General features: G+C 41.9%; 2 protein-coding genes across 3 annotated transcripts; one reads left to right on the forward strand and one right to left on the reverse strand.

Annotated features, from left to right (window-relative positions):
* Positions 1-7,650: 7,650 nt before the first annotated feature.
* On the forward strand, positions 7,651-10,076 carry LOC147420939 (uncharacterized). The gene is made up of 2 exons (XM_086504815.1): positions 7,651-7,872; positions 8,094-10,076. Exon 2 carries the CDS (start codon positions 8,309-8,311, stop codon positions 9,692-9,694), a length of 1,386 nt encoding a protein of 461 aa, XP_086360941.1. The 5' UTR covers positions 7,651-7,872; positions 8,094-8,308; the 3' UTR covers positions 9,695-10,076.
* Positions 10,077-12,266: 2,190 nt separating this feature from the next.
* On the reverse strand, positions 12,267-42,917 carry LOC147420940 (uncharacterized). 2 transcript variants are annotated; one of them, XM_086504715.1, is made up of 6 exons: positions 42,575-42,917; positions 42,274-42,363; positions 12,992-13,088; positions 12,757-12,891; positions 12,668-12,697; positions 12,267-12,559 (listed from the first exon to the last, which is right to left on the reverse strand). In XM_086504715.1, exons 1-6 carry the CDS (start codon positions 42,846-42,848, stop codon positions 12,508-12,510), a joined length of 678 nt encoding a protein of 225 aa, XP_086360841.1. In that variant the 5' UTR covers positions 42,849-42,917; the 3' UTR covers positions 12,267-12,507. The 2 variants fall into 2 exon arrangements, 1 of the variants encoding a protein (XP_086360841.1); XR_015186994.1 differs by having other exon boundaries at positions 12,668-12,891; positions 12,992-13,085; positions 42,575-42,903.
* Between the last annotated feature and the right edge of the window lie 29,172 nt (positions 42,918-72,089).

A 72,089-nucleotide genomic window follows, 5' to 3' on the forward strand; every position in this document is an offset into this window, starting at 1 on the left:
TGCAGTCATTGTTGAGTCTTCTGTAAAAGGAGACTGTGATGCTCATGTTGATGCAGAATGGGCTTTTAGTGTAGAGTGCACTTACAATCCTGTTGTCCATGATGCATGCATGTCAGTTGCTAAAGATTCACGTGTGTGGTATTTTGACATTGGTGCTACAAAGCACATTACCTCACATCGTGAATTGTTCACCTCTCTCGAGTCTATCCCTCATGGGAATTCAATCACTTGTGCCAACAATGTGTCTTATCCGATTCAGGGAGTTGGAAAGATTGTGCTTACTACTGCAAATGGCAGTTCTTTCACACTTGTTGATGCACTTTATGTACCTGGGATCAAGAAGAATCTTTTGCCTGTATCTCCACTTGCTAGACTTAGACTTGTAGTCAAATTTGTGGATGACAGATGTGTAGTTCATGATCTCAGTTTTGGTGATGAAATTGTTGCATCTGGCCTTTTGTGTCATGGGCTGTATAAGCTTACTTTGTATGACAAGTGTGGAAAAAATTTTGCAAATGCAGTCGCAGATTCAAAGGCTATTTCAGATGCAAAACTTTGGCATGCGCATTTTGATCATCAGAATTTTTCCAGTTTGCTTCATTTGCAGAAATTTGATATGGTTGCTTCTTTACCGACTCTTGAAGCACTTGTCAAACATGTTTGTGAAGACTATATTTTGGGTAAGATGCAGCATTTGAAGTTTCCAAAGGATGGTTCAGTTAGGGCCACATGCAGGTTGCAGCTTGTGCATAGTGATGTTTGTGGACCCATGCAAACTCCGTCCTTGGGCAATTACCTTTACTTCGTGACTTTCATTGATGATTACTCCAGGTATGCATGGGTATTTCTGCTTAAAGTGAAGTCCGAAGTTTTTATGTGCTTTAAACAATTTTTTGGCTATGGCTGAAAATGTCTCGAAATGTACTATGGGCACCCTCCGTTCCGATCGAGGGGGGGGGGAGTATATGTCTGATGAATTTAATGCATTTCTGGCTAGTCGTGGGATAAAACACCAATGTACATTTCCTTATACGCCTCAGCAAAATGGTGTTGTTGAGAGGAAAAACATGTCACTTATGAAAATGGCACGATGTATGGTCAAAAGTCAAGCTTTCCCACATTCTTTTTGGCTTGAGGCCATCATGTGTGCCACTTATATACTTAACAGGTGTCCTACCAAATCTTTGCAATCTATTGCTCCATATGAAGCATGGCAAGATAGAAAGCCTACTATTGAGCACATGCGTGTTTTTGGTTGTTTGGCATATGCTTTGGTTCCACAAACACAACACAGAAAATTGGAAGATAAGGATGTCAAATGTTTTTTTTTTTTAATAGTGCTGAAAGCAAAGGTTACAGGTTGTATCATCCGCAAACAAAGCGTATTCTAGTTTCACGAGATGCAGTGTTCGTGGAAGATTCTATTCAACCCTTGCTGTCATGTACTAGAGACATGACAGCAAGGGTGGAAGTTTGAATGTAATTTCCAATGAGGCAAATGTACAGCCTATGGGGGTTTTCGAAAATGTGACAAATCAGCCTATTACTGATGCAGATGTACATGATGTACTTGATGAGGAAAGGGCTAAAAATGAACAGGCTAGAGGTATGCCAAAATGGTTGGTGCATACATTGCATGACAGTAAATTAGATGCACCTTTTTCTAGTCGTACTCGTTCAGGCTCTCGCCATGCATCTTATGCATCAAATTGTTATGCTTTGGTTGTGTCTAGCTTACATGATGTTGAGGAACCTTTGTCTTTTGATGAAGCCCAAAATTCAAAAAATTGGATGGCTACCATGCAATGAGAATATAATGCACTTATAGAAAATGACACATGGACTTTATGTGATTTGCCTCCTGGCAAAAAGGCCATTGGTACGAAGTGGGTTTACAAGTTGAAACACAAGCCGGAGGGTCAGATCGATCACCATAAGGCTCAACTTGTTGCAAAGGGTTATGCACAGCAAAAAGGCATAGATTATGAAGAGACTTTTGCTCCCACTTGTCTTATGACTACTGTGCATTTTCTATGTGCATTGGCAGCTGATTTTGGTTGGGATGTACATCAATTAGACATTGTTACTTCTTTCTTGAATGGTGACATTTTTGAGGATGTTTATGTAACACAGCTTGGCGGTTTTGTCAAGAAAGGATAAGAGGACAGAGTGTGCAGATGTAAGAAGGCTTTGTATGGGTTGAAGAAATCTCCTCGTGCTTGTATGAGAAACCTGACACTCATTTGGTCAAACAAGGATTTCATAAGAGTCCAACAGAAAGCACATTGTATGTAAAGTGTGTGGGTGATGTACTTCTCATTGTGGTTCTTAATGTCGATGATTTGTTGATCACTGGACCAAATGACAGACATATTGCTGAATTTAAGGTTGATTTGAATGCTACTTTCAAGATGAAGGATTTGGGGCTATTGCATCATTACTTGGGTATACAGTATAAGCAATCTAATGGTGGTATTGCCTTGTGTCAAAAAAGTTACATAGAGACGTTGCTATGTAAGTTTGGATTTGAGGATTGCAAACCTATTTTCACTCCCATGGAAACTGATTTGAAATTGATTCTTCATGATGCTGGTGATCTTGCAGATGTCACTCTTTACCAAACTGTTGTTGGATGCCTCATTTATGTATGAAACACGAGGCCGGATATTCAGTTTGCAGTTTCACAGGTCAGTCAATTTATGCATAGCGCAGGGTCTAAGCATTGGCAGGCTGTCAAGAGCATTTTTTTCTACCTTAGTGGCACTTTACATCTTGGATTGTTTTATCCCAAGTGGGGATCATTGCCACCAGACTTACATGCTGTTTTGGACTCAAATTGGGCTGGTTGTTTTGACATGTGAGTGTCCACAAGTAGTTTTTGTTTCATGCTTGGCAGTTCATGTATATCATGGTTGAGCAAGAAGCAACCTACTGTGGCCACTTCTAGTTGTGAGGCTGAGTACAAGGTAGTCTTCATAGCTACGGTTGAGTGTGTATGGCTCATACGCCTTATGGCTGATTTGGGTGTTGGACAGGACACTGCCAACACTATCTACACTGACAGTCAAAGTGCATTGGCAGTTGCAAGGAACCCATTTCTTCATGCTCGCACAAAGCACATTGTGCATTACCACTATGTCTGGGAGACGCTATCAGTTGATCTCTCAACAAGAGAGATCAGCTTGGCTTATGTGCCAACACAAGACAACCTTGCATATCTTTTTACAAAGGCATTGTCTTGTGAGAAGCCCGAAGCTTTCTACAAAGCTTTGGGCTTACTCCCCTTTGTGGACTGATCATGTCCTCAGGGCATGGCACTTCCCTTTACTCATGTGCCATCTCCCATTCACCGCATCACTCCAGGGGGGAATTGTTACCATATACATGTGGTAGTGATGTGTGTGAACACACTAGGACCGTCAGGACTTTTTTTTCCCTCTCTAGGAGGTTTTTTCCACCGTGCATTGTATATACGCCCATCACTCTAGGGCTATCTATCTTTTCTATTGCACACTAATTAATACACTCTCTGTTGTGTGCCTTGAGCTTCCTTCGTCTTCTCCAAGTTGTCTGTGTTTTCTTGCAACCCTAATTCCAACAATGTTGGGCACTAAGAAGAGATTTACATTGCATGCTATTGTGCACGGCTTGATTCAACACCACAATACATTGATTGCAAGCAACATTGAGCTACTGACAACATTGCTAATGCCTTACATAGGCAAAGCAGCCTATAGTTTTGGCGGCACAATCATTCACTCAGCTTTACACCTTCCATAGATTCTCAACAAGAACATTGCTCTCTCAAATGAGACCATGAGCAACTTATCCCCAAATGTATATGAATCTCAAGCTAGTTGTATTTGATGAAGCCTCTTTGATAGGGAATAGATTGCTTTATATTATCAACACGCTTCGAGCTAAAAAGAATAATCACATGGACGGATTGGACGACACAATCGTCTATGGTAATCTATGCCAAGCAAATTCTATGTGTGACCATTGGATATTGAATGACTCAAACAACACATTAGATATCATTGCACCTTCATTTTGGCACACCCACATAAAGTATTGTGAGCACATGACACCAATGTGCCAATCAAATAAAGAGTTCATAGAGACCTTAAATCAAACCAAAGCTGCAAAGAAGACCGCACACAACTTATCATTCATCAACACCACACGCACAAGCAAGAACTTCAACATTGTGACAACTCCCCATCTTTTTTTCACTAACACATTGAAGAATCAGCATAACCAAAAAGGTTTGAGAAGCTTGAAACAAGTGCATATGTCATCAAAGCACACAAAACAAGCTCATAAAATCTTCTCATTCTAAACAGCCCACAACTAGTTGCAAGGTTGGTTGCAGTTCTTGAGCTAAAGCTAGGCATGATAGTCAAAATATTCTTTGGAAATATCAACATTTTGGATGGTTTAGTAAATGGGGTAGATGGGATTCTCAAAACATTAGACAACAATGGAGATTTTTGTGTGGCATGTATAGACTTCTTTGAAAAAAGAATAGGGGAAAAACAAAGAGCTCAAAATCAACATCTACTCAATAGTCACATCAAGCTACATTGGACACATATATTGGAGGCAACAAAAGAGTTACAGTCAACTCAACACAGTCTCTAGAACACAACAATACAACCCGCCAATAAACACACAATCCATAGGTCATAGGGTCTGACCAATGACTTTTGTGGCATTTGATCCTATTGACATACAATCCCACGGCTTGATCTACACTACACTATCACATATTAAGGACCCTACCAATTTGCACATTTTGAGGCCAAACTTCAACACGCAGATTTGAATTGACCCTGCAATCGTGAAACAACTCAAGCATCCTCATATGGCTGCAAGATAGGAGCACTTAAATGAGCCTCTCAATTTACTAGAGGATATCTATCACATTATTCAATCATTGAATGTGGTATGGATCCAAAAACACACTGACTACATAAAAAATGACGGTAGATGTTTCAAGCAAGCTTTGGAATGAGCTTTTTTTGGATATTTCTCTACTGACCAAATCTAATGAAAAAGCTTGCTCTGAAAGCTCGCTTTGGACATATATATATCTCTCTCTCTCTTAGCTCAAGCTCAAGTGGGTGCGGGTGCACTTAAGCTTGAGCTGAGGAGGAAGAGAGAGAGAGAGAGAGAGAGAGAGAGAGAGAGAGAGAGAGAGAGAGAGAGAGGGATATATATATATATGTAGAGAGAGAGAGGGAGGTAGAGAGAGAGGGAGAGAGAAGGGGAGTGAGAGAGAGGTGAGAAGGAGAAAGAGAAGGAGAGAGGGGGCGGGGGGGGGGGGGAGCTCGCTCCAAAAGTTTGTTTTGGAAGCTCTATTTAAAGAGTGAGCTTTTTTACTAGATTTGGTCAGTAGAACAATATTTGATAAAAGCTCAATCCATATCAATCCACAAAAAATGATCACAACTTCATCTCATCAACAATCCTTTGTTTGCACCACAAAACAAAACAACAAAATGAAGGAATATTGTTTGCAACAAACGTTCATCACATCCATCATCAGAAGGGGTACGATCTATCAATGTACCACAAGAACAACATCAAGTTGCACAAAAAGATTGTTTTGTTGTCACCAAGGATCCTTGAGCAACAACAACAACATCCACATTGTGAATGTATACAAATCACCCAAAATGCCCACACAGTCACTCCTTCCACACTTGGAAAGCTGAATTCAAGCCATTGATACCAATATCATCAGCATTGTCATTGGGGACTTCAACATTCACATCGACCACACAAACAACCAATACATGAATTTGCATGCTTTCCTCCATGGAAATAGCTACATTCAAACAAAAACTATGTACAATTCAACATTGGCCATATTTGGGTAAGAAACTCGACGCCCATGAGTGCCACAAGATTTTGCTTTTGGTCTAATCACTCATCAACATTACATACTACTCCCAAAATAAGCAACCACCTAAAAGGGGCCTTGGCCCCTCAATTCTCCCCTCCCCCACCCCCCCCCAAAGAGAACAACACCCTAATCATCTATCCTAGCTCTCATCAACCCAATCTACTCTCATCAACCCAATCCATCTCATGATGTACCAAAAAATGGTGGTTTAGATTTAGATCTTCTCCTTACAAAACTGTTGTATCTCTCTTTTGAATGCAATTACAATTTGATAGCGTACATTCATTTCTGTCATTCCAATCTCAGTTTTTTTATTCTCCTCTTAGGGATTGCAAAGAAATTTCAATGGGCACGCCTCGTGATTTTATCACTTGTTGAAATTCTTATTGTGGTGCACGTTATGAAGAAGCTCAATTTCTAGACCATGTCTTTCTTGGAATCGGTAAGATTTGCATTTTTTGTTGTTGCTTTTATAAAGATTTTCAAAGGTCTTACAAAGACTCTTTATTAGCCTAAAGTCTAAAGAGGACATACGCACCTAGTCATGCACACACACTTCCTCCTAAGCTTGTGTGGATGTTTGAAAAATTCAGCTTTGAGAATGCCATGTAATGATAAAAATTTCTAAGACTTACACAGGCTATCTCTGAAGACTGAGAGAAGCCTGAGGGGTAATTTGATTGGATTGAAACAAGGTGAAGATTCACGTGGGCCTTCTAAAAGAAGGGAAGCTTTAAATGCTCCACCTTTAAATGGTCTATTTGGAAAAGTCACTGACGTGGTTTTTCCAAATTAAAGCCTCCTACCTTACTACCTTAGGTGAAGCATGCACCGCCTCCATCACTGGACCCTCAACTCTAATCGCTATCAACTGCCTTGAGTCTAATTCTAAGTTTGTGGCCCATAGCTCACCTTGGTCTAGAATGTGTTCGTCCCTGACTAGCCTCGCAAGTCCACCTCCCATATTGCTCTTACTACTTTACCCAAAAAACATGTTGCCCTTGCTTGCAACCACCTCCACCTATAGAGCAAAACCCTCTCTTTTCATCGCAATTGCTCACCCCCAACCACAAATAGCTTCTCAAAGGAGTCTGTGTGCAAAGCAAAGGGTAAGAGGTTCCTTCCTTGGGATTACAAAGGGAACTTCAGTAATAGTTGGAGATCATCTAGTGTTTGGTCTTGTACTTGTAAACACTTCTCTAATAAGTATATATATGCAATATATCCGGTCTAAATGTTGTCTTTTGTACAATCTTGTCTATGTCATTTTTTATTATAAAGATGTATTTTTTCATGCAAACCTTGTCAGGTCTCTAGTCTCATTGTATGGTTCAATAGTTTGTTAAATCAAACTATTGTTAGATAATCAAACATAAAAACACACACACACACACATAGAGCACTGCAGAAGGGGGGGGGGGGGGGATTTTTTTGGGGGGCAGTTAGTTCCACCTTGCTTTTTTTTTTAAATAGCAAGTTTGTCACCATTCAATTCCGCAAATTGAAAGAGCGTTTATCACTCGGAGCACTGCCTTAGATTCCACATGAAAACAACTCCATGATTTGGGTGTTCTACTATATTAGCATACTCTAAAGACATTGAAATAGAGATTTCTAAGTATTGACAGGCCAAAAAGCCTCGAGGGATTTTAGATAGGCCCTACAAAAATAAGAGGATAGGCCTCTTCTTGCTGGGTGGGCAGGCTGCAAGTGTGAAAGCCAGTTTCTAACAACAGATAAGCGCTCATCAAATTTGGGCCGATGCCCAAATGCAGACACAGGAGAGAAAGGGAGATCTCAGCGTAAAGGAAAACCAAATCTTTGTCCCTTGGACTCCCTTGCCCAATTTCGCTGAATCAGCTAATTTGCGCACACGCGCACACAGGCACGCCCACGCAATTGGGCGCTAAGTCCTCTGTTTCTTCACGAGAGGCAGGATCCTCCTCTTGCGCAAAATCGAGGTAACTCTCTCTCTCTCTCTCTCTCTCTCTCTCTCTCTCTCTCTCTCTCTCTCTACACACACACACACACACACACATCCTCTGTTTTGCATAATTACGAATTTCATTACGACAAATTGCTCTTTGATGTCAGGGGTAGGTGGGTCTAGGTCGACAAGTTTCAATGTCTTCTTGATGGTATTTTCATGAGCTTAAGCTTGTCAAATTACGCTTGTTTGTAGGCTCGTTGATCTGCTCCAAAAGCAGGGGAATTCTTGATGTTGCCTGCTGAGTCAGCGAAGGGTCGGTAGAGACCGTTAAGTGAGCATGAAGTATTCATGTAACTACCACTCTTGCCATCTAGATTATAATATAAAAGTCTCAGATGACAGTGTAATTTCAGGCAGATGAAGGTGTAATTTTGGGTAGATTCTTTGCCAGAACATTTCGGCCATTTATGCAGTGCCGTTCTATGGAATCTGGCCCTTTTGAAAATGGTAAAGACAGTCATCTTCACCAAGCGAGTTCTTTGAACATGCAGCATGAAGGGGGATCTCATGATATGCCCAACTTGCCGCAGCCATCACATCAAATCATGCAAGATGACCCTTTGCAAAGCAGCGCCACTCTCGTGCCTCCCTTAGCCAGCTACCCTCCAATGGGTGCAAATTACTTATATTATACAGTACCGCCTCGCTGTCCGCCCCCAGAGAAGATCATCACAAAAGGAGCTCCTAATGGGTCTTTACGTGAATGTGACTTGGATGTTGAGGAGGACAAGAAACCCGATAAAGAGCATAAAAAGAGGTCGAAGAACTGGACTAGACCTGAGACTTTGAAACTAATCAGACTTAGAACAGAGCTTGCAGCGAAATTCAACAAAGCAGGCCGTAAGAGTGATTTGTGGGAGCAAATTGCCAGCTCGTTGCAACAGGATCACATCAGTCGGGATGCACAACAATGTCGAGATAAGTGGGAGAAGCTAATGGCAGGATACAAGGAGGTCAAGGATGGGATCAAGGACCGAGATGAGTATCCCTTTTATGAAGAATTGTATCCCTTGCTCTCTGGAAAATTAGCAAGAAAGGATAGAGACCATGAGCTCAATGAAGCTGGGCCGCAGCAATCAGCCAGCGGGCCAAAAGAAGCAGAGAGGGAAGGTCCTTTTACAAGATTTGATTATGGGTCTGATCGAGATGATGATGGTAACTTAGAAGAGAGGCCTTCTCTCAAGAGGAAGAAGTATGTTGCAGTTACAGATCTCCAAGCTGTACAAGCAATGTTGGAGATGGTTATTTCTCAACAGCAGAAAATCTTTAAAGATTTTCTTGACACCCTGGAGCGCAAGGAGCAGCAGCGAGAACAGATTCGGCAGGAGAGGGAAGAGAAATGGAGAGCAGAGGAACTTGCGCAGAGCCGCATTCTCAATGATGCCATGATTGTGCTGACAGAAAAGCTTGTGGGTGAGAGGGTCGGAGCTGCAACAACTTCGATGTTTCCGACACCCGTTGTTTGCAATCAAGCAATTCATCAAGGTCAGATGGTTCCAATGAAGCGATCGAAGAATTGGAAACGCACGGAAGTTCTACAGCTAATCAAGCTGCGCGGTGAAATGGAAAGTAGATTTGCGAAGTCTACGCGCAGAGCATCTCTTTGGGAGGAGCTATCAGAAACTCTTGACAGACAAGGGATTAAACGAGATGGTAAACAATGCAGAGAGAAGTGGGACAAGTTAATGGCGGAATACAAGGACGTCTCCGAGGGAAAGCGTGAAGAGGGGGATAGCTCTTATTTTCAGGAGCTGATGGCAGTCGTTGGAAACAGACCTTCAGACAATGGCTAAGATACTGATTTTATTCTTATATATATAAGATACATATAATATATAAATATCTGTATACATTAGGGAAAACAACATTGTTAACAATGTCTGTAAGGCCTCGCGCCCTTCGAAGGTGCCTTAACAGGGTTACACATACATGGTGTCCTCGCAGTGAGGGAAGACTTCATCAGAGGTGCCAGGGTTTGTCTACAACATTAACATGGGAAATGGGCATATCGTGGATGTCGAAAGAAAGGGATAATGTAATGTAATATAGTCTATTGCTGAGACACATACGTGGGACATGGCACTTTTGTGCTTTACAATCACACATGGTGATGGGTCCTGGCAATGTATAGTATCATGTAAAAGCAATTTCTGACAAGTATGACCATTGTCGTAACTCGTCATTTGTATGTTCTTCATGTGGTTTGTCTGTGTGCTTATTGGTTTGTTTCAGCCTTTTCCATTACTCCACAGTTGTTTCTAACATGAGACAGGAGCCTGCACGTACATCGTCGTTGGGAATGTACGATATGAAATTCTAGTAGCTTTTTTGTGGAAAGCAGGTTGTGTAACCGTACAATCTACGTGAAATTTCTAACAGGAGACAGGACCCTGCACGTAAGTCGTCATCGGGAATGTACGATACGAAATTTCTAAGGAGCCTGCTACATCATCGTTGGGAATGTATGATATGAGATTCTTGTTGCTTTTTTGTGGAAAGCAGGTTGTGTAACCATACAATCTACGTGAAAGGGGCGAGACTCATTGCTGTTTCTTATTTATGGCGATTGCAGCAGGTTTATGTGTGGTACAAGAAGGTTTCACAGCATCTTTGATTGAGTTTTACTGCTAAATAGAATTATATTCAGGGAATTACGTAATTATAAATATTATGTCATATGAAGCAGGTTTTGAAGAAAGGCGTTTTGGCCTCATTGTGTATGTATATTTTGTTGTTGTCTCGGTTCTGTTTTCGCACTTCTCTGCCTATGTTAGATTCTGCATGATTGATGTTGCAGCTGATTAGTGCAAAAGAGCTACCGAGAACTACAACAACTTAAAAGGAAATCTTGTGTCATCATGTCGTGGCAAAGTCTGTGTTGTAAGTAACTGTCTGTGAGACAGACAAATTGTGTTTTTACTAAGGTAAAATAAATTGTTATCCATTGATTATGTACATGACATCCTCTTTTGAAGAAGTAAACATAGTTTTTATCCCTCAGTTTCCACCTTAGTCTTTAGTTCGGACCTTTGTTTTTCCAACTTATTCCGAGCTTCGAGATGTTACAAAGCCAAGGTAATGGCAGTTGGCTTTGACTTTTGGCCACCTGACAACTTAAAAATGTCATCGTGAACATGTGATCCGTGGGACGTGAACTTTAGGGTGGGGTTTCAGACTGCTCGGTAGAGAAAAAGATACGGGCGTGACATTGTCATGGCTTCAGCAGATTGGTCAAAACCAGAACCATTCTCTTCCAGGCGTAGACTGAACGCCGGAGAGGTTAATCCTGCCTCGTATAAACCGGAGGGAGTGGAAACACTGCAAAGGCCTTTGCCACTCCTGCAGTCTGAATACACCCTTATTTTGCAACTTCATTTGTCATATATGCCCACTGCGGTCTGTGGTTGGGAATGTGTGAATATTTAAAATTGAAAGCTGACACAAGAGAGAAAATATCCCTAATAGATTTGGAGAAAAATAGTAATTTCAAGATCAATTTCTGAAATTCCCTTTTGGAAAAATCATAAGTATGAATTTGACACTACCACTCGCACATGCAAGGGAGCTAACTATTTCAGGAAAAAACTACAAGTCACATAAAGCAATATGCTTCAAGAGTGTAGTCCAAACATGTGAAATATCTTTCCAGTCTCTTTTGTAACTTTTTTTTAGTACCTATCAATATATATATATATATATATATATATATATATATATATATATATATATATATAAAACAAGATGAATAGTCTTGTTGTACCCTGGTTTCATGTTCTATCCTCTTCTGACCTTATGAAGGTGTACTACTTTGCCATTGCAATGAAAACACAATTGAATGGTTGGCATCCCCGAGGCAAAGTTGTATTCCAGCCATACACTACCAATGATACCTCGCTTCATATCGCCTATCTAGCTCTATGCAAGCACAATCAGGTCTTTTATTACAACAGCAAGATTGCAAATACTAAAGAATCTCAAGGTTCTCATCTACACAGTAGCATGAACTTTTAAAACTACTCACACTCCAGCTAAAGTACGCAAATACAGTCTGCAACTACAAAGTTAAAATCACCCTTTGCCTGCCATCTTTTGCTAGATGTTTTTGTACAATTGGACTGTTCGTAGCACCGAATGCCAAAACTTTTAGCTCGAGAGACGAGACCTGTAATGCTAAAAAGAAATTTCTGTTGACCTCGGGCTCTTCACTTTGATAAGGAGCGCCTTCATTTCAAAGCTTTCTATATCCAGCACAAGTTGGGAGGACTTTAAAATGTGCAATTCCACCTTGAAAGACCGCGGTTCATATGTATCTGAGGAATTCAAAATGCAGACAAAATGTCTATACTAAGGGTAGAAAACCAAACATCAAAAGAAGTATCAAGACTGCAAACTTGGAAGTCGAATTTTTTCAGTTACATTTGGATCCCTCTTGAATGAATTCGCCTTATATTTGGCTAGTTACATGATCAATACGAAGAGATTATCACAAAATATGTCAGACTGGCCAACTGCAATAGCAAATATTCTTTTTGAGCAGACAAAACTGAATAGAAGATCAGGATCCGGAGCCTACATTAAGGCTTAAACAATAGGCACAATAGGATCGCTATCTTTGAGGAGATCGTAAGCTGCAAGACCCATTATCCTTTCCTATTGAGCTGTTGTGCAAAAGAAGGAATAAGCCCATCAGCGTTTGAGAATTATATCCGGCTATGAGTAAAAGTTAATATCACAAAATCCTCTTCAGTCTTTAAGATCAAGTTTACCTGATTGAAGCTTTCCAATCAATAAGTGATCTGAAAAGCAGCCTTTTAAAAGAATAATGCTCCAGGCCATTGAACGCCTGTGAAGTTACTGGGGAGCTTCAGTTCCTTTCAATGCTTTGTCAAAATTTGAACGCTGATCTTCCGACATTCCAGACACCGCGCAGTCCCCAATCCCCCAATCTGCACCTCGTTGACAATATTTGTTCTGAATTTTTCGATTGTGTCTGTGAAGCATCGAAAAGTGATTTATTGCAACATACATACATTCTTGAAAAAGTCATCAATTCATCAAAATACTGTGACCATGCAAATGCAGTCTCTTACTTTTCAGCATTTTCTTTAGATCGCTTCAACAACTCTTGCACATACGATGAAGATTTGAACTTTGTGTCAAGCTCTTCGTACCTTGCCTTGTTATCTTCTGCGGTAAAACAATAAGGAATTTAGATAACCAAAGAAAACAGTGAGAAGTCAGTTGCTCTTTTGAATAGGGAGTCAGTTGTCAGGTAGAAGTGTCAGAGGATGTGCAAATTCGCTGGTGTGAGGTATCCTAATTGGAAGATCAATAACTTTGGTTTCTTTTGTGGGGATTCGTAGCAATGTCTATGAAGACTAGCTCTTTTTTCATGATATGATAACCCACTCTTGCATGTGACATAAGTTGACCCATATTTGAAACCCCTTTCATATGCAATAATCCCGCAATGGGAAGGGTAAACCCACTATGTACTTCGCAATCTGATCTGCAAAAATAATGTCTCGAAAATTAGAAACTGGTAGGTAAGCATCCCAAAAACTTTGGTTGTATGTTAGAAAGGTGGTTTCAACAAGGACGCTCGGGTAGAAGACAAGTTTAACGTCATGCCAAGTTTTGGGACTATCACGTTTCTTGGTTAGGGTAGCCCACCATGTCAAGGTGCTATCTTTGAGGAGAGAGGTGACTCGCAGCAACTCGGATTGCTCCGTGAAGTTACCGTTATTGGACACGACATCAAATTGTTGTAGAAACGTGAGAGCATTGTGAGAATCTTGGATGCCTAAGAAGGTGAAAATTTGACTATAGTGCCACCATCCTTTAATGGTTTTGGACAAGAATTTGCCGCCGGAGGTGCTGACTAATAATAATAGCTGTGATGTTGTCAATCAAATGAGTAAGAAGACAGAGGATGAGCAACAGGCGGTGGTGGTGGAACATAGGGTGGAGGTACAGAAGGTAACGGTGGTGGTACTTCGTAAGCGACGTGGACGTTCTCCCGGAGCCATATGCTTGAAGATTCCTCCGACGAATTGAGTACATCTCCAGAGCTCTACTGTGAAGAGGTAACAAGGGGAATATGAGAAGGGGCAAGAGGAAGAGAAGAGCAGATTTGAGAAGGTTGTGGAGGGATAACACGCGTTCCGAGAGGATTAAGAGAGCCCAAGTAACTGTGCAAAGCTTCTGGGTCAATCCAATCACCCGTCGGGTTCTGCTTTCAATGCTCAGCCAAATACACAAATTGTCGAACCACGTACTGAACATGTGTCTCCTCTGGATGCTTCTGGGTGGAAGGACTCAGTGGATTTCCACCTTCTCCGTTTTGATCTCCATGTTCTCCGTCCATGTTGTTAGGATCGTGCTTTCATTTGCAAACATTAGGAAAAGTTTGGACTCAAATTTGGGCCTTGTAAGAAATGCCATGTCAGCGTAGAGAGAGATAATAGAAAATTCATTTTAACCCTTTTTCATACATGTTTTCTAAAATCTGGATATCTTATTCATGCAAGGTACGTTTATTAAAAAACCCAAAAAGTAATCCAGTCAAGTTAACACTTCACTGTGCGCGGCGGCTACTGAATTCAATACCAAATATCTCAATCTTCTGCTTTTGAAAACTAAGCTCTGTTTCCTCGCCGCCTCCTTCCCCCCCATTCCCTCCTACATTCTCTCACGCGCAAGCGATATTCAAATTGCCATCCTTCTATCGCCCCCACCTCCTTCTGCACACAGTTTCGATCAGTCAACCCTCAGTTGACACTTGTAGCTTCTCCACGAAAAAGACTCTACGAGGAATAGGAGAGATGTGTATCACATGCATATAGAGCTCTCACGAGAGTATGAACCCCTCTGCAATAAAAGCAAACAGTAGACGCTTTCTAAAGCTTCGAAGGAGAACTTGAGATCACAGAGCATGAAATATGTAGACCTTTGGCTAGACAGCAGAATGTATCCAAAACATCCCGACACAAACTCCACTCCACCTTTTAAGGATATTACATCCTTAGTGAACTATGTTGGAGATGGCCACCGTGACTTGTATGGCTACACTAAGCAGTTGACTGCAAGAAATGACGTTCTACAACAAGAGAGAGATATTTCTTGCAGTTGACTGCAAGAAATGACGTTCTGCAACAAGAGAGAGATATTGCATACAGTGAGAATGCCTGCTTATACCACAAAGTCGTGCAATGTGCTAAAAGGTTGAAGGCAACAAGGAGACCATCAAGGAGCTTACACAACAACTCAGAGAAAACTAAGAGACGTCGAGGACTTGAAAGTTGGCTTAGGAGAAATCAACAAAAGAGTGCAAGCCATCAAGTGAGTACATCTATCCTTCTTACGTTTATATTCATAAACTCTCGCATCTCTTACTGCTAACATGCTTGCGCAAATCTTTGCTTCACCCCGACAAGGAAGGGGAGCGCAGGACAACCACCTCCTCGGTCCATTACAGCTCATATTGAATCGCAAAAACGTAACTGGTCTCTTGGATGATAAGCATTATGGTAAGATCGTTGCTAAACAGCTTGAAAGCCTTTTACAGGAGAACCAACTCTCTGCACGGGACGTTCAATCAATTTTGGATGAAGCTGGTATATCCAATGAGGAATATGCTGCCATTTTCAAGTATGTAGCATCATTTGCAGTGTTGTTCCACTAAAAAGGGGTTTTGCATCATCTGCACTGCTGTTCCACTAGAAAAAAGTTTTGATTCCTAACTCCTCTTACTCAGATCTGTGAAAAGATAAGTCAAAAAGTTCCGCATCAAGCACACGCTACTTCCAAACCCTTTCTCTATTCAAAAAAAAAGACGAAAAGTCAACGAGGAGGTGCTTCAAAAGCTAGAAGTCCTTTCCATATTGAATCGACATACAAATCGCCAAAAGGAGAAGAAATGGTTTATGACAATTATAACAATATTTTTATGATATGATCGCGCTGCAATCATACATTGTGCAGTTGTTCGATGTTACTCCTGAAGAGTGCAACGGCGTCCTGAAGTTTGTGTAACAAACTTGGACCAAACTTAGACACTCCAAGTCGAGATTCTACCGCGACACCACAAGAATTCACTTCAAAACAGTTCATAGTTAACAATCGATTCGACACTCGCCTGGCGGAGTTCCGTGCCTAGAGATGTTGGCCTTAAAGACTGGTGCCCCTTTCGGTATTTCTTTTTGTATTAATCTGCAACTCAAAAGTACAAGGGAGTGGGAGGCTCTCACTCTCAGACTCTGCGTCGAGATGCTCTGAGAAGTGGGAGGCCTGCCCACTTATTTATTCATTACAAGGGATGCCAAAAGCAGAGCCCCAAAAGCTGTTTCAAAAAGCATTCTAAAATAAATCCTTCATCTCTCAAGCCATGTTGAGTAAAATAAAGCAATTTAAATAAAAGCTCTCTCTCAAAACTGCTTTTCCGTACGTTGTTGCCGCAAAAGGCGCCGCAAAACGCACGTGTCCATACAGCAGGCCACGTCAGTATTTTGCCCACAATTCCAGGAGCCCTTCCCAGGAGGGTGTGTGTGTGTGTGTACAAAAGCTGCCACGTCACTGGGTTGTGACATACCCCCCTCTTGAAAGCATTGTAATCCCCCTTGATTACGCCTGCAAAACAGACAGAAGCCATGAACTGTCTTAGCAGACACTGACTGTTAGTACCGACACACTAGGAACACACATCTCGCACATGTACCAATCGACAATCACATCACACGACATCACAAGACATCAGTTGACATCACAGGACATCACATGACAAATCACATTGAACATTCATTCGGATCTCAGACCATGATTTATCGGCAATGCAATTAACAATCGCATCTAGATCCACTCAGGACCTCATAAATGCCCGATTGACTAATCCCTATTGCAACCATGTCTATCGAGATCGTTCAGACCAAAATGCTGCAGTCATTTCGTCTATCAGTTCCTGCACTTAAACAAGTCAAGAACAAATCAGTATCATATTATCGGGAATTCCAATTCATATAGTCATTACAACAGAATACTGTCAGCTCACAGTATCCCTGAAACTCAAAGAGACATCAGTGACTTTAATATCAAAAATCGAGGCAATCTGTTGACAAAGGAGAGGAGCGACTCCCCTCTTGTGCATACCCGCTGCACCAAATTCCACCCAAGCTGAACTCGGGGTTCCATTTAGAATAGACTATGCTAATCCAAACGCTTCAAGGTAAAGATTCACAATCTGAGGAGTATCTGCTAGGTCGTCCTCCTCCATCCACTTCGCATCCAATGCAGGATAATTCTTGAATTTAACCAAGAACCGCCTCATCGCTTTACCCTTGCTTGTATTGCATGGAAGGGATTTGAATCCTTGACAAACCATTTTGGAGAAGAGCTCTGGATAGGCATCTACGCGACCCTAACTTTCGACCCATTTTGGATATCACACTATCTAGAGTACACATATGCACAATGCATGCACTTTGTAGAGTAATAGAAAAACTAATGTTTCTCTACATCTGTTTTGTTTGGACCACTTGACCTCTCTCTGCGAAGCAAAGGACAATCTCAACCTTAGAGACGGCCTTCTCAGAAATGGGTTTGCATGGAGGACACGTTAAGATAGAGCACGATCAGAAGAGATCGAAAAATGGCCGGGATGTTCCAAAGAAGCTGTCCACTGGTGGTGTGAAAGCCCGACTCTTCCTTTCAGTGCCCACAATTGTACGACAACGCAAAAGCCAAATGCACAAGAAAGACAAGCATTACGATACTACAGGTGGAAAAATCTACACAATGCTATAGTTGACCATGCAGACAATGGTGCAGCAAGGACTCGCAAAGCGAAGGTATGAAAAACCTTCGACGCAATATTCAAGTTTTCTGTGAATTGAACTCATGGACTTATAGCGACTATACAAAATTCCAAGAAGCTGTGGAGACCTTCCACAAGGCATTCATAAGTGCGTGGATAAATCAACATATTACTCACTACATGGTACTGTAATTGGTTTGATGACATGATAATCTTTTGAATTGCGAATGCTCATCCTTATAATGTCTGCATGCTTTGTGTGCAACACATTATCTGTAATCACATGCCTTGGTTTGCAAGGCAATATGGCAGCTTGGGTGTTTGGTCTACACAGGGCATGAAAAAAACCCACTACCAAGCTCGTACTGGTTATTTCAGTCACACTCGACATGGAGGTGGTGCGGACAAAGCAAATAGCTTAAGAGGAGCTACACCTGTTAGGTGCAGCGAAATGAATGTTTGCGCTTTGCTCAAGATGAGTGCTCCAAACTGTGCTCAAGGTTTCTTTTAGTTCTTATGGAAGGGAGAACCTTCCGTTCTTAATGGAAAGTGCTATGATCACAAACAAAGTGAATGGACACTGTGCGTGCAAGTGTATGAGACTGAGAGATAGAGAGAGAAGAGAGATACGACACCAGAGACGTTGTAAAACCCTCCCCGAAGGCCCCACTCTCGTCGGCGAGAGTGGTCTACTTATTGATTGCACAAAGTGGTACAATGACGATGCAATGGACTCATGCAATCTGGGACTATGCCGATGACGACGACGGTGATGACGATGACGACGACGACTTTAGGGCTGAAATCTGTGGTCTTCTAACTGCTGAATTTCGAGACTGTTTCGGTGGCTGAAAATGACTGTTTTGGCTACGTTTGCGATGGCTGAAAATGGGGTTAATTCTGCAACCAACTAGGGCTGAATTTGCTGTCGTGTCTAATGCTGAAAACGCTGCTGCATCTGATGCGGAATGGACTGAAAACCAAAAACGCTGGGGCTGCCTGCTGAGCGTTAGTGAAAACGCTGGAATTCTGGTACTGCTGGCGATGGTTTGGAAAACGCTAGGGCTGAGTGCTGATGGCGATCAAGCAAATCTGCAAACGCTAGGTATTGGGGAGGTGCTAAGGGAATCCAAAAACGCTAAGGGTATCTGAGGCGATGAGGGAACACCAAAACGCCAAGGGTTCTGATGGGTTCTTGCTGAGAAGGTGCCTGTTGAGCGGGAGCTCCTGTTGCCTCTTCTTCCATTTAGTGCTAACTTGAGTTTGCTTATATATTTTCTTAGCAAAATTGCCCTACCTACTTTTGTTGGAAAGTCACTTAAAAATAATAAGTGAAAAATACCGAAAATAGGCTAAATGCACTGGAAAATTCCCCTGACTAAATCTGATGGATTCTGAAGGGAATACTAATGATCATGCTATGTACAACCAGAGGATATGCATCTATGCTAAGTGACTGGGCATGCACGGTTTACGAATAGACTCACAAAAAGTGCAAGATCACTGCTAATCTAGACTGATTGGACTGACTGAACCCTTGCTATGCTGTAGCTTGTCCACGGACACATAGGGTTGGATGTGTCACGTGACAACACCAATGGGCGTATCAAAAAGTAATGCACAGGTCACATAACAAGGAACAAGTCAAACAAAGTCAGATTGGCCATGCGGTGAGATTAGCCAAAAAATCACAAAGAAAGGAGATATGGGAGTTATCGTCCGCGACTAGACAACATGCGGATTGGCGGCTACAAAAACAACGCGTGGAAAGGGTTTGGACAACACCGTTGCAAGTTATGCCATAACTCTTAGCCATAGCAAGATCCAAACACAAAACTTAATGTATCTAGAAGAATCGATGTAATTTCAACTTTTCAAATTGTGAATGATGGTTGCAACAAAATTAAAAATGCGGCAAGACATCGAAACTCTATCATTTCAACTTTTCATAATGTGAATGATGGTTGCAACAAAAAAAGTACATTGCAAGACACTGTTACATAATCAATCTAACTTCAATGCATAAAACAAACACATTCTATTTATTTCTAGTCATCTGGAAATGATACAAAATATTATGACCTCTTGCCCTTATCTGAAGGACCCTCTTCCTCGTGCCTTGGTCTCTTTGAATGACGCGTTTCGTCATCAGCATCCGTCGCAATCACGTTGAGGTCAAGCAATTGAATCTCCTCAGATGCCTCAACCTGCGGAGCCTCTTCTATATGGCTGCTTTTGTTTCAGCAGATTTTTTGTTTTGTTTTCGTTTTCGGAGTCGGGTAGGGCACACCCGGCCACTCCCCTCATACACCAAAAAAGTATACAAGAAGAACGACCAGGACTATGCACCCAGAAACCGAAGGCAGACGCTTTTGTCGCTAGTTTCCTCTGGACTACGAGAGTCCAGAATTATCTACACTCTTAGGGCCATGACTAATCCCTTGAGAGACCCACTCGCCACTTGGATTTGGGCGTGACAGCGACCAAGTACCTCCGTTCAGAGGCCCAGGTATTGCGGACTTGCTTCGGTCTTCCCTTTGGAGTTGCCTCCTCTAGGTAACTTATCGCTCACCTCACTCAACTGCCTTTGAAACCCGACGGTTTTCCCCTAGAAAATGCCATACCCGCTTGGAAGGGCGTCGGCTCACAGGTGGCGTCCGCTGAGGCTGGTAATGTCTCCTTTTGCATTTCCCAACCCCTTTTAGGTGAAGTTGACCCCCCCGGGGGGGAATGGCACTTGAGTGCTCTCGTAGCTAATTTGGCTTCGCTTGGGGAGAATTACGTCATTTCCCCCGGAAGGGATCGGATTCAAATAACAGCATAGGAAGGGGAGCATTATCTCCCCATCCGCCTATGCAGAGCACCCAAATACCGGGGTACAACTTCACCGAGGAACTTCGCCACAGGCACGTGCCCTGCAGTTCCGTCCCTCGAGTGTGGATCACAGCATACCCAGAAGGGCAGCCGCTTCCCGCGAGCCTCCCCACCAAGGAGGATAACAGTCCTTTCTTCAGGGTCCAACGAAGGGTCGAGTGCGTTGAAGGTGGAGTTGAATCTGTTTAGCCAACGCCCCCTAGAATCATCTGCCGCCGGACACCTCATCAGCAAATGCGAAAGCAAACGACCCTCTAACTGGGAGCACAACGTGCAAATGTTGTGTTCGCGCATGTAACTATCAGCCAATTTAAGCCCACCTACTCTCACGAGAGCCAGCATTCTCTCCTCCTTTCTATTGACTATAGTGCTCCTATTGAGCTGCAGCAGGTATCCACGTGTTTGTTCATAGTCGGCCTCCTTATAGGGCTCCAACGCCAGGCACGAATGCCTCTCGTCCCACTTGTCCCATGCATGGTAGCGGACTGAGCTGAAGTCAACCGCTGGGATATACTTATTCATCCAATTCTCGGTTCTTGTCGTCCAAGTCCACTTCTTGAACGGTTGGTTCTTAGGCTTCTTGTTTACCAAGGAGCCTATCCAAGTAGATAAAACCGAGCGGTACTTGTCGAAAGCCCGTGCTCTTTGTCCCCCACAAAAGGCAGGTACGGGTGGTATGTTGAACTCGTGACGGAGAGTTGCCGTCCCTACAGAGGTTGACCTTGCTCCCTTTCCGAGTAACATTCGCATCCCAGTGGCGACGAGGCGCTGCAGAGAGTGAAGCACACGCTAGTCGTGGGCCCCCATAATTTCCGCGCTATAACAAATCATTGGATATACGCACACCTTAAAAACAATTAGTCGAGACCAGATAGGGATGGCTCGGTTCGCCAGTAGGTACTGACATACGAAGAGACTTTTCCTCCCCTTGTCCCCTCGCTCTTTAACGATACGTTCAATGGAGAAGGTCAAGTCTACGTCGATGCCAAGGTACTTGTACATTTCACCTACTTCAACCATCTCACCACCCAAGTAAAGATCCTCATAGAGAGATCTTGCAGGTCGCCGTGGAACACCGTGACCATGCATTTGTCAATTCCAAAAGTTGTCACAAAAATACGGAAGCGAAAACTGACTGTTAAATGTAATTTATATACTCAAGAGACTTTAGAGAGAAAGAGAGAAAGCTTGACACATCATTGGGGACGAGAAGATGGGCTGGTCCCCCCCCCATAAAGAGAATATCTTTATTACTAAGGGAGAATTCTTTACAAGCACAGGAACGGGGCAAAAGCCCGTCCTCTATTCTTTCTTGTCCTCCTTCTTCTGACTGAGAGAGTAGAAGAACTGCTCTCCTGACTACTAAGAGGATCTTTCCTCTTCTGTGAGATTTTGGGAAGCTCTCGTAGATGAGAGTCTATCTTCCACAAAACTCATCGGAAGCTCTCAAAAACGAGAGTCTATCTTCCGCTAACTATGTCTCTTCGGACATGATCATTCCTGCAGTCAACCCACGAAGGAAACATGCAAAACACACGCACACACGCTTGCTGTAATTTTCGGCACATAACCAAAAATTGTTACCTGAGCGCGTTCCAATGCCGAAACGGAGGTCCTTTTCGCGACGGAAATGCTCCAAACTTTGTATGTGTGTATAGTAGGTAGAGAGGAATAGTTTCCTACTAAAGCTTTGCTGAAATTCACCCTAATACAGGTGATTAGAGGCTGAAAACAGAGAATTTGCAGCAGCTAGTAGAGAGAGAAAAAGAGTTTTCTACTACTTTACGCGATGAAACTTCTCCCGCAGCTGCCTATGACCATGAAAGGCCTTGTTCTAGGTGATGGGTGCACAGAGGCTCCACATACACCACAAGGTGCTGCTCTCAAGCGTCAATGGAGAGCTTCACTGTGTAGAGGACGTTCAACTTAGGGGGGGTAGTGCACTGCCAACCTGGCAAGAGGGGGAGGGGCTGCTCTCTTATAGCCTCCCAGAAGAGGGGGCGCTAGCATGAAGAGAGGGAGCGAGAGAGAGAGAGAGAGAGAGAGAGAGAGAGAGAGAGAGAGAGAGATTGCATGGGAAAGTGTGCCAAGTGGCACACTTACTTTAGAATTTAAAAACCATTCAACTTCTGACTTTAAAAATCCTATGCTAGTTAATGAAATGTGCAATTAAGTGCACAACTGCACACATAGATGCAACCAATTAAATTGTTAACTGCTCCCCAGCGCAATGCCGTACCGACACTGCTCTGGCATTACCTGTTCGCACTTGTCCGGCCATTTGGTCCAACACAAATCATTTAAGAATACTTTAACTAACTTATCCTAAGGCTGTAAAATAATCACGCCTTAGGATTATTATTCTAAGGACCCCATCTCATTCCTGTGCTTGCACTAGCGCGCGTAACTTTCTGAGCCTGAAATCTGAGGCTACTATCTATCCCTTCATTGAAGACCCAATTTCCCCATCGCTAGGGCTTCAGGGTATTTTCTGCTAGGGTCTCCGGAGCTGAGGTACACTGGCCCAAACTTGGGCGCACCTGAGGCCCCAGAACTGCTAAATCTATTCTAATGTGCACACAACTAATTAGATAATTCTTTTCTCGTAAATAAATTAATTATTTACAAAGTCTGACTTAGTTACATCCCTCTTGATTCGAAACAGTTGACCTCAACTGTAGAGCGTCAACATAACTGTGCAAGATGTCTGGGTAGTCCTTAAGATCGGACTCAGTCATCCACTTTGCATCTAAAGGGGTGTAATTCTTGAACTTGACTAAATACTTTCGATGTAGACTCCCCGACTTGAGTTGTCTCTCCGAGTGGTGTATTATCTATTCAAGTTGAAAGATTTCCTCAGTCTCTTCGACTTCTGGAGGATCTTCTTGTACTGGCGCCACTGGAGGAGGTCCAACATATGGTCGGAGGAGACTGACATGAAAAGCATTATGGATGCGCCAGTGAGAAGGCAAATCCAATCTGAAAGTCACGTCATTGACTTTATCTGTAATTTTAAAAGGGCCGTAAAATCTATGAAAAAGTTTGACAACTTTCCCTTTGCCGACCTGCTTTTTCAATCTAGCTTTCTCAAACCGAAGCAGGACATATTGTCCTTTTTCTAGATTGAGATTCCTTCTGTGCTTGTCTGCTTTTCTCTTCTGTTGCTCTTGAGTACGAAGAATCGCTTGCTTTACTTGTTGATGTGCAATATCAATATTGCGCACAAATTCATCTGCGGCGAAGATGTTTTCTTTGGTAACCATAATAGGAAGTAAGAGTGGCTTCCCATAAATAATTTCGAAGGGAGCTTTACCAGTTGAGGAATGTATGGTATTATTATACGCAAACTCAACGATTGGTAAGTACTGTTCTCATTCGGATTGTCGTTCCGTAACATAGCACTTGAGGAGATCTAAAACAGTGGCATTAGCGATTTCGCTTTGACTATCTGTTTGAGGATGATAAGCTGATGAAAAGTCAAGCTTAGTTCCCAAGTTTTCAAACAATGCCTGCCAAAATAGACTAGTCATGCGGAGATCTCTATCGCTGACAATAGTCTTTGGCAATCCATGGTGTTTAAAAATCTGAGCTAAAAATATTCTAGCCATGTGATCAGCTTTGATCGTCTTCTTTACTGGAAGAAAATGTGCTTGCTTACTGAATATGTGTCCATTCTTGGATCGAGGAAGATCCGTAATAAAATCCATGGCAATACTTTCCCATGGCGTGTTAGGCACAGGGAGCGGCTGAAGCTTGCCATAAACTTTATGTCTGTCATATTTTACTTTTTGGCAGACTAAACACTCACGTACATGTTTTTCAATGTCCGCACGGAGTGTTGACCAAAAGAAATACCTTTCGAGGGCCCTAGTGGTGGAAGCAATTCCCCGATGCCCGGCATAAGGAGAATTATGTGCTTCATCCATCACCTTCTGTCATAAGGGCTGAGCTATGCATATTGCTTGTTGACAATAGAGTGTATTATCCCTAATGGAATAAGGTGGCCTTGAGTGACCAGCTTGAAGATCTGCCCAAATTGTGGTGAAGTCTGGATCTTGAGGATACATCTCGCTGAGAGATTCTAGTTCCTCATGATAAATTGTTGTTAGTGCATTGATCTTTGGACGCTTGGAGAGAGCATCTGCAACTGCATTCTTCGTTCCAAAAGTATGTACAATCTGAAAATGGAACATTGAAAGAAAGTTGGCCCATCTCATCTGCTTTTCTGATAACTTTCTACGGACAAATTTATCTGCGGCGAAGATGTTTTCTTTGGTAACCATAATAGGAAGTAAGAGTGGCTTCCCATAAATAATTTCGAAGGGAGCTTTACCAGTTGAGGAATGGATGGTATTATTATACGCAAACTCAACCATCGGTAAGTACTCTTCCCATTCGGATTGTCGTTCCGAAACATAGCACTTGAGGAGATCTACATTAGCGATTTCTCTTTGACCATCTGTTTAAGGATGATAAGCTAATGAAAAATCAAGCTTAGTTCCCAAGTTTTCGAACAATGCTTGCCAAAATAGACTAGTCATGCGAGGATCTCTATCGCTGACAATAGTCTTTGGCAATCCATGGTGTTTAAAAATCTCAGCTAGAAATATTCTAGCCATGTGATCAGCTTTAATCGTCTTCTTTACTGGAAGGAAATGTGCTTGCTTACTGAATCTGTCTATTATAGTCCAGATTGCATCATTTCCATTCTTGGATCTAGGAAGATCCGTAATAAAATCCATGGCAATACTTTCCCATGGCGTGTTAGGCACAGGGAGTGGTTGAAGCTTGCTATAAACTTTATGTCTGTCATATTTTACTTTTTGGCAGACTAAACACTCACGTACATGTTTTTCAATGTCCGCACGGAGTGTTGGCCAAAAGAAATACCTTTTGAGAGCACTAGTGGTGGCAGCAATTCCCCGATGCCCGGCATAAGAAGAATTATGTGCTTCATCCATCACCTTCTGTCGTAAGGGCTGAGCTATGCATATTGATTGTTGACGATAGAGCGTATTATCCCTAATGGAATAAGGTGGCCGAGAGTGACCTGCTTGAAGATCTGCCCCAATTGTAGCGAAGTCTGGATCTTGAGGATACATCTCACTGAGAGATTCTAGTTCTTCATGATAAATTGTTGTCAGTGCATTGATCTTTGGATGCTTGGAGAGAGCATCTGCAACTGCATTCTTTGTTCAAGAAGTGTGTAAAATCTGAAATGGAACGTTGAAAGAAAGTTGACCCATCTCATCTGCTTTTCTAATAACTTTCTCTGGGTGAGAAAGTAGCGAAGACTTTGATGATCTGTCATGATAATAAAATCAGCTCCTAACATATAGTGTTTTTAAATGGAAAGAGCATGAATTACTGCCCTTAGCTCTTTCTCGTATATGGAAACATGCAACTCTGCATCTTTAAGGCGCCGACGTTCGTAGGCTATGGCGTGACCCCCTTGGTTCAAAACTGCTCCTACACAATCTCCAGATGCATCACAGTATACCTCGAAAGAGTTGCCAAGATCAGGGACGGTGAGGACAGGTCCATGACTGAGTAGATACTTAAGCTTTTCAAAAGCTTGTTTTTGTCCAGACCCCCAATGGAATGGAATCCGCTTCTTTGTCAGGTCATGGAGGGGAGCTGCTATCGCGGCAAAGGCTCGAATGAAATGCCGATAATAGGAAAAGAGGCCAAGGAAACTTCCTACATCATGTATTGTAGTTGGCGTAGGCCATTCTACAACTGCTTGAATCTTATCAAGGTCCATTCTCACCTGGTTGTGAGATACTATATGGCCCAAATAGTGGATTTCTTTTAAAAAGAACTCACTCTTCTTAGCATTCACAAATAATTTGTGTTTGCGTAATTCTTCAAACACTAATACGAGATGCTTATAGTGTTCGTCTTCCGTCTCTGAGAAGATTAAGACGTCATCAAAGAAAACGCCTGTAAAGCTTCTATATGAGTGGAAGATTCTATCCATCATTCTATTGAATGTGGCTGGTGCATTAGTGAGTCCAAAAGGCATCACTAAGAATTCATACAACCCGAAGGTTGTTCTAAATGAAGTCTTACGCGCATCCTGAGGAGCTATGCGGATTTGATGATAACCGCTCTTGAAGTCTATACGACTAAAGACACTTGCTCCTAGTAACCTATCAAGAATGTCGTCAATCCGAGGGATTGGAAATCGATTCTTGATTGTGATCTTGTTTAGAGATCTGTAGTCTATGCACATGCGAAATGTGCCATCCTTTTTCTGTACTAACAAGACAGGTGAACAATATAGAGAAGTACTAGGCCTTATTAAGCCCTTCTCCAAAAGTTCGTTAACCTGCTTGAGAATTTCCTCTTGCTGCATTAGACTAACTCGATAAGGGGGCTGATTTGAAGGAGAACTCCCCGGAATCAAATCGATTGTATGATCGTCAGGTCGAGGAGGTGGGAGTTCATTTGGAAGTTCATCTGCGAAACAATCTTTAAAACTGTCTAATAACTTAAGTCTTTTTTGCTCTAAAGAGGAAGAAAGTTGTGAAGTAGACACGTCTCTCTCTCTTGTAAAAATCAAGTACGCTGAAAAACACTTTTTCATTACTTTCTTGATGGCAATGTGATTGGCGATAGGGATACGCCAATCACCTGCATCTGCAAGTACAAGATAATCCTTTCCTTTATGATCAAAGGATAGAGTTTTCTGCACATAGTCAGGAATGGGATGCATCTTGTAGTGCCAAGGCATTCCCAAGATAACATCGCATCCTTCAAGTGAAGCTAGTAAGAAAGACTCTTGATCTTTGTAGTTATCGACCTTTAAATTCAGCTTCCCTATGATTGGAGTAGAGTTAGAGTTCTGCCCTTTGAAAGCAGATTGTGCTTGAATAGAAACTCCAAAACGATTGGGCTGTAAGTTCAAGTCATCGGCTAACTTTGTAGAGATGAAGTTGTCTATACTGCCAGGGTCAAACAGAATAAGAGTCCGTTGGTTGTTGATACTACCCCATGCTTTGAGAAGAGCTCTTTCTTTTCCATCCTTGGTTGTATTTTCCTGTACATCTGGGACTGCATTGGAAGAGGGTGGTTGCGGAGGTTTGGTAGGACAATCACCCTTCATATGACCAACTTGTGCACACTTGAAGCATCTTCCTTCGCTAATGTAGGTTCTCAATTCAGCAGGAGAGAGATATCTCCCTTTCTTGGGCTGATTTGGCTTTGCTTCTGCTTCAGAGGCAGTTCTTTTCTTCTTTTGAGAAGAAGAAGTAGAGGTAGGCTGCTCATGGAGAGCCTTTTGCTTGGCATGGTAAGTGTTTTGCTCCATCTTCCTGGGAGTACCCTTGTCATGTATTCCATCAGCTATGCGAGCTGATTCCATAAGTATCTGCAAGTTACCCCGAGGGTAAAGCTTCATAGCCTTTTGCAAGGCTTCATGCAATCCTGCTAAATCGTCAATCTTCTTGAATGGAGTGACTTTCAAGAGAACGTCCCAAAACCTATCCACATGGAGCAGTTTCGTTCTCCGACTGTGAAAGTCGATCCCATTCTTTCTTTACCTCTTCCTCATAGTCTGGAGGAAGGAACTGTGCGTAGAACTCCTCCTTGAAAGCAGTCCAATCTTGGGGTTTGCGATCTTCCAGGATAAGGGTTAACCACCGGCTGTTGGCGGTGCCTTTCAGGTACATACTGACATGGCGAAGCTTGGATCTTTCTTTAAAATTCCCTTCTGCAAATGCAACTTCAAATTGGCAGATGAAAGCTAAAGCTTTGTCATTATCACGCCGTCCATTGTAGGTGTCAAATTTCACATCTTTGTCTCCCGACTTGAATGTTTTCTGCTTGTGGTGCTTCTTCTTATGGTGCTCCTTCTTTCTATAATTAGATTCCTTGAGTACATGAGTCCTTTCCCTTGAATGCACTTCTTGCTGCAACGGTTTGTCCAGAAACATGTCCTCTGGAGCAACGATGTCATCCAGATCCTTCATGAAAGAAAACTGAGGAGAATCAGGAGGATCCTGCTCTTGAACCTTTGGGTTAAACCGCGCAAGTCGTTCTGGAGGTTTCCTCTGTCTTTCGTGCATGCGGGAGGTTCCAATCAAAGGATCTTTCCTTGGTTCTGGTTTGCGGGATTTCTCCCGACCCCACCGGCATTTTCTCCTTCCCTTTCTCAAGAGTATGAAGAATCTTTTGGACTTCTGGATGGGAGAGAGCTTTTTGCAACTCTTCCACCTGTTGTTAAAGGAGAGAGAACTCTATCTCGCGTCCTCCCATTTCTGCAGTCTGCCAAGAGTCGTCAATCCCTTTAGGAAGAGAGAGGTGACCTTGCTCTGATACCACTGTCACAAAAATACGGAAGCGTAAACTGACTTTTAATTGTACTTCAAATACTCAAGAGAATTAGAGAGAGAGAGAGAGAGAGAGAAAGCTTGACAAGAACATGGGCTGGTCCCCCCCCCCCATAAAGATATACCTAGATGAATCCAGGATAAGCCCAGATTCACCCTTAAAGGAAAGTGCAAGGTATAGACCCATGGTAGTCACCCACGAGACAATATAACCATCAACTCCATCATGCATAGTATTGACTAAATACCACGACATCCCCACTAACGTCGTCAGTGCCCAATAGTGGGTGTAGAACTAGGTACTAACATATGCTCCCAAACACAACACACACCACACGCACACACACATGAGCATACATCAACACAAAGTTCAGCGTACTGAGTTTCTGTCATGACTCCGGAGATCAAGGGCAGACTCAGCCATAATGAAGCCTAGCACTAAAAGAAGCATTAAATCGAAAAAATTAGCACAAAAATGAGGTAGTTGATAGGGCATACGCACCACAAAAGATAGAAAGAATTAGCATAATATCAACTGGTCGTAACTCGGACGAAAACTTCACAATGTGAAGTCTGCATGTCCGCTATACGACTAAAAAATATACCTAGATGAATCCAGGATAAGCCCAGATTCACCCTTTAAGGAAAGTGCAAGGTATAGACCCATGGTAGTCACCCACGAGACAATATAACCATCAGCTCTATCATGCATAGTATTGACTAAATACCACGACATCCCCACTAACGTCGTCAGTGCCCAATAGTGGGTGTAGAACTAGGTACTAACATATGCTCCCAAACACAACACACACCACATGCGCACACACATGAGCATACATCAACACAAAGTTCAACGTACTGAGTTTCTGTCATGACTCCGGAGATCAAGGGCAGACTCAGCCATAATGAAGCCTAGCACTAAAAGAAGCAATAAATCAAAAAAATTAGCACAAAAATGAGGTAGTTGATAGGGCATACGCACCACAAAAGATTATCTTTATTACTAAGGGAGAATCTTTACAAGCACAGGAACGGAGCAATTGCCCGTCCTCTATTCTTTCTTTTCTGCTTCTGACTGAGAGAGTGCGAAAGCTACTCTCAGAATACTAAGAGGATTTTCCCTCTGCTATGAGATTTTGGGAAGCTCTCGAAAACGAGTCTTATCTTTCACAAAACTCAACGAAAGCTCTCGAAAATGAGAGTCTACCTTCCGCTAACTGTGTCCCTTTTTGCATAATCATTCCTACAACAAAAACAAGGGAGAAACATGCAAAATGCACGCACACATGCTTGCTGTAATTTTCTGCACATAACCTGAAAATGTTACCTGAGCACCTTCCAAAGCCGAAATAGAGACCTTTTTCGCTATGGAATCACACCAAACTTTGTGTATGCATAGTGTAGGTAGAGAAGAACTAGATTCTATGTGTATTTTGTTGATATTCACCCTGAGAGAGATTATTAGGGCCTGAAAACAGAGAATTTACAGCCACCACACTCTACAAAGAGAGTGCCCGCTGCAACTTCTCGCGATGAAACTTTATTGAAAGCTGGCTATGGCTATGAGAACCCTTGTACTAGACAATGGGAGCACGAGGCCACCACATATGTCGCAAGGGGCTGCTCTCAAGCTTCCATGGAGGGCTCCAATGCGTAGAGCATACTCACAATAGGGGGGGTAGGAGCACTGCCAGCACTGACAAGTGGGGGAGGGGAGCCTCTTATCAAGCCAACAAGGCGCTAGGAAGAGAGAGAGGATGAGAGTGAGAGTGAGAAGGTTAGTTTGCATTGATAAGTGTGCCACTTGGCACACTTACTTAATAACTTAAAAACCCTTCGACTTTCACTTTTAAAAGTTCACAAACTATTAATGAAATGTGCAAATTGAACCACAACTGCACACATAGATGCAACCAATGAAATTGTTAGCTGCTCCCCAGTGCAATGCCGTACCGACACTGCTATGGCATTACCTGTTCGCACTTGTCCGACCATTTGGTCCAGCATACACAATTTAAAATAATTTAATTGACTTATCCTGAGGCCGTAAAATAATTCAGGCCTTAGGATTATTATTCTAAAGACCCCATCTCATTCCTGTGCTTGCACTAGCGCGCGTAATTTTCTGAGCCTGAAATCTGAGGCTACTATCTACCCCTTCATTGAAGACACGATTTCCCGATCACTAGGGCTTCAGGGTATTTTCTGCTAGGGTCTCCCTGAGGTGCTCTGGCCCAAACTTGGGCGCACCTGAGGCCCCAAAACTGCTAGATCTATTCTGATGTGTACACAACTAATTAGATAATTCTTTTCTCGTAAATACATTAATTATTTACAAAGTCTGACATAGTTACAGACCAATTCTCCCCATCTCTGTGATTCCAAGTCTTTCCTGTACCGCCCTGAACTCCGACTCCGTTGGAAGCGTCGCGGCACATGCGGCTATATCCTTGTATATCATTGCTAGTGCCTCTGTTGGCTCGATAACACCCGCTGTTACACGAGCATCCATGACAGAATACTTGTCATCGACAAAGTCGATCATACTGTATCCTCTTGTAGATTTTGAGCAACTATAGCAAGGCAGTAGTCCTCTCTCAAGTCAAACAGTTCCATGATGTCATTAAGCATTACATAATTATGATCAACGATGGCGACATTAGGGAGCACATTTGTTGGCAAAGCTCCCTCTGGCCGCTGAACACCTTTTGAAACACACAAAGCACCACTTGGTGGTTACACCAACTCGTCACCAGTGACCGAACGGTGACTACTATCGGCCTTCTCTGCTCTGTCTCGGTGATCGTCCAGATTAACATTCAAAAAGAGTAGGAACCCAATATAGTATTCTACAACTCGACACTTCCGATTATGTACGGGTCATCTCATGTCATTCCTACGAGATTGCAGTGGCAACTTGAGGCTGCTTCTGTAGAAATTGTCTTTCTTTAAACAATCAAAATTGATATCCTTCATATGAACATATCGACAACCCTCAAACTCAAATGTGCCGTTGATCGTCTGTTTCTCTGTCTGATGAAACTCTGCAAGGAAATGTGACGCAGAAGCCAAAAACTCTTGCAATGAGAAGGCAGGGTTGAAAACGGGCTTGAATTCCTGCTCTCGCTGCTGAAGCCCAATTCTATAGAGAAAATGGTCCAGCTTGTCTCTGGGTGCCTCGTTAGAGCAAGGCAGCTCTGAAACGGATCCATTTGTGGAGAGAGGTAAGAAAACTTGGGTTGTTGGTTAGGGTAAAGGTAGGAAGGCATTGGCTAACACTAGGAAGTACGAAGGGGGGACTGACGGACCTTCTATATATAGACTCCTCAAGAACCCGACCAGGTCATTACAACCACCCTTATGATTGCATTGGTAACGGAGCAATGAATGCAGCACAAAGACCGAGGCAAGCTCAACCATCCCTATCACACGTGTCCTAGTTGGGTGAGTACCGTAGCTATATAAAGCACCACAACTTGATTGCATACTCTAGAACTCGCTCACATCTACACAACGCACGTATGGAGGACAAGAAGAGAGGAAAGACGAAGCTTTCCCAAAAGATGATGGCGGAAATGGAGGAGGCCGAGAAAACGCTAGTTGAGGCAAAAGCTCTTCGAAAGAGTTGAAGAAGAAAAACAAAAAAAAAAAATCAGAAGGCAAAGGCTAGGGAAACCAACACTGCAAAGACCAAGAACAAGAAACCACCAACGATAAAGAAGGAAGAAGAATAATTGTAATGGACAAACAAGATAGTGCATCAATCACCTCTTAGTCTTGTGTAATGGAGTCCTTGAAGATAATGCAAATGTCTTCGTATCTTGTTCCTTTGTCTCTGCCTCTTTGTTTCTTTTTTTGTTTACTGATTATGAAGGAAGAGCTTTTAAGTATTTATTCTAAGGAGGTCGATGTTATCATTGTCACATCAAGGGTCACATAAAAAGAACATGTCCTAAGATTGAATCTAGCGAATCTAAAGAACCCACATCCTTTGTTAATGCCATCAATGAGAACACGAGTGTGACCCAAGTTTCTCATGATCCTCCCATTGATGAGACTCTCATTAAGTGTTATGGTCATGTGAAGGGTCAACGTTTTGTCATATTGTTTGACCCAGGCAGTGTGCATGATGTGATTAGTGACTTGTCGAGAGAGCCCGCTTGGAGGTTAGCAAGACATCTCCTTTCGAGGTGTCGGGCTTTGCTCCTGGTATGGACTCTCTCATTACACGAGAGTGCCTTGATGTGCTATTCACGGTTCAACAAGTGTCCTTCCGCAGATAATTTGTAGTATCTCCTCTTTCAGGATGTGATATGCTTTTAGGCATTCGATGGTTTCGTGAGCATAACCCTCTCAATGATTGGGCAGCCAATACTTTCACTTTCAATGCCAAAAGTGACTCTCCCATTGTCATTCATGGGGAGGAAGTTTTTCATTCTTCATCTCTTATTTCTAATGTGCAGGCAAAGCTTGAAAAGAATCAGGAGAAGGAGACTCTCAGTCTTGTCATCTCCAAAGCACCACACACATGATTTGCATGATATAGATGTGATTATTCACAAGCATGATGATTTGCAAGATAAAGATGTGATTGTTCACAAGGATGATGGTTTAGTTGATGCTTTTTCTAGGGAAGCTAACCTCATTACAGATACGATCAATCACAAGAACCGATCTTGGCTCTCCAGTCGAGATCTAAGGATTCGTCCAGACATTGTTGGTGATCTCCCTCGACGCCATACAGTTCGGTACCAGTACCTCACTTTAAAAAGGAGGGGATGTCACGTGCACATCTAACCCTATGTGCATGTGGACAAGCTACTTCAAGTCTAGGGTTCAGGTCAGCTTAGCAAGTGTTCTGACACATTGTGAGCCTGTGCGCAGGCCGTGCATGTCCAGGCACTTAGAGTAGTTGCATATCCTCTGGTTGCACACAGCATGATCATCACATTTCAATCAGTAACCATCAAGAGCATTTTACACTGCACAAAACCTATTTTCCCTATTTTAGCCATTTTTCACTTATTATTAATAAGTGACTGTTGGGAAACTGGGTAGGGCGATTTGGCTAAGTTAATATATAAGAAAGCTAGCGCTAGCACTTTCTAGCAGAAGAGGCAGCAGAGACCTAGTGTCTGACAGTGTACCTTCTCAGCAAGGCCCCGACAGGGCAGCTTAGCATTTTTCAACCATCAAGAAGCCTAGCGTTTTGCAAATTGCAGATCAGCCTAGCCTTAGCAGTTTTCAACAGCTCAACCCAACATTTTTGCAATTGCAGATTACCATCAGCGTTTTCAGTTCTCAGAAATTAGACTCCGTACCGCAGCCCCCAAACCTCGCAGATCTCACCTTCCCGTAGCAGATCCTCGCCGCACGGTCAGATCAGCCAACGTTTGCAAATTCAGCCCGCTATTCGCAGATTTCAGTTTCTGTGTTTTCAGCGCATCGTCGTCGTCGCCGCCGTCGTCGTCACCGACATAGACTTAGAATTCAGCAGATACAAGATTTGCAGATTTCAGCCCTTAGCGTTTTCAGATTTCAGCCCGTCTCGTCGTCATCCTCATCGTCGGCAAGTCCATTGCATTTAGACCATTGTACGAGGATTGTGCAATCAATAGTAGACCTCTCTCGCCATAGAGAGTGGGACCCTTGGAGGAGGGTTTGACAACATTCCGGTGTCGTATTCTTCTCTCTCTATCTCTCAATCTCAGCACCTTGATTTAGAGTGTCATTCACTTTGTTTGTGATCATTTGCACTCTCTCAGTAAAGGAACGGAAGGCTCTCCCTTCCGTAAGTAAAAGGAACCCTTGAGCATAGTTCGGAGCACGCATCTTGAGCAAAGTTCAACATTCACTTCCGCTGCACCTTACAACAGTAGCATTCACTTTGTTTGTGATCATTGCACTCTCTCTCTAAAGGAACGGAAGGCTCTCCCTTCCGTAAGTAAAAGAAACCCTTGAGCACAGTTCGGAGCACTCATCTTGAGCAATATCAACATTCACTTCCGCTGCACCTTAAACATAGGCACCGCTCCCAAACTATCGAACATGAAAAACATCATGCTTTCTACTAAAGTAAGCCTCAAATAGAATTTGTAGAGGGATTGAAGTCGTAGAAGATTGATTGAGGGTATGAACAATTGTAGCAGCACACAAGGACTTCAATAGATCTCGATGCTCGAGCATAGTCCGTGCAATCTCCATCACAGTCTTGTTCTCCCACTCCATTCTCTAAGGGCGATCCAATGTTTGCAAGCTCTAGCTTGATGTCATAGTTCGCACAAAATTATACAAAACCATGGGAGGTAAAATCTTCACCCTTGTCCACATGAATAGTCTTCAAAGGCTTGCCGAATTTTTTCTCCACAAACGACGATCCTCATCCTTGTGCTTAAAGGAAGTATATCCACACTACTCGCTTGAAATCTTCAACCAGCAATTTAAATACTATCTACGGGTCGCTCCAAATAAGTGCATCTCTACTAATCCCCTTGTATTTTCCAAAATGAAGATCCATAGTATTCATGGAATAAAGCCCTTGCTAGAGATATGAAAGCCTTCCCTAGATATTGTTCAATTGCGGTTCGTAGGCACGATCTATAGATGAAAATGCTAGCAAGAGACCACATTCTTACTAACCTCGACGATGCCCAATAGTATGTCACAAACTGATGACTTGGCTGGCCCCCAAACAGTGACACGTGGCAAAGAGTACGGAGATCCCCGCATAATACGCTAACAGGCTGACGTGGCCGTCCGTACAAATTTCCCGGATCTGCGGCGGAAAAAGCGCTGACATGACACGTGGCAGTTGTACGGATTTCCGTAAACTGCGCTGGCTGATTTTGAAGCTTTTGGGAATAACTGCTTTTGGGAACCATTGCTTTTGATTTTGAAGCTATTGGGCCTCTGCTTTTAGCATCCCTTGTAACCTTTATAAGAACCCAAGGGGGCTCACTCTGCAGAGCATCTGGACGCAAAGTCTGAGAGCGAGCACCCGCGGGAGTTGTACTTTGCTCAGAGATTGATATAAAAAGAAATACTGAAAGGGGCGCCAGTCTTTGGGGCCAACACCTCTTGGCACGGAACTACATCGGGTCGTGTCGTCTTTTGTGAATTGTTTTAAAGTGAATCTTTGTTGCGTCGCAGTAGAATCTTGACTTCAGGTGTCCAAGTGTGTTACAGTGGTATCAGAGCACAGAAAGATAATTCTTCTACGGAGGATCCGATCCTTTTTGCAGCGCACACAGCTTTTGGGAAATAATATTCGAGGCGCGGGCCCAACTCCAGACTTGGGAAAGATTGTTACAATGGTATCAAAGCACAGAAAGATTATTCTTCTACGGAGGATCCGATCCTTTTTGCAGCGCGCACAGCTTTTGGGAAAGAATATTCGTGTCCCGACCTTGGACTTGGGAAAGAATACTCGTGACGCGACCAGACTTGGGAAAGAATATTTGTGTCCTGACCTCGGGCTTACTAGTCACTCCCACCCTTCATACATCGCGCATCGGGCGCGCTCTTGTCTTCATCGCTCTGTCTTACAGGACATAAAGCCATAAAGAAATCCCAGATTACACATGGGTTACCATGAAGAATCTGACAAAGATGACACCTCTCAGTGGGAAGGCAAAGAAAAGTTGAAAATCCAGAGCGAGAACTGAAGAAAAGATTGAAGATTTGGGCATTTTTTTTTGAACAAGTTTGCCAGAAAGGAGTACAAACGTGAACTGCAAATCGGCATATGTGTAAACAAATTGATTAAGTACTCGAAGGACCCGAGATTGGCGAAACACCACCCGATTGATAAGATTTACTCGAGATGGCGTTTGGCCATTGCTTCTCCTCTCAGGTAGGGAGGATAGCCGAAAGGACAGACGAGTGCAAAACAGCGAACCTGTACTCGCAGAAAGACATGGACAAGCACTCTTGAAAAGAAGCACTTCTACAAAGCCAACCAATATGACTTCCTCGAAGACAAGAACAAGAAAACAAAAAAATTTAAAGAAGGTGAACAATTGATTAAATTTGAATCCTTTCTGGGTTCTGAGATGCTCCGAGGGCTTTGGCCTTCATTCAGCAATTTGACATAACTTTCTCTGGAGGGCATTACTCAGAGCACTCCAAGTTAGGAGCGCTACAAATTTCTTCAAGGGAAATGCTCAAACATGGTGGTCCACTCTTCTTCAGAGGAAGGCAGCTCCAATAAAATGATTGAAATTCAAAAGGCTCTTTATTTCTTCTTGACTACCTCGGCAGTACAAACGAGATATACGAACCGCTTGGAATCATCTTCGGATGACCAAGGGAGATTCTTTGAACGCTTATTGCGAGAGATTTTGGACCTCTTTTCTACCAACCTCTTCATTTACGAAGGTCTCGTTTAAGGAACAGATTGAGCGGTTTTGCTGCAGAGATCCGAGACTACTACCTGGAACAGAAGTCGAATTCTATTCAAGAATTGATGGGTCATGCGAAACAAGGTTATGCCATACATTCAGGAAATTTGACTTACCCCACTGATGAGATCTTGACTAGGAGAACCCAACAAACCTCTCACAATGAAAGTAGAAAGTAGAAAGAGAGAGAGTTCCTAGGACAAAGAAAAGAAAGATACACGTCCTCGACGGACTCTTAGAGAAAGGGCTATCTATCTCAAAGAGGGGAAGTGTTTTGGTTGCGGGAATTTGGACACATCTCCGCAAAGTGCCCCAAAAAGGCAGATCAAGAATAGACTGAAGACAAGCCAAAGAGTTCTAGAGCAGCAAAGGAATGTGGCAGAAAAGGCAGATGAAAACAGAATTGGTACCACATTGCGTGGGGCTCGAACCGAATCAGATGAACGAAAGTACAAAACTTTGTCGCACTTAGGGCAAAGTAAAAGATCAAAAAGCCCTCATTTACTTTGATGGAGGAGCCAAGGCCAACTTCTTTTAATTGAATTGGCGTCTCGATTTGGAATTACACCCAACAGGCTGAGGCCACACGCGGAGGTAGTTCTAGTGGCACCAAGACGGGATGTTGTCATTACACCGATCATTGGCAAACTTCGTTTGCAATGTCAGGGGTGTTTAGGGCAGAGACTTCTACGTAATGCCCTTGGGAGGTTGTGACGTCCTCCTCAACATCCCTTTGTACCACAAGACCCATGCCGTGGTTCACTATCGAATTGAGAAAGCGACTTTGAAAAATGAAGGGCACGGAGATTGTACTTAATGAAATCCAGTTTCTTTACTCGATTTTTGGAGAGAATTGAATGATGATTGAAGGTCGAATATGTTTTGACATCAAAAAAGAAGGCCAAAATTTCTCCTCACATGCTAATTGTTTCTCAGAGGGCCTGCCAGGCGAGTTGCCACCAGCTCGTCCCGAGGATCATACTATTGATTTGATACCTGGAAGCACACCAACGAACCGGCCACCTTATCGTGTGAGCCGAGCCCAGAATGAAGAGATTATGAACCAAGTGAAACTTCAATGAAACTTCAGAGAAACTTCAACTACTGTGAAAGACCTCTTGGGAAAGGGTCTTATCCAGCCGAGTACTTCACTTTACTGCTCTTTGGTGTTGTTGGTTTTAAAGAAAGACGAATCTTCGAGAATGTTCATTGATTATAGAGCTCTCAATAAAATCACCATCAAGAACAGATTTCCAATTCCGAGGATCGATGATATTCTTGACAGAGTACATGGATCCTCTTGTTTCGGCAGGATCGATGTGAAAAGCGGATATCATCAGATCCGAATCGCGTCGGGAGATGTCTACAAGACAACTTTTCAGACGAGCTTCGGTTTATATGAATTTGTGGTGATGCCTTTTCGCCTTACCAATGCTCCACCGACTTTTGACCGAATGATGGACAGGATTTTCAGAGAGTACAAATCCTTTGTTGGCAATGACATTATAGTCCAAAGATGAGGCAGAACATAAACAACATCTGCTACAGGTTTTTCAGGCATTGCGAGATCACAAGTTGGTGATCAATGCCAAGAAGAGTGAATTTTTCTTATCAAAAATACACTTTTTGGGACACATCGTCTCAGCAGCAGGAGTGCAGATGGACCCGGCCAAGATTGAGACTGTACGTGATTGGCCGATTTGAAGAATGTCCATGAAGTTAGAAGCTTCTTGGACTTATGTGTTTACTACCGGCGGTTCATTAGAAAGTTTGTTGCAGAGATTGCTTCCCCTTTGCATATCTTGACCCCGATTCACGAGTTTGTTTTGGAAGGCTATTTGGGAGAACATTGGCACACGGTTGCAGTTCTCGTCATCTTTCCACCCGCAGACAGATGGGCAATCTGAGATTGCAAATTCAGTCGTATTGGATTTATTGAAGTCTTATATTTTTTATCAGACGACTCAATGGGAAAAAAAATTGCCCTTGGTGGAATTTGCCTACAATAACACAATCCACTCTTCGACGGGGAAGGTGCCATTTGAGATCATTGAAGGTGCTACGAAGGTTCCACCCTTCCTTAGCACGAAAGAAAAGATTTTTGAAGCCGATCAGTACACGAGGTACTTGGACACTGCTTTTGACAAGGTCCGGGAGGCTTTAGAGAAATCTCAAGAAAGACACAAGAAGGCAGCAGATTGACACCGTCGCAATTTGAAATTAAAGGAAGACGATTGGGTGCTCTTACGTTTTGAGAAGGCACGCCTGAGAAAGAAAAAGGGAAAGGAGCGGCTTTTTTCAAAGCTTAGCATGAGATACTATGGACCTTTCCACATAAAAGAAAAGATAAATGATCTCCTTTAGACTGAAGCTCCCCGATACTTGGAGAATTCACAATGCTTTTCATGTGAGTCTCTTGAAGCCTTTTAAAGGCGATGTGCCCGATGATGGGGGGCCAGATGAGTAACTTGAAGTGGAGAAAGCGAGGAGATACTCGTTCCGGAACAAATATTGGCACATAAAGATAAAAAGATTAAAGATAAAGTGATTAGGCAGTTCTTGGTTAAATTCAAGAACTATCCTGCATTGGATGCGAAATGGATGGAGGAGGACCTAGCAAATACTCCTCAGATTGTGGAACTTTACCTTGAAGCATTCGGTTTAGCATAGTCTACTCCGATAGAACCCCGAATTCAACATGGGCGAATCTAGTGCAACTTAGAAGGGAGTCACTCCCCTCCTTTGTCAACAGATTGCCCCGATTTTTGATATAGAGTCACTGATGTCCCTTTGGGTTTCAGGGATACTGCTCGACTGACAGTATTTTACTATATGACTTTATGAACTGGAATTCCCGAAAATGATGATACTGATTAATTTGTACTTGACTTGTTTGAGTGCAAGAACTAAAAGACGAAATGACTGCAGCATTTCGGTCTCATAAATCTCTATAGACATGATTGCAATAAGGATTAGTTAATCGGGCATCTGAGAGGTCCCGATTGGATCTAGATGCGATTACTAAATACGTTGCCGATTAATCATGGTCTAAGATTTGGAATGAATTTGAATGTGAATTGTCATGTGATGTCCTACGATGTCAAGTGATGTCCGGTGATGTGACTGTCGATTGGTACATGTGCTAGATGTGTTGTGCCTAGTGCGTCGGTACTAACAGTCAGTGTCTACTAAGACAGCTTATGGCCTCTGTTTGTTTGTGCAGGCATAATCGAGGACGATTACAATTCTTTCAAGAGCGGGATATATCACAAACTGATGATGTGGCTGGACCCAGACGACGACACGTGGCAGACAGTACGGAGATCCCCGCATAATACGCTGGCAAGCTGACATTGCCGTCCGTACAAATTTATGGGATTTGCCGCGGAAAAAGCGCCGACATAGCACGTGGTAGTTGTACGGATTTCCGTAAATTGCGTTGGCTGATTTTGAAGCTTTTGGGAATATCTGCTTTTGGGAACCTTTTGATTTTGAAGCTTTTGGGGCTCTGCTTTTAGCATCCCTTGTAACCTTCATAATGAACCCAAGGGGGCTCACTCTACAGAGCATTTGGACGCTGAGTTTGAGAGCGAGCACCCACGAGAGTTGCACTTTGCTCAGAGATTAATATAAAAAATAATACCGAAAGGGACGCCAATCTTTGGGGCCAATACCTCTTGGCACGGAACTATGCCGGTCCCTGTCATCTTTTGTGAACTGTTTTAAAGTGAATCTCTGTTGTGTCGCGGTAGAATCTTGAATTGGGGTGTCCCAAGTTTGTTACATAGTGAGTGTAGAACTAGGTACCAATATATGCACCCACGCCCACACGACACACACACACACACACATGAGCATACATCAATACAAAAGTCTATGTATTCATTTTCTACTATAACTCTAGAGACGCAGCGCAAACTCAACCATAGTGAAGCTTGGCACTAAAAGAAAAAGCACATATTAACACAAGAATAAGGTAGTAGAGAGGACATACACACCACATATGATACATGAAGGAATTAACACTATATCACCTGGCCGTAACTCGGACAAAAACTTCACAATGTGAAGTGTGCATGTTCGCTATGCAACTCAAAAATAATGCCTAAATGAATTCACGATAAGCCCAAATTCACCTTTAAAGGAAGTGCAAAGTATAGGCTCATGGTAGTAATCCACGTGAAAATATAATAGTATGGACTAGATACTACCCCACCCCCACTAAAACGTCGTTAGTGCCCAATAGTGGGTGTAGAACTAGGTACCAATATATGCCCCCACACACACACAAGTATACAAAAATATAAGGATCTATGTATTGGGTTTCTGTTGTAACTCTTAAAGATGCAAGGCAGACTCAGCCACAATTAAGCCTAGTACTATCTTGTTTAGAGTGAGTCTAGAGTTCTGTCATGAACTCGCTAGTCAAAATAGTACACATTTGGCACTCAAACACATGCAGCCACATAATCCTCTCAGATCCTAGTCCAACCTTTCATATTAGACTCATCCACATGGTATGGATGGAATAGCTATCCATTAATTAGTCATTATATCCAGGTTTGACTCATCAAAACCCAACAGGATGTATTAGCTCCATTAGTTTCGTTATTTGACTCACCAGTCTCAACCCGGATGTATCGAATGCACTAAATAGTCGAAGATGCAATGCTGGAAACATTCATCTCTCAAGCTCAATATAATAAGCAAGTCTGCCATGATTAATATTGAAGAGTCTACAATTGTCATATGCATACATAGAGCATAAATCTACAAGGTGCTTGTTCAACATTTAACCCTGAACTTCAAGATCCTTCATCCAGCTTCTGTTGCTTTCTTCATATGTGCCTCAAACAAACCTATCATCTATAATCAAGGACACGGAATTCCCTTTTCTCCTCCTGTTTCCCTTGTTCTCTTATGCAAATAGTGAGCAATCAACTAGATCTAGAGCTGACCTTGAATTTTCTTCAGATTCTCTATTGTAGGTAAAGATGGAAGCTGAAACGACTCTAAGCCCGGTGAGCCCGATAGTAAGCCAGCTTCGGCTGCTTATGACAAACAAAACAATAGACAAATGACTGAGATGCCAGAGTCTTGTTAAGCAATCAATAGACAACTGACTGAGATGCAAGAGTCTTGTTAAGCACTCAGATACTATTAGGTGCAACAGAAGATGATGATTGCTCTCTCTCTCTCTCTCTCTCTCTCTCTCTCTCTCTCTCTCTCTCTGTGTGTGTGTGTGTGTGGAGCACCCACCAGGAGCACAAGAGGCCGTAAAAACTAGGCAAGCAGCGATGGAAGCTACCATGGAGGAAGAGAGGGACTTGGGTGACTGCGGTGCTGATGCTACAACGATGGTGTCCTTCGGGCAAGGTGGAGCATCATAGCTGCACTTGGAGGACAGCCGAACGACTCTTGTCTGCCTAGAAGTAGGAGGAGAAAGCAGGGGCGACCAGCAGCACGACGAGCTACAAAATGCTGTCATCCTCATTCGACCCTGAAAGTGAGAAGGGGAATGTTGTGTGGCCATTTGCTCAATTACTGTGGGTAGGGGGGTTGAAAGGACGACAGGCGCTCGTGACTAGATGCTTAAATGACCCCCCAGCCATGGGACAGACGGAGCACAACTGAGGGCAGCGATCTCGAGGAGACCAGATGGCGACCAAAGATTGGGCAACGGGTGCTGGGTCAGGGATTCAAAACTCGGATAGGCGGTGTGGCAGCTCGATGGGCTAACCAGGCGTGCATGCATTTTGTTAAAATGTGTGTGTGTTCACATTTATTTATGCTTGTTTGAGTTTACACACGGGATGTTCGAGTTTACTTTTTGAAAATGTGACCACGTCCAGCGTCTCTACTTTTGTGCGTGCACTTCTCCGTGGTGGTTGGCGGGTTATTTAAGACCCCGTGTTCTTCAGTCCTTTTAGGGGGACGGGGGCATAACTTGTGAGTTTAAGATTGAGACATAAAGAGATGGAATGTGAGAAGTAGCACCACTTGTGGAGTTGTGGCACTTCTAACAACTTCCTCTCATCATTTTTCAAATTCGCAAGTTGTATTGAGCAGACACCTAATTGGGGGGGGGGGGGGGGGGGGGGGGGGGGGGGGGGGGACAACTTGTGAGTTTAAGATTGAGACATAAAGTAGCACCACTTGTGGAGTTGTGGTACTTCAAACAACTTACTCTCATCGTATGTCAAATTCGCGAGTTGCATTGAGCATACACCTAATAGGCAATGGTTAGCAAAACGTCAAGCGGTTAGAGTATTGAGCACACTACCGCAACGACGGTCAATTTGGTGATATCTCCATACAAAGAAGGTTGTCACTAACTTTGTCGATGGCGGTGCTGCCTGAGACGCACACAGAGAGAGTGTCATAATAACTAATATCTAATTCTCCTAAATGATTTTCTCATGTTAAACTGATCATTTAATATGGGAAAGTGCCAGGGGAGAAAAAGCTAGAATATTGGTTAAGCTGGCAGATCGGCCACAGTAGGGATCCAAAGGAGGGAAAACAAGGATCCAAAGGGGATGCCATCTGTAAAAGAGCAATGTGCAACAATGGGCTTAAAAGACCCTAAGGTTCAGTCCATTAAGACTTTCAAAATGCTAAGGTTCCAAAATTCAAAGGTTGTGTCCAAAGGTCAAACACTAGGAAAATTGGATGATTAATGTGTGTAACAAGGTGAAAGATCACGGAGGCCTGCAGCATGATGAATGAATGGGGAGTGGGTATGTCAAAGGTGGTCAGAAGGCAGCATAATGTATATCGCGGAGTGATCGGTCCAGTACATGTAGCTGGATCCTGATTCGTATTCGGAGATTGCTGAGCTCGCCCAAATATGGTCTAAAGAAGATCCGTAGGTAGTTGTAACATCTTTCATCAATTGTCGGATGTTATATTTGTTTAGGAAAGAGGAAAGTTGGTAGTAGGAAGTATTAGGAACTTTAATATCAATGTTGAAGTCACCCAAGATAATGATTGGAATTTCCATGGTGTGTTGTTAAAGCAATGTTTTTAATGTGTTTATTAAATTTGTTAGTCGTGTTGAAGGTGAATTGTAAAGGGAAACTATTTTGGTGATTTTGTTGTTTGTGAACTTGATCGTTGTATGCAACATCTCAATTCTTGGACGAGAAATATTCCCATGGTCAAAGTGGATTAGTGTTTCTTGGTGGAGAATTGAAACACCCAGTTTTGCATTAAATTAGTGTTGTAGAAAGCCTGGTATTGGATGTGGTATTTTTTTGTTAGTCTTGTCTCTTGCAAACAAAGTACATGTGATGTCATTAGATTGAAATTTGTTGTAATCTTTCTTATGTGTTTATTGAAGTACACAATGTTAAGAGATTGAATTATGATATGTGTGTTTGAGTAAGCTTCTAATGACTTTTGGGTGGAGATCCATTTAGCTTGTGCTTTTAGGCGATCTATTTCTTATAGTACAGGTTGGTCGACCTAGATATGGGAAGGTTATATTCTTTTGAGCAGGTAAAGATTAGTTGGGTCTCGAACGCATGACAATGCTGTGTATGTGAGACCATGTGTTCTTATGTGTTCAGGATTGAAGGCTAGTGTTTGCAATGTAAGACCCTGGGAACGATGAATTGTTTGAGCACTAGCTGGTTGCAGTGGGAATTGGTATCTGGAGATGATGTTCAAGTAGCTTTTCTCGACTTGAAATTCACGAACGACTCGTTCTATTGGGGTCCATTCTTTGTTAATGGTTGATGAATACAATGCTTGATTTTCATAACGTTTTCTCTTTCCAATGATAGGGTTGGAGAAATGAATCCAAATTATTGTTTTTTTGCTTGTTTTGGTAAAGTTTTTGTACTTTCCTTCTGCTCCATTAACCAATCTATCAAGAATATCCAAGTTCCCTGCGCATAGCTTGACAACAATGCATGCTTTTAGGCTCAGTGTGGAATGCAATCCTCCTGTGGATTTGGGATCTATAGGAATGCTAATTGTTTTATTGCATGAGTTATTTCTTTTGTCAATAGCGATGAAAGTTTGTGGTGTTCCCTCCATTTGATTGAAAACGGCAAGATTATGAGTGTCCTTTTCTTTGTTGGAGTAAAATTGATGAGAAACTTGATAGTTGGTTGGAATAGGTCTATAGTAGTTGTTGTTAAGATATTCCAAATCCTTAGAAGTATGTTGTGCAACTCGAAGTCTATTAAGAATATATATGAACGTTGGATCATTTTGTCGTATTGTTAGTGTAAGTTCGTAGCATTGTGGATGAGTGTGCCAATATGATGGGAAAATTGCTTCTAAAAGCGTATGTTTTTTGCGCGAAGATGGTATCCTTAGCAGGGCTTGCCTGACATAGATCACCGCAAAGAATGACATCCAACCCACCGAAAGGTTTATCGTGAACACGCTTGATTGCTTGCAAACGAAAGTCAGCCATGGAGAACACGCTTGAACCTATCAAGGAGACCTCATCGAAAACTACAAGTCTCAAGTCTTTATAAAGGAGGAAAGCGCATCCAACTTTTCGGCACTCGATCTTGTTTGTGTAGAAGTAATTAGAGGCAAGTGAAGTGTTGAGTGAATTGTGGTGCCACCAATATTAAAAGTTGTCTTTTATGTATATGCCATTAGCAATGTTGTTAGAGATTCTAGATTTAGTGCGCTTCTCTGGTTGTAAAATCGTTGTAATGCTTCTACTAACAATAGTAATGTGAATGTTTTTCCTGTTCCTACACCTCCTATGAGAAAGAGGTGTATTTGTTGTTGGGTTGAATTCGTTTTTTCAACATTATTTTATCAAATATGTGTCATTGTTGGTCATTTAATTTGTCAATGATTGCATGAAAGTCGTCATTTTTCATGGAGGTGTACTTGAAATGCTGCAAGTGGAAAGGGTTTTTAGAGCGCATATTAATGCGCAGGTCATTAAGAATGTCTGCATCATGCGAGGCATCTGAGTCATTGTTGGTTGTCCTAGTTGTGGTTGGGGAGGAAATGTAGTGCATTTGGTTTTTTTCTATTGGGCTTGGGTCTTTATTGAACTTGAGTTCATTTGATTTTATGACTTGTATATATTCAATATATACATCACTCCATGTATAGGATTATGTCAAATGTTGGTTTTCGTTATTGATCCAAGGAAGATATAATAAGCATTGTTCTCTATAGTGGTCTTCTGGGTTTTTAAGGATGTTATATTTAACGAATCTTTTGATCTTAGCTTTGCGCAATTGTTTGTAAGTCGTTCCGTCTTGTTTAATTGTTGATGCATATTCAACCAAACATAGATGATGGAGACTTTGTGGTCTTTCAGCATATTTATCAATAATGTTTTGGAAAAATATGTTTGTGTCAGATGAGTGTAGTTTTTGTAGAGATGCTTTCCTTTTGAGAACTAATGCATGCTGATCAGGAAGGTTAGTACTTATGTATACAAAGTCACGAGTTGTAGTATGGAGTGGTAATGATAGCGCTATGTAAGATTTTAGTGTATCAAGGCTATTCTTAATGCACTTAAATGTTTTCTTGCTTCTCATTTGGTTTTCGTAGTCATTAGTAGTCGGTCTGAGAATGATTGTGAATGGCATGGGGAACCTTGAGAAAGCAAAGCGACAGGATTTGCCTTTCTTGAGGCAATTTTTCTATGATGATGCGTTTGTATTTCACAAAGGTCTGATGGAAGCTTGGAGTTGTCTGTACTTATGTACCTGTCTACGAATGCCACAATAGTATCATCTGTGTCATGTTCGAATACAGGAGCTTGTTCAACCCATAAAAGACCATGATCATGCTGACTACCACGACTTTGAAACTGTGTCACTAAGAAATAATCAAGAATTTTCCCGCATAATTTGCTATCGTTAAGTAGTATTATTTTCATGGCTGTGAAGCGGTTAAGGTAGAAGCGAGTTGTTGTTATTGGATCTGCTCACACCAAACGTCTATGGAAGAAGCTACCACTTTCATTGCTATCTTTTTTAAGCGGCACTATTTGTTCCAAGGCATCAACAAGTTTTTTCCAACGTTTTTTAGATGAAGAGAATGTCACAAAGAAAGTTGGCGGCCCTAGTTGTCGAATCATGCCAAAAATCTTTTTTTTTTTCTTTGTAATCCGGCGAGGTACGAAGCGCTTCGAAGTCTCTGTAGCCTAGTTGTGATGAGACTACTTTTTCTATGTTTGTGTCCTGACAAACATGTCGAGCAGACAAGGTTCCTCCCTCGAGTTTTGCTTTGCGTAGGCTATTCAAATGGAGGATAGTTTTTTTTGTGTCATGATTTTCACTGATTTGAAAAATAAGTTTTCGATGTTGAGGGCAAAACGTCTATCTTTGTGCATGAGCTCCCATTTGGCTACTGTTTGGTAATTTTTAGATACGCGTTGGTGGTATTTTCTAGGCTCTCCAAAGAAGATCGTAGGAAAACTAAGCTCCTCACAGAACACATCAGCAAATAAACCAAGTGGATTGTTCCCCTATGACGGTGCGACGTGCAAAATTTTATTGTTGTAATCAACAACTTGCTCAGCAATAGTGATGCTGTGCAGGAGCACATCAATGTCAATAGCTTCCTCGTCCTCCATCTCATATGTGCTTATGTCTAGGGGAAGTGATGAATGTGAGATTTCTTGAAAGTGTGCAAGCCATTTATCATTTATGGTTATGTTTTCCTTCTTATACAAAAGGTATCAAGAAGAGCGTGTGTGGAATTAAGTGTCAGCAATGGTCTAACAAAGGCCAAATAAGTAGAAATATGTGTACTCGAGCTTGCGTTTGAGCCCTATCAAGACTGAAGCCTCATCTTGGATAAATCGAGGAAGAACTTGCACTGTTTTTTTTATATTTTCAAGAACATTGACGACACTCCATATTGGCCATCATAAGTTAGTTCTTGAATCTTTGCAAAGGGTATGTGAATGGAGACCAGGCGTGCTTCGACATTGTTCAATTGCAGGACTGGTTATAGCAGAGGGTCGTTAAAGCCCAATGTATGCAAGCTCTCAAACGATAGCTTAGATTCGTTTGATTTGCGTTTGCATGCACGACAATAGAATAGGGAGGAGCATCTTTTTCGTTTTCCACCTCCAGCATGTAAGCACAAGGATTTTGCTACAATGAGGCAGTCTCTGTCAGCTTTATATGCCTTAGTCGCTTCAGTTTTGTTGTAATTGCAGAGTGTGTATGGACACAAAGTGGTCCCTTTTTTATAAATAGATTTGCGATTTGAGTAGCTGGTTTATGCATGTTATCTCTCCACAAGTGGGTTAATGCATCACACTCTCCAATTGTCCAATGAACAAGTTTACGACGTGATTGAGAAGTCGTGAAAGCATAATAGATTAAGCCGATAGTAGATCCATCTATAATTAGAAGTTCTTTTTTGAGTTGTTCTATTGATTTTCCAACTACTTGTTGTTTGTTGTGTCCACTTGTAGCATTGTGAAGGATTACGGTAAGTATTTTTTCGAATTTGTGAGCGAAAATATTGATGACTTTCATTGTGAGACTCATCGATGTTTTACAAGTTTCGTATAGAGCATGCAATTGTGTAGCTCTTTCACTTAATGACTCTAGCTGTGACCAAAGAAGAATGAAGCTGAAGAGTGTGTGATAAAATTTGTTAAGTGGTTCTCAAACAAGCATTGCTGCATTATAAGTCTAAATGATTCAAAGCTTAAGTTTGTGTGCGCTCCTTGCCGCACTGTCGAAGCAAGGGACTTGCCGATACACCGTGTGTGAGCCGCAGACGGCTCCAAGCACACAACAAGCCTAAACTAGCAAGCTCAAGAGAGCAAAGGGTGTGTCACTCACCGCTCTACGCTCGCCTTCGTGGTGGATTCCTCGCCGCGATGAAGAAGAAGCTGCAGTCGTGCCGCGCTCAACCGCTTCGCCGCCGTCGTGCCTTCGTAATGCTCGATCGCACACACACTCTCCCTCTCTCTCTCTCTCTCTCTCTCTCTCTCTCTCACACACACACACACAAGGAGGTGAAGAAGAAGAAGATGGAGATGGAGCAAGAGCACTCTTCTATTGCACAAATGAGAGAATGAGTAAAAATTAGGTTTAGTTGGCTTTTATAGGAGCTCACCCCATTCACACTTGGGCGCCCATGCTTAGCCAACTAACCCTAGCATGTTCGTGTTAGAGTGCGCCTCTCATCGGCGATCACTCTTACCCTTTTCCTATTGGTCCGACAAGCCCGGTACCTGACTCTAAATAATACAACGTTTATAGATCATAGGGTGTCCGTGTGCCGTGAGGGTTAACATGCCCCCCTTCCTGATGTAGATTCCGTCCTCGGAAGCTATTGAGTTGAAGCTGGTTCGTCGAGGTGGAAGAGCATTTGAGATGAATGTCCTTAGCCTTCTTCAGTCACTGCAAAATCAAACAACATTGGCACAGTAATTGCATTCTCTTAAAAAGCAGATGCAGTTTTAGGTAGACAAATTGATTGGTAAAAGAATTTCAAACAATTTGGTAGCAATGAACATTAAATTGCAATGTAATCAAATGCATAAATAGATGTAAAGGTAGAAAATTAAACAAGTCTGGGGTCGCTAATTTGACGGTCGAAAGGCACTAGAGATCGAATATTAATACCATGGGTAAGCTTCTTAATTTTCAGTGGTCAATTAAGTTGTTTAATCGCGAGAGCCAAGTATTCATGTTCGAGGGCTGACTAGAGGCTATATCTAGAAAACTTTGTAGTTAAGCTACGATAAAAGGAATTTCTCATGAAATCATCGCCTGACTGATTACTTTTTCGTTGACCCCCCAAAGTCTTTTCACAGTGATTCAATTATGATGTGTGTGCTTATTTTGTATGCCTTGGGTTTTTTGCTTTTCAAGGAAAAGCGCCCACACTGGGAACCTCTAGGGCTCTAGTACCATAGGCGATACATGTGAGTGAAGTACCAATTTAAGCCGAGATTTCTCTTCCAGCTTAAGATTTTACAGTGTGGCACTTTGATTTTTTGTTTGTTCATTTTCAACATTTTAATTTTGTAACTTTGGGGGGTCATATAACACTATTACCCTCCCCAGGCTCATCACATTAGTAAACTCCCTTTATAATACTTAAGCTAAAGGTCACTAGGGTTAAGCCCACTAGAAAGCCCTAGTACATTTCATACAATGCTGCCTAAATCGGATTAAGAACCTAAGTAACCATTGCTTATTAGGAAGGCATTCCCCATGGTATTAAGAGAAGATCTCTAACACCTAACTTGGTCAAACTAGCTTAGTCGGACTGCTTGATTTTTAAACCTAGACAAGTGATTATGACAAAACATTACATTGAATTAAATGTTTGATACTAAGAAAATGCATTGAATATTATGCTACCAATCACAATCAAGGCAGACAAACATAGATGCAAAAAAGATAAAGGGCAATGCTAATGGACAAGAAACACCTGTTTGTGTTGATGGTCGCGCTTGATTTGAAGTGTGAACGAGAGAAAGGTTCCATGAAGGTCCAAATCCTACCAATAGCAACACGCTCCCGTAAACACTAGGAAACAAAAGGAATATCTCTAGGAGGCACATTAGTGAGAAAAGAGAACTTCGCTAATCTCTCAACTCTAAAACAGAAACACTCCTATCGTACTAATCTTACCTACCCTCCATCACTCAAGTGATGAGGATCAAAGGTGTTTCATGACATAGGTTTCTGTTTCAGTGTACCAGATGTGACATGTGTAGGTCTGAGTCAATGTTTTGACTTTTATTGTGCATACTCATTTGCTAATTGCTCTTGCTCTTTTTTTTTTTTTTTTGTGAGTATAAAGCTTTATATGTACATTCCCTAAGATTGGTGATTGAGAGGTCAAGGAAAAAGGTTGAGAGGGAAGCAAGTGAATGATGGATGTCCACAAACACTCCCCCCTTCCTTGGGTAGATCATACCGTTTGAAATGAGCTTGTCACCCTTTGAAACCAATTGTTCCAGTTGGTAATAGGTGAGGATTTTTGCCAGTAGTTTTCTATTACCCTAGGTGCCTCGTCAAGTTGCAACGGTGGTAAGGTACTCTCCCAGGATCGAACTTGAAGTGGTTCATCAGGTGATTCTTGAACACTGGGAGGTGTGGATTCTTTGGTAGCTTCATGGAGGTCCACTACTATAGATGGAGGCTGTGTAGAAGCTTTTACCTCTATGGATGTATTACATGAGGAGCTAGAAGCTTCATGGGACTCCCCCCTTCCTGAGCTAGGTGGAACAAATCGTTCTTTCTTTGGTACCCAAACTAGCTCGGGAGCGGGTGTATAGCATTCTGTGATTTTTTTCTTTTCACGATCATTGATTCGTTTTGGAGCTACGGGATTGGGCTCACTTGGGTCAGGTGATAGGTAAGAGCACAATCTACGTTTTGGCACCCAGATTTGATCATTTCCTTGATAGTAGCCTTGGGCTTCCAATAGTCGTTTAGGGATCCATCGCAACATTTTATTACTTTTCTTGGAGCGAGTGGTACGTTTCTTACAAGGCTTCTGTTTTTTAGCACTAGCTATGGTCACTAAAGAAGCTTTAGGGACCCACTTGTATGTTTTCTTCGTGACATTAGGATGAGTCTTGTCGGAAGCGATATGCATTGCTTGTAGCATATTTAAGGGTATAGGCATTTCATCCCCCTCAGATGTTACCCAGGTCGTCCCCCTATTTCCCCAAGTGTCTATGGTTGATGCTAGGTGGACCCAATCCACATTGTCCGACTCAGTCATCCGAGGTAGGATATCCATATAAGGAGAATCTTGGCCAATGTCTGTATCCTTCTTACAAGTGTAACAATATTGTAGTGGGGCCGAGTGAACTGTGGTGTCAGAGCGATGATCAATAATGGTTTTACTCCCTAAGGGGTGTACCTTACCAGTCACCAAATCCACTCTAAGGACAGAGTCTTGGAATTGCAAATAGACATGATTTTTAGACCAATCATGAACCATTTGTGCTTCCCTCATGAATGGTCGTCCTAAAATCATTTCATATGACATAAGGTGTTTAGAGAAATCCATTACAATGAACGTATGTCGTACCTTGTGTCCTAGAACTTTGATCTTAAGGTCCTTGAGCATCCCCATAGGTTTGGCTATGGTACCATTTGCCATCTTTACCACAATGTTAGTAACACTGAGGCGGGGTTTTCCCATGGATTCCCAACAATCTTTTGTAACGATGCTAACTCCCGCACCACCATCAAGAATTCCCTTTATAGTTAATCCCTTGGTAGTGATGGGTAGGGTCGCATTAGACTCGTCGCCTTCAAAATACTGCCCTAATTCGTTAATGGGTACCTCGATCACAGACTCGTGTCCATCTAAGTCAAGTGATTGCACATGATTTTCCTCATCAATCATAATCGAGCCAGGCCTATTTGGTTGCGCAAACTGCGGTAATCCCGTTCGTAGCTCTCCGTTAAGGAATGCTCGAAGTGCAAGGAATAACTCAGGATCTCCATACAGCTTTGCTATGATCGTGGTTCGGACCTCAGAAGACATGAAGTCCACTAGTTTGGCAACATTCATTGGCGTTTTGCAGGGTGTAGGTCCTTGACTAGGAACTGGTGAGGATGGAATCTCATATTCCTCAATGGGATCAGGTATTCCTTCGTTAAACATCCTTTCCAACAAGAAAGGTGTATGCTCACTTTCTGATGTCCCGTCCTCACTCCCTTCTTGGATGATACTAGATATGGCTAACGGTCTATGGTTCATGTGGGGTGGATGAACTTGCGTGGGAAACACTGTGTCATGAATTTTGACATGCATGGGTTCTGGTTCTAGTTTCCTTTGAGTCTCCTCCACTAAACCTCTTAGATGTTTCACCTGCTCAATCTCGTCTACTGGGTTTGGGTACGTCCCAATCTTCTTTTTACGATTTTTCCCTTTTTGCCCCTGCGGTTTATCTTGGGGGTCTTGGATTGGATTTGGAAACACTTGTGGTGTTTTCAGAGGCTCTTTATGGTTTTCTCTTATTCGGTTTTCATTTGGTTCCATGTTACGGTTTTCTTTGTCGGTCTTTCCCTTTGTGGTATTGGTTCTAGTCTCCATTGTCTCGACTGAATCTGAATCATCCTCGAGGTCATTCATATACACGGGGTCATCTCCTGTTCCTATCTTTGTTTTGGAACTTGGCTTTGAATTTTCCGTTTTCTGTGACTTCTTCCTTCGTGTCTTCTTTTTCTTTGCTTGGATAACTGACGCGGTATCTCTCTCTTCGAGGATATGGCCTGGCCCTTGAAGCATGGACCGTGTAATCGCATAAGCGGGTGCGACGGGTGGTATTGGCGATGTCACACTAGCAATTTCGACCAAATTTAGGGGTGTGATTTTAGGCGCATTTGGGTTATAGGGACATTGGGCAATCAAGTGATCTATGCCACAACGATTACATGTGAGTATTGGCATTGCAGACGTGCTCCCTTGATTCATTCGCATCTGTGCAGCATTCTTTTGCAGCCTAATAGGGCACTCCGCTACTCGATGTGGTCCACCACACTCGTAGCATTGAAGAGGTGGCCTCCTAGCCTGGGTGTTGATATTTTGAACTCTGGATGCGAGAGCAGCAGCTTGATAAACCGGCTTGACTTGCCCCCAACAATCTTCCATGTAGTATATAGGACACTCTTCCAATGTATCAAGTCCGTAGGCAATACTAGTGTCTATTTCCTCCTCACAGCCATCTGGATAAGCATTTGATGGCTCGCAATCCACTTGGTTCATAGGGGCGACTCTTGGATGCGGGGGCTGCGGTCCTAGCACAGGAGGTGGTAGCGGTGTAGCTTGTCCAACATTTTGAGATCTAGGGACCATGTGTTGCGGTAGTTGCTCAAGAGGTGGAGCAGGCATCAATACAGGAGCTCGAGGTGCATCTGTCCAGGCTACAGGTGGTCTATTTGCCATCATACGTTTGATCATTAAACAATCCTTAGCTTGGTGACCATACCTACCACATGCGTTGCAAGTTCCATTAAATTTTACTCTAAACGTAGGGCACTCACTAGTGCTATGTGGACCTAAGCAAATGGAACACCATTGTTGCTCCCTTCTTGGATACATGTGACTATTTTGAGGGGGTCGATTATCCTTAAGAGACTCTTGGATTGCCTTGGTGAGGTCTGTCAAGAATGTCTCAAATACCTTTGGCTCATTGGCAATGGGCTTTGCAGTCATGGGTTCATACTCAATGGCTTGTGAGCTAGTGGATCTCGTGTCAGTAGACACCCTCATGCCTGCTATCATCAAGTTGTCCTCTAATTGGATTGCATTGGCAGTGACATCTTCCCAGGTTGTGATACCTCTAATCACTAGTCCATTATAGATTCCTTCATTCCTCAACCCTCGAATGAATCGATCAAGCAGTTGGTTATTGTTGAAGCGCTCATTTACAGGGCAGCGAGAGTTTAAGTGCTTTAGACGACTAATGAAGTCCCTTACTGACTCTCCTTCCTTACGTTCGGCCTTCTGTAGCTGAGATGCTACACCCCAAAGCACACCTTCTCGTATGTACTCCTTTAGAAACAACCTTCGAAGGGTAGGGTAGATTGTTTTCTTGTCCACCCTTAGGGTCCTATACCAATCTCTAGCCTTCCCACTTAATGTCAAGCTTAAGGCATTGCACTTATGTAGTTCGTTGCGTTCCCCTAAGGAATCACATACTTGTTCAAACACTTCAATGTGTTTCCTAGCATCTTCGTCCCCATTGAATTTTTGCGTGAGTTTGGCAATTTGTACTGCCTTACTTCTAGGCTCTCTATCAGATGCGTGACGCATATTTTCCGCGATAGATCGACCTATGGTTTGAGCAAACGCTTCCAAGTCACCTATGTGAGGAGGCAGGGCCGGTGGAGGTACTCTTGGAATCATATGTGGGAGAGGGACGGGTGCCGGTCTTGGCATATGTGTGGATGATGCAGGATATGGAACATAACCGGGCATAGGTCCACTCGGATAAGGGCTAGGGAGCGGCACTCGAGGAGCATAAGCAAGTGGTACAATTGGAGGTGTGGGGGCCATGTGTGCATAAGGGGCTAGAGGCACATACGGTCGAGGCCCCATATTAGGTACAACGACACTAGGTAGTGGCACTGCGCTAACCGTAGATGTCATCGGTACATTCTCTGTCAGGCTTATCCCTGGAGTGAGCACTGTGTTTTCCTTGATAGAGGGTTGAGCCAAGTTAGGGAAGCTAAAGTTTTCGCTCGGAGGCTCAGATTGCATAGAGACCCCAGGTGAAATGACGTAAGATGGATCCATGGGGCTCATTAGAGGAGTCTCCATTTGTGATAGAGTAGGCTGTTGAGCCTTGCTCGTATCTAGAAATCTCATGGGGCCAGTTGAGAGTATATTTACCCCTCGGTTTTGCCTTTCTGATTGAATAATGCCATGGATAACATTACAGATCATTTTCTGTTGATCTTCGATGCTCGTGGCACTAGAGGTGGATTGTACAATCTCTATCCATCCTACATGGTAGGCGTGGCCAGAGTGTAGATCCGTCAACACCTCAGTGTGGAGGTCGTATGTCCAATGATCATTAATGAACAATCCTTCTAAAGTCGACGTGTTAACGGTTTCTTGTGAGGTAGAAGCAATGTTGCTCCCCGTGGTTTTACTTGTCACCAACGGTACTCTAGAGGGAACTTCTGAAGGAGGCAGCTCAACAGGGCCTTCTTGGTAAGAAGTTGGCTGGATATCCACATGGACACTCTTTGGGGGTGTGGGGTCCACGTGCGATGTGAAAGGAGAGTCCACTTCCCCACCCCCTTCGTGTGCTTCATTTGCATCAGGTTCCGAGCGAGTAGCTCTACCTAATGTTTCCATGAAACGGCTAAACATACTAGTACTAGGCTGTGGAGCTTCGAGAGGTGCATGGCCTTCTCTCTCAGTGTTTTGGGTAGGGTATGCTTCCATGATTTCTGAGTCGGAGGAGGAATCACTAGCGGCTATTTTAGGGTCTTGGGTGGTGCTACCTTGTGTCCCCGCTGAGGGTCTAGAGCTTATCGTGGATGGGTAATGGGTGTCCGTATGAACAGAGGCACCCTCAATATGCTCGTGTTCTAGCACCCGCCCAGAGCGTAAGTGCATGTGCTTTTGATACCCTAAGGTGTCAAAAAGCTGCTCTAGGAGGCCTTGTGACTAGTTTTTAGCGTGTTTTTTGTTTGTTTTTTTGCTAGATTTTTTAGAGTGTGTCGTGGAATGGGCCGTGTGATAGCTCGAAACGAGCGTATCGGTCAGAGGGTCGTGCCGTGCTTTACAGCCCTCCGTTTGGTCACTCTATGCCCTCGGAATCCCTAAAACTGTCAATTTCCAGTAGGGAACTATGCCCAAACTAGAAAGTCTAAGGGTGCAAGTGGGAAGAGAAAGGAGGAGAGTGGAGGACTTGTCCCACATGCTCTCATTCTCTCTTGAGGGAGTAGGGTATATATATAAGAGTGAGTTTAGAATATATCATAGGACTGAGGCCTGGGCTTGCGCTTGGGCTTGGGCTTGGGGAAATGATCCCGATCCCGATCTATCTTTTATACAAACCAACCCGTCCGTTTTAAGAGTCACGTTTTTTATTTTCGAAAAATTTAACCGCCCGCTCACTCGCGTTTTTATTTTCCGATTTTTTTTTTCAGAATTATTATTATTTTTATTTTTTTCAGAAATTTTTTTTTTCAAAAATTTTTTTTAATAAAAAAATGCAGAAAATATAGAAATTGAAAACGCAGAAATTGAAAATGCAGAAATTGCAGAAATTGAAAAAACGCAAGAAATGCAGAAAATTGAAAAAGCGCAGAAAATGCAGAAAATTGCAAAAATTGGAACTTGACAGAAAATTTAACACAGAAAACGCAGAAAATTGCAGAAATTGAAACTTGACAGAAAATTAAACGCAGAAACTGCAGAAATTGAAACTTGACAGAACCAGAAAATGCAAAAAATGCAAAAACGCAAGAAATGCTAACTGTGCAGTGCAAACCAGAAAACGTAGAAAACGCAAAAAACAGAAATCTCCACACAACTACACACACTCATTCCCTGCCTTCCCTATAATAGAAATTGCACCACAAGAAAGCGTAAAGTGCTAACCGAGCTTGGTGTAGGGCATATCCCCGGCAACGGCGCCAAAAATGTGCGCTCCTTGCCGCACTGTCGAAGCAAGGGACTTGCCGATACACCGTGTGCGAGCCGCAGATGGCTCCAAGCACACAACAAGCCTAAACTAGCAAGCTCAAGAGAGCAAAGGGTGTGTCACTCACCGCTCTACGCTCGCCTTCGTGGTGGATTCCTCGCCGCGATGAAGAAGAAGCTGCAGTCGTGCCGCGCTCAACCGCTTCGCCGCCGTCGTGCCTTCGTAATGCTCGATCGCACACACACTCTCCCTCTCTCTCTCTCTCTCACACACACACACACACACACACAAGGAGGTGAAGAAGAAGAAGATGGAGATGGAGCAAGAGCACTCTTCTATTGCACAAATGAGAGAATGAGTAAAAATTAGGTTTAGTTGGCTTTTATAGGAGCTCACCCCATTCACACTTGGGCGCCCATGCTTAGCCAACTAACCCTAGCATGTTCGTGTTAGAGTGCGCCTCTCATCGGCGATCACTCTTACCCTTTTCCTATTGGTCCGACAAGCCCGGTACCTGACTCTAAATAATACAACGTTTATAGATCATAGGGTGTCCGTGTGCCGTGAGGGTTAACAGTTTGTTTGCAACACACTATGGAGTGCTAGAAACAATTGTTGATTAAAAAGATGTGTCTCCATACATATCATGTCAATGTCTATCTCTTTTGGACTACTGAAACCAGTAGGATTTTCCATTATAGAGAGAGGAAGAGGGTAGTGTTCATTGTTTTGCACATAATTGATAGATAGAGAGAGGAATTGAGGAGTAGACACACACACACACACACACACACAAAAGAATGTGTGTGTGTGTGTGTGTGTGTGAGAGAGAGAGAGAGAGAGAGAGAGAGAGAGAGAATGTTTTGTGTATCTGTGTGTGCCTATTTGTATTTGATTGTAGATCGATATATGTAGATCGTAGTCATTGGTAGTCAGTCTGAGAATGATTGTGAATGGCATGGGGAACCTTGAAAAAGCAAAGCGACGGGATTTGCCTTTCTTGAGGCAAGCTTTTCTATGATGATGCGTTTGTATTTCACAAAGGTCTGATGGAAGCTTGGAGCTGTCTGTACTTATGTACCTGTCTACGAATGCCACAATCATCTGTGTCATGTTCGAATACAGGAGCTTGTTCAACCCATAAAAGACCATGATCATGCTGACTACCACGGCTTTAGAACTCTGTCACGAAGAAATAATCAAGAATTTTCTCGCATAATTTGCTATCGTTAAGTAGTATTCTTTTCATGGCTGTGAAGCGGTTAAGGTAGAAGCGAGCTGTTGTTATTGGATCTGCTCGCACCAAACGTCTATGGAAGGAGCTACCGCTTTCATTGCTATCTTTTTTAAGCGGCACTATTTGTTCCTAAGGCATCAACAAGTTTTTTCCAACGTTTTTCAGCTGAAGAGAATGTCACAAAGAAAGTTGGTGGCCCTAGTTGTTGAATCATGCCAAAAATCTTCTTTTTATATATTTTTCTTTGTAATCTGGCGAGGTACGAAGCGCTTCGAAGTCTAGTTGTGATGAGACTACTTTTTCTATGTTTGTGTCCTGACAAACATGTCTAGCAGACAAGGTTCCTTCCTCAAGTTCTGCTTTGCATAGGCGTATCCAAATGGAGGATAGTATTTTTTGTGTCATGATTTTCACTGATTTGAAAAATAAGTTTTCGATGTTGAGGGCAAAACGTCTATCTTTGTGCATGAGCTCCCATTTGGCTACTGTTTGGTAATTTTTAGATACGCGTTGGTGGTATTTTCTAGGCTATCCAAAGAAGATCGTAGGAAAACTAAGCTCCTCACAGAACACATCAGTAAATAAACCAGGTGGATTGTTTCCCTATGATGGTGCGACATGCAAAATTTTATTGTTGTAATCAACAACTTGCTCAACAGTAGTGATGTTGTGCAGGAGAACATCAGTGTCAATAGCTTCCTCATCCTCCATCTCATATGTGCTTGTGTCTAGGGGAAGTGATGAGTGTGAGATTTCTTGAAAGTGTGCAAGCCATTTATCATTTATGGTTATGTTTTCCTTCTTATACAAAGAGGTATCAAGAAGAGAGTGTGTGGCCTTTAGTGTCAGCAATGGTCTAACAAGGCCAGATAAGTAGCAATGTGTGCACTCAAGCTTGCATTTGAGCCCTATCAAGACTGAAGCCTCATCTTGGATAAATCGAGGAGGAACTTGCTGTGTTTTTTTGATATTTGCAAGAACATTGACGGCACTCCCTCGCAAACCATATTGATCATCATAAGTTAGTTCTCGAATCTTTGTAAACGGTATGCGAATGGAGACCAGGCGTGCTTTGTTCAATCGCAGGACTGGTAGGCAGAGGGTCGTTAAAGCCCAATATATGCAAGCTCTCAAATGCTAGCTTAGATTTGTTTGATTTGCGTTTTCATGCACGACAACGGAATCGGAAGGAGCATCTTTTTCGTTTTCCACCTCCAACATGTAAGCATAGTGGAGGAGTGAATTGTGTGACTTGTGAGCAAAAAAACATTGGCAACATTTTTCTCATGGATATGTAGGTGTGTCATTAAGACTCTTTAGGAATTTTTTTACAATCTTGTTTTTTTGTTGTGGATGAATGGAAGGATGTTGCTGCAATGAGGCAGTCTCTGTCAGCTTTATATGCCTTAGTCGCTTCAGTTTTGTTGTTATTGCAGAGTGTGTATGGACACAAAATGGTTCCTTTTCGATAAATAGATTTGTGATTTGAGTAGCTGGTTTATGCATGTTCTCTCTCCACAAGTGGGTTAATACATCACACTCTCCAATTGTCCAATGGACAAGTTTACAACGTGATTGCAAAGTTGTGAAAGCATAATAGATTAAGCCGATAGTAGATCCATCTATGATTAGAAGTCCTTTTTTGAACTGTTCAATTGATTTTCCAACTACTTGTTGTTTGTTGTGTCCACTTGTAGCATTGTGAAGGATTACGGTAAGTGTTTTTTCGAATTTGTGAACGAAAATATTGATGACTTCCATTGTGAGACTCATTGATGTTTTACAAGTTTCGTATAGAGCATGCAATTGTGTATCTCTTTCACTTAGCTGTGATCCAAAGAAGAATGAAGATGAAGAGTGTGTGATAAAATTTGTTAAGTGGTTCTCAAACAAGCATTGTTGCATGATTAGTCTATATGATTCAAAGCTTAAGTTTGTTTGCAATACGCTATGAAGTGTTAGAAACAATTGTTGATTAAAAGGATGTGTTTGCATAAATATCATGTCAATGTCTATCTCTTTTGGAATACTGAAACCAGTAGGATTTTCCATTATAGAGAGAGGAAGAGGGTAGTGTTCGTTGTTTTGCATATAATTGATAGATAGAGAGAGGAATTGAGGAGTAGACACACACACACACACACACACACACACACACACAGAAGAAGAATGTGTGTGTGTGTGTGTGTGTGTGTGTGTGTGTGAGAGAGAGAGAGAGAGAGAGAGAGAGAGAGAGAGAATGTTTTGTGTATCTGTGTGTGCCTATTTGTATTTGATTGTGTGTGTGTGTGTGTGTGTGTATATATATATATATATATATATATATATATATATATATATATATAGAGAGAGAGAGAGAGAGAGAGAGAGAGAGAGAGAGAGAGAGAAGAGAAATACAGAAATGTTTTGAGTTCTCAATGTGGGGAAGAAGTGAACACTACTTAGAAGCATAACCACAATACTTAGAACCACAACCAATGGTGTGCAGAAGCACGTTACAAAAAAGTAGAGGATAGAAGCATTGGTTTCGTTTGAGGATATAGTCGGAACAAGCAAGAAAAGTAAAGGGTAGCTAATAATGAAAGGCAAACTTTCACAAGACTAAGATTCAATTTGATACGCCACCACGTGGCCACTCGCATTGATTTTGAAACGACCAAAGCATGAGGTTGTTGCCAAGGTATCTCCTGCCTCAGAAACGGACTCAACGTAAATTTGGTTGAAGGTTCTACCCAATGCAAGCACTAAATAGGCTGTTGCACTAATAACTTGGACATCAAGAAGCTTTTTGTCTTTTGTTGCAATACGTGCTTCCAGCTTCGGTGTTGTGATTATTGTGGTGTTGTTATTGCAAGATCCACAATAAGGTGCCTGCCTAAGTCTATACACTTTTGTGGATTTACAATTTGAACAATGCTTCTCCAGCAGCACACTATTGAAGTTGACGAATCGAAGGGTGCCAACAACCTGGACAAGGTAACTATGTAAGAAAATGAGAGAAGTCACTTCTAATATATCACTGTATGCTATATGAGCGCACCTCATGATTGTAGCCCAAATTTTTGGTTTGAGCCTGAAAGACGGGAGCAAGCTCCTCTCTAATGCGTGCACTACGAACATGCACTAGAATTGTAACATCCAATATTGACAAGGTATTGGCCTTGGCAAGGAATGCACCGATGTTTCTTGCAATGCACATTACAGGGCCATCAACAACCATTTCTTGAAGCAATTTTTGGCAATCATCTTTGCGAGAGTTCACAAAACTCAGCTACAAGAAAATATTAAATATGGAAACAAAATAAAAAAGAGCATCAATATATCATGGAAGATTTCAAATGTATAATAAAAGACTAGAAAACAATAAGCAAGATAGGTCAATTCTTACAAATGCCCTATCTGATGGGAGAGGACCATTTTCAACCAAAAGGTCTCCAACAGACAAGTTGGAGAAATCACCAGATGGCCTCAATCTACCTGAAGCACTTGCAGATGAATGATGGACATGTTTTCAAACAAGAGTACTTGACTGAAGAGTAGTTGCCAAGGTGTTTGATCTTTCTACTGCAGATGACAATGAAGTCAGTAAGGCAATTGAAAAGGATATGACCAAGGCCTTTGGTCAATCTCAAGGGGAAAGGCATTATTATCAATTGACAAGCATCAAGAATTCAGTCAAATTACAGTAGGTCAGGTGGTTTATAGAGAGAGTCTTTTTGCTAGTGAAATCAGAATATATCAGTACGGAAAACTATGGCATTTTGTTGGTAGCTGAGAGTGGTAGACAAATGGGATGGGCCAATATCTTATTTGATAGAATCAAGTTTGAGATTTATACAAAGCAGAGAAGGAAGGACATGATTGCTAAAGTTGGGCCTTATCTAGCTGCTATCTTTCAGTATGTCAATAACAAAAGTATTCTGCTGGGGAAACTGTCTCAAATTCCATCACAGATGACTGAAGATGCAAGATATACAATGAGAAGGGAGAAAAGATAGAAACCACAATTTGATTATAGGTCTTTGCAAATGACTACAGATGTTCAAGGTCTTTTATCTGCAGATTATTCAAAACAGGAGTATTTGGATGCAGTGAAGAATAAAATGGATAAAGAGTTTGGAGACTTATTTACTGACACTACAATGCATTTGACTGACAAACCTGCTAAGTCTACAACTGCTAAAATAGGTTTCAAGATCAAAAAATTAAAGGACAAATTGGTCGGGGAGGAACCTGTAACAATGTTTGGGGATCCAATTCTGGAGAGACCTACAATTCATAAGGCTCAGTTCTCTATTGTGTCATTGGATGAAGTGCAAACTGCACTAAATCTGGTTAAAGCATGTGCTGAGCAACAATCTCTAGACCTTACCTTTTTGAGCAGAGAGAATGATGGTCTACATACTGAACTGAAACAGATTAAAGGAGGAGCTTTAAAGGACAAAAAGGCACAAACTGAAATAGAACTTTTGGATAAGAAAGTTTAGGAATTGACTACAAGTCAGGAACTCATGCAACATGAGTTGGACTCTTATAAACAAGTGGTTTCCTTCAACGAAAAGACTTCAGTAAAAATTTCTCCGTGGAAGGAGGAGTGGTTTTAGGTATTGCAATCACAGTTAACTGAAATATCTACTATCGATGCTACCTTGGAAAGTAGCAATAGGATGTTGTTAAGGAGGGTTGCAGCTTGCAAGAAAGTTGAAGAAAAGATTAGAGACATGTCTGATGAAGAGCTAGATGTAGAGGTTGGTATGTCAGCTCAGGGGATATAGATAAAATGAAAAATAAAGTCATGGAATATATGAAAGGGGTGTGGAAACATATCAAGATCAAAATGTATGATGTTGTGAGTAAACCTTATCAACCTTTTGTAGAGGAGGAGACAAAGAAGGAAATTCTAATCTTGTAGAGTCAGTATACTAAGTTAAAGGAGCAATATGCACAATTGCAACAGTATAGATAAATATGGATGTGCAAATGGATACTGCAACATGTGATGTAGTTCAGACTACAATTGAAGTTGAAGTTCAAAATACAGTTCAAGATGTAGTTTAGGATGAAGTATAGGGTGCAGTTTCAATTAAAGTTAAACAAACTGAAGACACAAGTGATGAGCAGCAATTTCAAAACCCATTTATGAAACTTGCTGAAGTAATGTCAAAAGATCCACTTATTGAGGTTACATTGGTGGAAGCTAGTGATGATGTGAATGCACAATTAAGAGGAATAGCACAAACTAAAGAAACAGTTGTTCAAGAGCAGTAACTTCAAGCAAGACTTCATTTTGGTTTTCATGTTTTTTATGTCAAGGGTTTTGTGGGTTCTTACAATGTTTTGCAAACATTGCCCACCGGATGTGCCAAGTGTTACTGCCATGATACATCAGTGTTAGTCTATTTACTTTTGTTTGTAACTAAGGATGGAACCTTTGAACCCTAAGGGTGTTTTCACACCAATGGTTGATGATTAAAGGGGGTTAGTTTTAGGCACGCAGTTAAGTTCTTGGGGTTGTCTTGCAGTTGGGTAGTTGGATTTTTGTCTTATGCAGTTGTACAGTTCTTGGTACTGTTTGTAAGTGCTTGTGTGTTGATGAACATTGAGTAATGCAGTACCTTCTCTTCTCTATTCATGGTGTTCTTCAGTATTCTCGTCTGCAAAAGTGTAGTGTAATATGCAATTTTAATGTGTACCTGTATTGAAATACTGCTATGGTGGGTAGCCCCTAGCAATCACCAACCTACCAAATTAACCTCTCTCTCTCTCTCTCTCTCTCTCTCTCTCTCTCTCTCTCTCTCTCTCTCTCTCTCTCTAATGCAACCATTTTTTGACCTAGTAGACAACAATTCACTCTCTTGATCATAACTTCTTCATCCAAACTCCGATTTGGGCGATCTATAGGTTCAATCGAAGAGCACGACACCCACTACATATTGATGTAAAGAAATAAATTTTTTAGAGTTATGGAAGAGGTTTCTATAGAAGAATTTCTGAAGTGAACAAGTTCAAGAAAGTTGACTCTCATCTCTTATTTTACATACAATGTCTTCCGACACTTGCAAGGGTTCTTCTTCTTTAACAAGGTCCACAACCACTGTAGAAAGTATCCACTATCTCCTAAGTGTGGAGATAGAAAAACAACCAATCAACCAATGACATCAAAAACCATGATCATGGCATACTTGGGGTTTGCAAGAGATCGTAAACAAACAAGGTGAAGACTTACGGGCACTTGCAATGGAGAATGGCACACTAAGGGTTCTTGTGGTTGAGAATGAGAATCTCAAGAGGACACTTGAGATGCAAACAACATACTTGAGATTTTGAATTCACACAGGTAAAACAACTAGTTTATTTGAATTCAAAGTTTCCCCCCAAAATGGAATTTTAAATCTGGGGGGTAAAACCGTATCATGTAGCATATCTATGGAAAGTGCTTGACGTGTAATTGTAGATCTATGATCTTCGCTTAAATCGGAGATCATATGTGGGAGTTATTGAAGGCCGAAATAAAAAGACTTTCCACCTCCTTTTTGGGGGGAAAAGTGCATCCTTTGACCACTCTTACACATCTCTTACACACCCACCATTCTTGTACACATAGCATATACCTATTCGTCAAAATGTGGATCACTTCCATAAGCTCATGGCAAATAAAGAGGCCCTCCTATACCCCATCCTCTTCCTAATGTATTGAAAGAGGATAAATTTGACACCATGAATCAGGATGTATGTGATATGAAAAGTGTATGCAAAAACAAGTCTTGGGCTGATGTATGTGGTAGCAATGTGGTTCTTAATTCCTCCCTCGTGCAAGTTATGGCTCAAACAAAGAATGTTGAGAATGTGGATATGGAGGAGTTGAAGGAACGGGAGCGACGCTCCAAGAACATTGTTATTTGTGGAATTCCCAAAGAGAAGTTAGAGACGTCTCCTTCTCTTGCCATTGTTTTTGAAGATTTCTTCAAAATCCACTTCGGCATGTCTAGAATTATGGTCTATGGAGCACATAGAGTGGATAAGCAAGGAGCTCATCGCTCAAGAGAACGGCCAATTGTATGTACCATGTTGGATGAGACCAAACAAAAGATTATCCTTGAGAATAGTTGGATCTATTTGAGGGATGATGAAGTTTTGTATGTGAAGATTGCACTATTAAGCAACAAAATATACGTCGCAATGCATATGAGGAAAGGAGTAAGAAAAACAAGGAGATCCCTCACGAAGAAAATGTACCCAAGGAGGAGGAAAGTCCCTCAAACAAATAGGAATGCACGACCTATGAGGCCAAGTTACAATTGAAAATATTTTCTTGAATTACAATGGATACCCATGGAATAGGGGGTTGGCACTAATGAACTAACAAGAAAAGCCGATGTTGTACTTCTTGTTGAAACTTGGGAGAATAATACACAAAGGATTAATGGCTTTGGAGGATTACAATGTACATTCATTGATGTGGTCATATACTCTCAAGCAACAAAGAGGGCAAGGAGGGGTAGCATGTATGGTTAAGAAAAGATTGGAAGATTTTGGCAAGGCTTGTGAGAGCAAAATAGATTTGACTCTCACATAGCCGGCTGGGGATCTCAAGAGCAAGGCACTTGAAAGCCCTACAATTGGAATAAAGGGATTAAGCAAGAGAGTAGTAAGTCGACAAGTGCAAGGCAATCGATAGCAAAGCACTAGATGTTGTTTGTGTGGTGTATAGCATGCACACGTACACGCGCACACACACACACACACACACACACACACACACACTAGGTTGCTGAATTGGACAAGGCTAGCTATTTCTAGTTACACTATCTTTACCTATTGGTACTACTACCCTAACTAGCACTTTACCCAACACACTTCTGGCGGTTTGACTAAGCCTCTACTGCTTCAGTACAAGCAGCCTACTCTTAGCATAAGTATCTCCTCCTTGAGTATGAAATCAAGTAATTGATACTTAATTCCTTGTTGCTGACCTACTAGGCTATCTTGATTAGCATGGCTGAATGAAATTCACGAAAAAAACCTAACTCAGTGGTGCAACCCCTTGTGGATCTAACCGTACCTACACTGCTTTCTTGGTTTGCTTGGGTTAGTGTGAACCACTATTTGTGGAACATGGGCTTAGTGGTTACCTTATGGGTATCACCCCCTAATTTAGCTCTTACCAAGTTCACTTAGATCCCATTTTTTGGCCTCTTACCTGGGCGAGAGTGGAGGCTTCAGATTTGATCGATTTACCTAAAAATTCACTCTGTTGCGGCACTCATAGCGCGTCACGATCTTGCTCTAATGATTGCACTTGATGATAGGGTTGCTTGGCATGGATTCTTTGCCTGCCTCGCTTGGAATGATGCTTAGTTGTTAAACCCTCCTACATGCATATTAAGAAAGATCGATGCTTGGATGCTGCAACACCTCCACAACTGAGTGCTTTTGGAGATCTTCCCTGCCTCTTCCACTATATAAGGTGAGGGGCTCTTCCCTTCACTTAGACTTGGTCTCCCCTGGCACTTTGGAGAAAATCTTGCGATTACTTCTGCTCGCTGGTTATATATATATTTTTATCTCAATGCTTAACAAAACCCTTGCTTTGTTGGTTGATTATGACATGTTTTTTCTTGACATTAAGAACATTGAAAGAACTGTTCATTTGGAACTTTCTTTAGCAAAAGATTATGGTAAGATAACCTAGCTACTGCTGTTCCACATTAATAAAGTATTTTTGCTTCTTTCCTGGTACTGATTTCATACATACTCTAGTTTATTTTTGTTGTATTAACAAATGACATCAAGTCTGACATACATATGGATAAGGATCGGGTTTCTTTTACTACCTAAATGTGTTGTATTATGGTGATATGAAGGAAACTGTTCTGACTTACAAAAAAATTGGTTACTGGCTATAATCTGACTGATGGGATGGATTCCTAATAATTGGCTAAACTCTGGCACTATTTTGTGAGAAGGGCCTTGTTCCAGGGCAGTGGTTAAACTAAAGCTTTGACACTATTTTGTGAGAAGGGCACTATTTTGTGAGAAGGGCCTTGTTCTAGGGCAGTGGTTAAACTGAAGCTTTGACACAATAGAGGAAGCTTTTGAAATACTGCTGGTCTTTTTGACTTGAAAATAAATTGGTTTTTTGTGAGGCTTCAGTCCTGCTCAATTTATTTAAGAAATTACTCTATGCAAACTCTGAAGTAGTGGCTTATCATGGAAACTTATGAAAAATTGGTGTTTTTACATTAACTTGATACTTATGGTGAGTATGGTGTTGAAAGCTTGGTGGCATTGCTGGTTATGCTGCCAAAATTTGAGTTTGGAAGATTGCACTTGTTTATCTGGTTATGATACATACATTTTGCAGATAAATACTAGGACTATCTATTGGTATTTGGCTTAATCTCTCTACTGAGGTGGGGGTGCTTGTCTGCTTTGATTTACCTATAGCCTGTTTACTGATTACTAGCTGGCTTTTTGGGTCTTGGATTTCTGGCTTAGTCTTGATCTTTTTTCTACTACAACTAGCTCTTGGGGTTATTGCCATAAATGTTTTGGCCTGCACTGGCTCTGGCTAGCTCTAGCTCTGGCTGGCACTTCTCTTGCTATGGCTAAAACTTCTCTGAGCTGTTTTTTTGCAAGATCCTTTCACTTCTTTTTTGCTGACCTTGCTAGACTTTGTGTTGCTTGCATTGACTTGAAAAAGAAAAAAATCTAACATAAACTATCTAAAAACTTTTGTTTTTTTCATACAATGTTTGGCTAAAGAAATACTTTAAATGATATGGTGTAGACGACTTCTTCTCACAGTAAATGGTTGTTATAAAGAAGAACTGTTTATAAACACATAAAGCAATTTTGATAGGATTACTTTGTACGTAGAAAAACCTTGAGATATTATCTACTCTAATGTATAGGACAATAGCTAGTCTAATAATTTTTAAGTTTGTCATGGATAACAACTAATAGGTTCTTTGAAGCCTGCCATATGTAGCCAAGTCTAACATATCTGTTGTCTTGACTTTATGGATGCAGATGAGAATTTTATCTTGGCTTAAAAAGGTTTAGCTTGCTGGAGTCCGACTTTGAAAACAGTTGATGATCCAACTAGGATAGTTCTGATACCTTTGTACAAACTTATTTGGAATGATACTTCATTCTTATTATGTTGTAGAGTTATGAATCAAAGACTGAGTTGTTTCTGTACTTATCTTTGCCTAGACATATTTAGCCAGTCGTCTTTTTGAACTTCTTGTTCATTGGTGTGTATTTATTATAATTAAGATATCTACACACACCCCTAAACACTAGGCCCTCTCAGGCAACTATGGACCAGGATGCTGGCTTTGGATACTTCTTGTCTTTAGGCTTTGAGTGAACCACTGTCTGTAATTCCTTGACTGGTTGGTAGGTGTTAGGTGGTCTCTCCTTGACTATAGACTGGATTCCTACTCACGACTATTGTAGTCTTTTGGCTCAGTCGGTTTTAAGTAGCAGATTAATCCAGTTCTACTCACCCATGCGTAAGAAAATTGTATTTTGATAATTACATGAAAATGCTACCTATTACACATATGAAGACTTTTCTGGGATCTGGAGGAAAAATCTTGGCATTTATCATCTAAAGACTACTAAAAAACAACCATACTTTTTTCAAAACTGGCTGACAAAGCCTTAAAACTCCTATAGGAGTAATGTCTTCCATGAAGACGTTATCTGATATTGTATTATTGCAAACATTTCTACCCTCTTCAGGGACACTCCAACTTGGCACTTCTCAGCTAAAGACTTTTGTTAAACTCATCTCTTTGATGAGGTAGTAGGCCCATACACAATGGGCCTACTGTCGAAACCCATTGTGTATGGCACGTGGGATAGGGCGGGTACACACACACACACACACACACACACACACACACACACACACACACACACACACACACACACACACACACACACACACACACACACACACACTAGGTCAGTGCATTGGATGAGGCTAGCTATTTCTAGTTACACTATCTCTACCTATTGATACTACTATCCTAACTATGTATGTTGGTAACACTTTACCCAACACACTTCTGCAGTTTGACTAAGCCTCTACTGCTTGAGTACAAGCAGCCTAATCTTAGCATAAGTATCTCCTTCTTGAGTATGAAATCAAGTAATTGATACTTAATTCCTTGTTGTTGACCTACTAGGCTATCTTAATTAGCATGCCTGAATGAAATTCACAAAAAAAACCTAACTCAGTGGTGCAACCCCTTGTCGATCTAACCGTACCTACACTGATTTCTTGGTTTGCTTGGGTTAGTGTGAACCACTACTTTTGGAACATGGGCTCAGTGGTTACCTTATGGGTATAACCCCCTAATTTAGCTCTTCCCAAGTTCACTTAGATCCCATTTTTTGGCCTCTTACCTGGGCGAGAGTGGAGGCTTCAGATTTGATCGATTTACCTAAAAATTCACTCTGTTGTGGCGTTCATAGCGCATCAGGATGTCGCTCTAATGACCATGCTTGATGATAGGGTTGCTTGGCACGGATTCTTTGCCTGCCTCGCTTGGATGTTAAACCTCCTACATGCATATTGAGAAATACACCTCAACAACTGAGTACTTTTGGAGATCTTCCCTGCCTCTTCCACTATATAAGGGTGAGGGGCTCTTCCCTTCACTTAGACTTGGTCTCCCCTGGCACTTTGGAGAAAATCTTGCGATTACTTCTGCTCGCTGGTTATATATATATTTTTATCTCAATGCTTAACAAAACCCTTGCTTTGTTGGTTGATTATGACAGGTTTTTTCTTGACATTAAGAACATTGAAAGAACTGTTCATTTGGAACTTTCTTTAGCAAAAGAATATGGTAAGATAACCTAGCTACTGCTGTTCACACATTAATAAAGTATTTTTGCTTCTTTCCTGGTACTGATTTCATACATACTCTAGTTTATTTTTGTTGTATTAACAAATGACATCAAGTCTGACATACATATGGATAATGATCGGGTTTCTTTTACTACCTAAATGTGTTGTATTATGGTGATATGAAGGAAACTGTTCTGACTTCCAAAAAAATTGGTTACTGGCTATAATCTGACTGATGGGATGGATTCGTAATAATTGGCTAAACTCTGGCACTATTTTGTGAGAAGGGCCTTGTTCTAGGGCAGTGGTTAAACTGAAGCTTTGATAGAATACATGAAGCTTTTGAAATAATCCTTGTCTTTTTGACTTGAAAATAAACTGGTTTTTTGTGGGGCTTCAATCCTGCTCACTTTACTTAAGAAATTACTCTATGCAATCTCTGAAGTAGTGGCTTATCATGGAAACTTATGAAAAATTGGTGTTTTTACATTAACCTAATACTTATGGTGAGTATGGTGTTGAAAGCTTGGTGGCATTGCTGGTTATGCTGCCAACATTTGAGTTTGGAAGATTGCAGTTGTTTATCTGGTTATGATACATACATTTTGCAGATAAATACCAGGTATATCTATTAGTATTTGGCTTAATCTCTCTACTAAGGTGGAGGTGCTTGTCTGCTTTGATTTACCTACAGCCTGTTTACTGATTACTAGCTGGCTTTTTGGGTCTTGGATTTCAGGCTTAGTCCTGATCTTTTTTTACTACAGCTAGCTCTTGAGGTTATTGATATAAATGTTTATGCTTGCTCTTGCTCTGGCTAAAACTTCTTTGAGCTGTTTTTTCCAACATCCTTTCACTTCTTTTTTGATGACCTTGCTGGACTTTGTCTTGCTTGCATTGACTTGAAAAGAAAAAATCTAACATACATCATGCTACTGATAACTGGATTAATGACTTTAATCCAGTCCAGGTTTGAAAATTTGATATGAAGGATGCCAAGGTTCATCATTGGATATTTCTTTGGCTTTACATAAACTTGGACTTAGTTGATGTATTGATGAAATCTGAGTTTGTTTATGGTACATACTCGTGGCATAAAATACAATGAATACTGAGGTGGGGGTACTGGTTTGCTTTGATTTACCTGCACCTTGATTGCTGATTACTGGTTGGCCTTTTGGGTCTTGGATATCTGGCCTAGTCCTGAAGCTTTTTACAGCTAGCTTTTTTTTTTGGTGGTACATTACTACCTGGTTTTGGTGCACTAAGTAGTTGAAGTTTTACTTAAAATGTTCGAGAAAATATCTTTTACAATCTAGACAGATCTGCTCACTTGGTCTTTATAGTTTTACAGAAATAAAATATTGAAATTTGGCTTTAGCACAAAATAGGTTGGAATTCTTCGGGCCAAATATGGCTTGAAACTGGATAATTATACTTCGGGCTTGCTCACTGAGCCGAAAAAAAAAACTATCTACAAACTTTTGTTTTTTTCATACAATGTTTAGCTAAAGAAATACTTTAAATGATATGGTGTAGACGACTTCTTCGCACAGTAAATGGTTGT

This window comes from Adiantum capillus-veneris, chromosome 28 (assembly GCF_014529385.1).
Source record: "Adiantum capillus-veneris isolate H3 chromosome 28, ASM1452938v2, whole genome shotgun sequence".
Classification (NCBI taxonomy): domain Eukaryota; kingdom Viridiplantae; phylum Streptophyta; class Polypodiopsida; order Polypodiales; family Pteridaceae; genus Adiantum; species Adiantum capillus-veneris.

Excerpts from the sequence above, each read along its gene's own strand:
- LOC147420939 (XM_086504815.1), top strand. The coding sequence starts at position 8,309 with ATGCAGTGCCGTTCTATGGAATCTGGCCCTTTTGAAAATGGTAAAGAC.
- LOC147420940 (XM_086504715.1), bottom strand. The coding sequence starts at position 42,848 with ATGGCCACACAACATTCCCCTTCTCACTTTCAGGGTCGAATGAGGATG. Across the intron at positions 12,892-12,991 it reads TCTAAAGAAAATGCTGAAAA|ACACAATCGAAAAATTCAGA; the intron begins GTAAGAGACTGC and ends GATGCTTCACAG. Across the intron at positions 12,698-12,756 it reads AAAGGAACTGAAGCTCCCCA|ATCACTTATTGATTGGAAAG; the intron begins GTAACTTCACAG and ends GCTGCTTTTCAG.